Below are 72,089 nucleotides of genomic sequence, written 5' to 3' on the forward strand. Positions count from 1 at the left end.
AAGCTGAGCCATGACTTATTATTTGCCAAATATTAAAGTGGTGTTTGTAATTTGTTCTTTAACCTCTTGTCAATAGGATACGGCGGACTAAAGCCACATGGATGACCATTTTCTTTAAAGGTTCTTAACATCAAAAGGTTAGAAGTTTCATAATTAAAAACAGATTACAAAGAACTGCTATTGAATAAGCAGATTTACCAGGAAGTGCATAAAGTCATAGTACTCATTCAATCCTTATCTTTTTATAGTACAAGACTTGATTTCAATGTTTTGAAATGTCGTCCCCACCAAGCTTCAACTTGCATATGAGCGTTCTCTCTTTCTTTTCTTTTACAACACCACATAAGGATTCTACAATTACAAAGAAGCACTTAAATAATGACTCACTAACAGATCCACACTTATTTTTTGAAGGACAGCAAATATATCTCTCAAGCTGCTGCTTTTCAATAAAAACCACTAAACTGATCAGTAAAATGATTTGTTTGTCCTCAGGTGTTTCTCCTAAAAAAATATACAAAACAAAAACAACGGATCTACAATCCTTGCTGCCATCAGACGGCAACAATGAGGATGGTCTCTGGGGCGAGTGGCGAGCGCCTACTATTGACCCTCGCTCGCACGCTGGGCAACAAGCAGGGGCGGAGGGAAGGGGGGGGGCACCTAGGCCATGGCCCCACACCGGCCAATAAAAAAAAAATTACATTGAAAAAAATAAAATTTTGTAATTGTGCCATGTATTTTTTGGAATTGAATTCAATTGGCCCTACCCGGATTCAGAGATTGGACTGTCAGCCCGCCCCTAAAGAAAATCTTGGCTCCACCCTTGGCAACAAGGGTCGATGAGCACCAACTCCCTCTTAGAGTAGATCTTGCGTCAAATGTATAAAATCTGGTGAATCTCTATCCTTATCCAACTCTATCGACCACAAACATCCTTCACCTTCCCATGGAGGACCAGTGGAAATGGTTAATAGGAAAGAACCCCCAAACATAAGGGACGACAAGGCCTTTACAATTGATTTACTTGTTTTATCTTCAAATAAAAGAATACTCGGGTTGAGACATAGCATAGCTCGTCAGGGTAGGGACATGACAATAACAGGTTTCTAATTTGATTTCTATGGGTGTTGTGTTTTAACCTGACATGGGTACTGTTACCATCACTGATGCCAATGCAGACCAAGGTATGGGGAATGAAAGGGGCCTTTTGGCGTCTTTCCAAAAGTAAGGAATAATCCTTCTGCTCACTCGGAGGACGACTGGGGTTTTGTATAAAACATGCGTGATGAGGAGCGGCGATGCCCCACTAAAAGTCGGTAAAAAAGTTTTATAGGAGAAATTTAAAGTTAAATTGTCATGACATCAAAGTTATGTGAGACACCTACATTGACCTAGTGCCTCGCAACCAAAAAATCCTCGCTCTGCTATTGATGAGAAGGTAATACCCAGAAAGTCATAGGTCCATAAACTAAAGCAGTAGTGTTTGCATCCCAAAATTTTCATTGGTTTTGAAGTGCTACAGAAAAATGAGGTTTTGTTTTGAAAGAGGAAAGAAAGGGACTCGCCCGTCGATACGAGGATCGACCGTTCCCGGCACCTTTACTGGGGGTAATCAACCCAAAGGCTATGTTTATCATTGATGCATTTCGTTTTAACTTAAACATCTTTTTGATTCTATATGCGGCGTAGAAAATATTGAAAGTTTGATGTTTCAAACTTTTGAAAATGTTCTTGAATAGTTGCTTGAAAATGTGAAATGTTTTGAGAAAAAAATGGAACTAGCAAATTTTATTTGAAAAGCTTGTGAAATCATTTTGAAATCACTTTACTATTCTCTTAAGACTTTAAGTAGGTTTGAAATTTTGCTCTAATTCGGTTACCACCTACCTAGAGCTCCATCCCATCTTGCTTAAGTTCTTTTGAAGAGGTGTTTGTGATCATAAGTGAAATAAAGTGGGTGAAAATGCATTGATGCATTTATCCTATATAATTGAAAGAATGTAAAACATTCTTACCACAACATTCATCTGAAGTCATTCCTACCACAACATACATATAAGATTTCGTTGTTATTATTATTGTATATAAGAAGGAAAAGTTTTTGAAAAGGGATAGGGATTGTAGACTACCAAGCATGATTCCAATATTGAGTTATTACTTGGTTTGTGGTCTTAATGAAGTTGGTAAATAGAAAGTTCGTGAGAGGAGAATATTAAAAGAATACAAGAGATAAAACATTCTTATGAAAAGAAAGAGAGAGAGATAGAGAAAGACATGCATATATGTGTACATGCCATCACGTATACACATATATGAAAGCTTAAGAGAAAAAGACATATTAATTTGAAGAGAAAGAAGAGATGTTTTAGAGGAAAAAAAATATATATACGTATATATGGGTATGTATAAAAAATTTTGTAAGTGGAGATATTTGTCTTGAAAAGAGATAAAATATTTAAAAAAGAGGAAATTGAAAAGAGATAAAATATTTAAAAAGGAGGAAATAGAGCATATATGCATACACATTCATGCATATATGAAAATTTACAAAATGAAAAGTGAAAGCATAGAGAGAGAAAGATGGAGGGATCATCACGTGTGCATAGTTGTATATAATATGTATATACATACGTGCCTTCACAAGATTAGAAATCAAGGAATAACTTAAGACTACCAACTTCAAGTTTAATGTGGGCCGGAGGGGAGCTTGGACTCATGCAAGAGCTTAAGCTAAGTCTCCAAGGCCGCATTAGAAAGATTTCTTTTGAAAATGTTTTGAAAAATATGATTTATATAAAAACATAGAATATTATGATTTATTTTGTCACAAGGGATATATTTCTTCCACCGTTGGGTATGAAAGAAAACAAATCATACAATAAGATACTCATTAGGGTTCCTAATAGGATGACTAAAAGGAAACTAATGCAAAATGTCATGCAAATGCATATTAACATGCACATATTCGTGAAGGTTTCCTCGAGTTGGACAAGTCCCAACCTCAAAAATCAATATGAAGATAAAGAATCCCCAAACCACACTCTCATTCTCATCATACATTTACATATAGACGAAAAACCAAACTATTATGCATGGGTGATACATGGACAATATTCAAGGAAGGAAATAAAGAGAGAGAGAGAGAGATGATGATAGGAATAGAAAGATTCGACTAGGAAGGAGAGCATAATATAATTATGAAATAAAGAATTATTTCATCTTTTCATGCTCCTGGTGCACTTGAGCATAGTCTCTTGTCTCTAAGAAGAGATTGAGTGTTATCTCCTTTGGCCATGACGAGATAAAGATGAGAAGAAAATGAAGAAAGGAAGACAATGCTACATTCAATAAGAGGGAAAACATGATTCAATCATGAAATGAAAGATTATCTCATATTTCCATGCTCCCGGTGCACTTCAACATAGTCTCTTGTCTCTAAAAAGAGGTTGAGTGCTATCTCATTTGGCCATGAGGAGATGAAGAAGAGAGGAAAATGAATAAAGAAAGAGTTGAGATATTGATTACATACCTCTAGTAAGAATAGCTTTTGGAAAAATGAACACCCTAAATTGAATAATCCCTTTCAGTGAAGCTGCAAGATGATGCCTCCAAGAAGGTTGTGGCTTGCTCTAAGTTAAAGATGAGTAAAAAGAGGAAGAGAGAGAGAGAGAGAGCTCAAGAGAAACTCTAAGTTTTCAAGCGAGAATACATTAGAGTTTCTCCCAAGGGCCAATCTTGCCTAAGAGGGGGAAGTGAAGGTTTTTATAGAGTATTTTGGAACCAAAACCCTAAATTTGAATTTTTTGACCTAAAAAGACTAAAATCACCGTCTAAAAGAATACTTTTTGTCAAAAGGAATGACAAATGAGTCATATCCACCCAAAAAGACTAAAATAACCATCTAAAATGAGATTTTTTGTCAAAAGGAAGGACAAATTGGTCTTGTCCACCCAAAAAGACTAAAATCACCCTCTAAAAGGAGACTTTTTATAAAAAAAAGGCAAATTAGTCTTGTCCAGCTAAAAAGACTAACATAACTCTTTAAATGGATACTTTTTATCAAAAGGAAGGGCAAATTGGTCTTGTCCACGCAAAAAAGACTAAAATTGCTCTTTAAAAGGAGGTTCTTTGTAAAAAAAGAGGGGCAAATGTGTCTTGTTTAGCAAAAAGACCAAAAGGGGTAAATGAGTCTTGTTTACCAAAAAGACCAAAATCACCATCTAAAAAAAGGCATTTTTGTTAAAAGGAAAGGCAAATGAGTCTCAAATGCTTGATTTGGATTTGAACTTGAGTTTTTGGATCTAATTTGGATTTGGATTGTGGCTTTGGACCAATTTAAATCTAAAAATTGGGTTTTGTGTATTTAATAAAAAAGAACATTCTTTTTGAAAAAATTTGGAGTGATTACAAGTAGCAACTCCTAGCGGTGCATCTATAGCAACATTCTGTTGAATGCCCCATCAAAGAGATGATCCTCAAATGCACACATATGTTCCTCAGAAATTTAGTTAAATAGAAGAGGGGAAGAAGGTAACCAAAGAAAAAACTCATATTTCACCAAAGTGAAAAGATTGTTATGGTGTGAAAGAACGAGAGTATTTCTTTCATAGAAAATGGATTGAAAGAAAGTATTGGGGAGGATACACACCTTGAAGGCGAGGCCGGCCGTTTGTTCTTGTGTTTCACTTTTATTTTTGAAAAACACTTGAGGATGAATGAGTCATTTTGTTGGTTATTATTATTATTATTATTATTATTATATGGGTATCTTAGGTAGAGCTTTGGCCCTCCTCTAGTCCAAATAGGACTCGTCCTATTTACCTATTTACCCAGATGCATTGTAAAATGATTAGTTTTCTATTTTTTAATAAAGATGATAAAAGAAACAAGGAGGACCATAAGGGTGGGCGTTGGGCTGGGCCACTGGCATGGACCCGGTACCCGGCCCGGTACGGGCCTGGGCCCGATGGGCCAGCTTGGATCAGCCCGACGAGGGCCCGAGCTGGCTCGATTCAATTTTAAAATTATTTTTTATTAATAATAATATATTCTTTATTATTTTAAAAATAAATTTTTATTATAACTGGCACAACCCAAACCCAACTTTCGGACATCAAGTTGGCCCGAACCCAACTCTTATTGGGCCCCGCTAGTAAAGTGATGGGTTTGATGGTTTCGTGATTTGAGACCATTGAAAATTTCAAATCTATGAATTTTAAGCGGGGTGCTTATCCATTGGACTACATCCGCTTTTTCACCTAGTAGTAAAAATAAAAATCTGACGTTTGTTTACAATATAGGAAAAAAATCTTGGTTGGCTAAATTCCAAAGTTTCTTAAGAAAGTAGTTGTGAAAAATAAAAATAGAAAAAAGTTACAGGAAAAGAGTTAACATTAAAACGAAATTAATCAACTTAGTTAATGAAATAGTAATTTTTCAAGCACTCTTTGAGGCCTCCCATCGTTTGCAATGCTTTCTGGCGCTTCTACCCTTTTCCGGTGGGCCAACTCATTCGAGTGGCTGGCGGCTGAGAGGCGTGTAAAATCCTTGTGGTTTGGTTCACTCTCTTTTCATTATTTCATTTGCTTTCCATTTCGAGGGCATTTCTCGTGCTTATAAATTACATAAGCATCAGGAAATGGAAGCGCAGCTCAACTCCACGAGAAATGGCAGCGACGAATTTATCAGGGCCGTTCATTCTACCAGGAAGAGGACGAAGAAGGACGCTTGGTAACAATGGACTTCTCTGGCTTCCGTGCAATTTCAGTGTTCCATCTGCCAAAACGAGTGGCCATTAATCCCCTTCTCTCTCGGGAACAATTTCTACAAGGAAATTCTCTTCTTCTGAAAGTGTCTCCATTCTCTATGGTTATAAATTTCAGAGAGTAGTCAAGCTTTCCGAAGCAAATTAGTGGGAAAGGAGGAACGTCCTGGGGACAGCAAGAGGAAGCAGCGTCGAAGAATAGAAAGGGAATCAGGGAAGAGAAAGAAGGAGGCATGAAGAAGCCTCACTTCCTCCTGGTGTCCTTCCCAGCTCAGGGCCATATAAATCCGACACTGCAATTGGCCAAGATCCTCGTCCGCCTCGGCGCCGCTGCAACTTTCGTTACGCCCCCTAAGGCCTACAGCCGCATCTCCTCCTCCTTCTCCATTACCACAACCACCACCACCATCACTAGTGGGATCTCCTTTGCAACCATCTCCGATGGTACAGAGTCCGGCTCTGGTGTTGACTCCAGCGACCCCATGTACCCAGCACAGTTCGAGAGCCATGGCCCCAGCTCGCTCGCCGCCCTCGTCCGCTCTTTCGCCGACTCCGGCCGCTCGGTTTCTTGCATCGTATACAATTTCCTCCTTCCGTGGGTCGCCGACGTCGCCGTCGACCTGGGTGTGCCATCGGCCCTACTGTGGATACAACCTTCCGCGGTGCTTGCCGTCTACTATCATTTTATCGTGAAATCTCCGCACCTGTTCACCGACCTCTCCCAAAAGATCCAGCTCCCAGGGCTTCCTCCCTTGGCGGCAGAGGAGCTTCCTTCTTTCGTGTTGCCAGACAATCCTTTTCCTCTGTCAGTTCCCATATTTTGCTCCATGTTCCGTGCCGTCGAGGAATCAAAATCCAAGTGGGTGCTTGTGAATTCCTTCGACGCACTGGAAGAGTGCGTCGTGTCATCGCTGAAAGAAGTTAACCTTGATGTCATTGGAGTCGGGCCGTTGATCCCGTCGGCTTTCCTCGACAAGAAAAGAAGCTCGGACCAGGACATGGCATTCGGTGGCGACTTACACAGCCCCATTTCCGGCTGCAACGTCATGCACTGGTTGGACTTGAAGGAAGCTGGCTCAGTTCTTTATGCCTCATTTGGTACTCTAGCCATGCTATCACCGGTGCAAGTGGACGAGATTGCGGCAGGTCTCTTGGAATCCGGCCATTACTTCATATGGGTAGTCCGGTTGCCTGAAAACTATGGCGGTTTTCCGGCCGGTTTCGACGAGGCGGTGAAGAAGAGAGGTCTTTTGGTGAAATGGTGTCGACAAGTGGAGGTCTTGGCTCACCCCTCGGTGGGTTGCTTCGTCACTCATTCCGGCTGGAACTCCACACTGGAGGGATTGGTTAATGGAAAGCCGATGGTGTGCGTGCCCCAATGGAGCGATCAACCAACGAACGCCAAGCTCGTGGAGCAGGTGTGGAGAATTGGAGTACGTGCCAGGAAGAACCAGGAAGGGGTGGTGGGCAGGGAGGAGCTCAAGAGGTGTGTGAATGTAGTGATGGGAGAAGAGAGCGGGAAGGAGATGAGGAAGAAAGCACTAAGGTGGAGGGAGTTAGCTGTGGAGGCCGCAACCGCCGACGGCGGAACTTCGGACCGGAATATTCGCACGATCATCGGCTATTTCAAGCCGGAGAAGGAAGACGACGAGAAGAGCATAGAACAAGAGCCGGATATCGCCCGCCTTGAACTGGCAGTTGCGTGATCCATCCGGTGTTGGTACTGGCCGTCGATATCTGCAAGTTCAACAGGATGGATGGCCTTCATTTCGGCTCATGGTAGAACTAGGAGCCAAATATTGTTCGCGTTTTATTTTATGTAAATTCACTAATTAAATATCATCATCCTTTCATACTTCTCTTTATCTTCATATCTTGTCCAGATAGCATTTTTGTGATGAGCCCGTTGGATACGATATATATATATATATATATATATATATATATATATATATATATATATATATATATATATATATATATATATATATATATATATATATAAAAGAGTGAATAGTGACATTGATACAATTAAGGTTTTAACTTTTCAATTCTTTCTAAAATAAACTTGGGACGCTTTAAATTTAACGTTATATAAATTTTATAAATATAAAAATAAGTTGCATGGTTATCTTTCAAGAAAAAGAAAGAAAAATACATTTTTGTCGAAATGAACATAATCGACCAGAATATCCTTAGGTCAAATCCCATGACGACGACTTGCGCTAAGTCCTTTGCATTTATGTGGAAAAAGCTGCAAGCGATAGTGACTGGAGTCATTTACGCGGCCGAAGACAAAACGGAGAATCAAGTATGATACCAAAAGTCATTTGGTGCTGTAGAAGGCCGTCCCCAGCAAATTCCGAAGACTTAAGAAGTTTGCATGTAATTTGAATGCTTTATTTTCGAAAGTAAGTGAGAATCACGCACAGGGGGTCGATCAAGAGTGGCAGGGGCCACGGCAGCCCTTATATTTTGAAAAATAAAAATTTTATTTATTAATATTTTAAAAAACTTTTAGTTCAGGCTAAGTTTGCATCCAAAAAATTTTTAGTTGTGCAATGTACTAATTAGTTTGCATCCAAAAAATGAGTAGCTTTGGCTCGACTCAGTAAACTCGTAAACTCTTCTCAAGTTGGAATTCAAGCCAACTCTTTTTACAAATGTCTCAAGTTTGGGTTTTTTACAAAGACTAGTTTGTTTAACTGAACCGAGTTTGAGTTCACTAAATTCGACTCGATAAAAGCTCGACTGAGATGATTGGATGTTGTAGCTGCATTTTTTGTTTGAACTTTGGATGGTGCTATCTTGATAGTATTGAGAACTATTGATCTTGAGATTAGTGGTGCCATTGTGGAGGCCAAGTGAACAGTTTTTTTCTCCCCTTATCCCTTCTTCTCTCCTCTCTCTCTCTCTCTCTCTCTCTCACACACACACACACATTTAAAGTTCAACGAAAACTGCTTATATATATATATATATATATATATATATATATATATATATATATATATATATATATATATTGTTTGAGCTCTATATTTAAAAATTCTTTTCTGGGAATTCAGAAAGTATCTTTTGATTTTGGATTTCAAGCCTATATTTAGATCTACCTTTTAGATCTGCTTTTTAGATTTGGATTTGGAAGGATCTGTGCTTGAGCTTGGATCACATGATTCACATGAGCTTGACTTTGGATCTTAGATCCAGGGTTTGAAGTGATTCTAAAATGGTATTGGTTCTTTGGATCTCGATCAAATATGGTCCAAGACTTGAAATGGATCTTGGTTGTTGTAATATGGATAGAAAATCAGTCCCAAGTTTTGAAATTGGGATTTGATTTAGATTTGGATTTTGGATCCAAAACTCAATTTAGGTTCTAGTTTTTGGATCTTGGGATCAGACGTGGAACTAGTTTTGAATTTAGAATAGAGATTTAGATCTATAATTCAAATTTGGATTTATATTTGAGTCTAAAGTTCAAATTCTAATCTAGTTTTCAGTCTAGAGTCCAGATTTGTATCTAGTTTTGAGTCTGGAGTCCAACGTGGATATAACTTTGAATCTAGAGTCCACATTCGGATTTAATTTTGGATCTAGAGGCCATATTTGGATCTAGTTTTGGGACCACTACGTTGGTTAAGGAATTTGGATCTAGGGTTTGGACGTGAATCCAATTTTGTATTTTGCTGTTTAGGTATGCGTCTTGATTTAGATCTAGAATATGGATTTGGACCTATATTTGGATATAGAGTCTAAGTCTTGCATTAAGGCTTTGACTTGGATGTAAAGTGAGATCTTAGCCTGGATCTTCATTTTCAAGGCATGGAAATTGATCCAATCTTCGATTTAGGCGTTGGAGTTGGTCCCAGATTTGAATATAGGGTTTGGAAATGGTCACATTAACCAGTAAATGAAGCCTTGTTTACTTTGCTAACTTTGCATATAAACTTTAAATAGGGAAAACTCACATGTTGAAAAAAAAAATTGAGAAATGAAAAACAATGTTTAACTTCTTATGAAAAACAATGAAAATACAAAATCATTAGCACATCATATGGTTATGTTCTAACTTCCAAGCACATTGCCCGTTACCCTTCATATTTCCATTTACAGGGTCCATTTCAGCTTAGTTGATTTTGAAAAATGTGATGTGCCAAGGAGAAATTGAGAAACTTTTTAGTCAAACTTGGCACCCTTTAAAACTAAGCCTATTCTACATCCCGGCATGGTCAAACTACCTACTAAGCCTATTCTATATCCCTCTAATGAGAAATTGTATTGCCAATCTATAAGTACATATTTTTTTCCTCTGTCTAGTTTGTTTTCTTCAAATTAAATATTTTTTTCCTCTGTCTAGTTTGTTTTCTTCAAATTAAGATTACCAACTGTTAAAGGCGTCATGAAAGGTTGGACCTCGTATGAACGGATAGATCTCTTTCACTTGAAATTTTTTTAACACCCAATTAGAAATTTGCTGCTTTGCATAACTCCTCATTTCTATAACCAAAAGATGGAGTTATGGGAAAGGGGTGTGAACAAAGATACGCAGTGGTACATGTGAAATTGTTGTTGAAGAGCTTGGATGACATTGATGCAATAGGTAAATATGATGAAATTGAGCATACCATTTATGAATTGTATGTTGAGTACAAAAGTATGTATATGCATGCATCTAGTAGTAATAGCAGCAGCATCTGCACAGTAAGTAATGGCTTAAGTCATCTGTCCACAATTAAAGTCTTGAAGATACAATCAACTAATGATTTCAGTCAATATTATTTGGGTTCTTGTTCTGCTCAAGTAGCTATGATAGATCTAGTTATATATTTGAGAGAAAGACTATATGAAGTCTCATCTAATGAAGACTTCAACATACTATCTTCGTGGAAAGCAAATGAAGAAAAATATAATGTCTTATCCAATATGACTTGTGATATATTAACAATTCCTGTATCCACAATTACTTTAGAGTCTCCATTTAGTACAACAAAAAGAGTTGCTAGTGATTATTGTTGCTCAAGTGCCCCTCAAACTATTGACCTCAAACTATTGACCCATTAGTTTGTACACAAAGTTGGATTCATAATGAAGACAACCATGCATGTGAAAGGTAAATTGTTCAATGATATATTGGTTATTTTCATTTTTTTTTATAACATAATAATAGAAGGTTCTGATACATGATTGTGAAATTTTTTACATTTCATTGGATGGAGAGGAATCTTCTTCTGAAAAATGAGGTTTTTGATGCATGCTTGTGATTCATTATGGTAAACTATTTTGTGGTGTTTTGTCTTGATGCAGTTTGCAAACTAACTACTGCTAGTGTTTTGCAAGTCCTTCACGATTGAATGAGAATGGAGCAATAGATTGAGACGATGCTTATTGCTGGAGTTTAGAATCTAATATTCTTCAGGTTTATTGATGGGAACAATATTTGTTTATTGATGTTGGAAATGCTTGTGACAGTTAAAAACTCTCTGATGTATTTAATTAGTCTTAGACAAGATTAATGTTATGACTCAGTTTTTTTCTTTTGTAATAGCTTATATATATATATATATATATATATATATATATATATATATATATATATATATATATTGTTATTCTCATTTGTCAATATCTTTGTTTTGTTTGTGAATTTTATTTTATTCAATAAGAAAACTGATTTTTTTATTAGCATTGATTATATATTGGTTTCAGAATGCCCATGTTAATAAGCTAGGCCAAGCCAAAAGATTTCCCTGTGGATGGCACTAGATATCTAGGACCATAGATCGTTGAGGGCTTCTGATGTGGTGATTCGAGTGACCGAGCAACTAATGTAGTGGTTGCAATGACTTTGCTAACATCAACATGCATCTATCAAGATTTCAACTACGGTTCATTCTTCTCATTTCCTCCTTTTGTAAACTCCCTTTTTATTAATTCATGTAAACAATTTTTTCTCCCTTCACATTTTGTATAGTTTGAGCTTCATATTGTTTATTTACTCTCAAGGTGTTCTAGCTAATGCTAGAAAATTTTGCAACCAATGTTGATGGAGGAAACTTCATAGTTAGAGTTGTCCTAAAACAAGGATCCAAGAAACCTGACATTCCATACTCATGTTTCCAATTTTAAAAGCCTAGGTACCAAAGGAGTTCCGTGATTTAGCTAGGCCGGGTATCGGGCCACCGAATCCGGCTCGATACTCAATTAACTTCAAGCCCAGCCCTATCAATCATAGGTTTTTGGTCTCATCTTTTAGATCCTAAAAGGTTTTTCAAATTAATCACTTGGATTTATTATCTCATATATATATATATATATAGAGAGAGAGAGAGAGAAAGACATCCAACCAAATTTCTTGTCAATCTATGATGGTTAAACTAGCTTTTGTTCCAGTTTTCAGACTTTACCAAATTTTCATGTTTCAGCTTGTTTGCGTAAGTTCAATCCAATTTTAGTATTTAACTTTGATTTATCTTGTGTTTTCAACATATTCAAGGTTTTGTAACATGCCCTAACTCTATGATATATATATATATATATATATATATATATATATATATATATATATATATATATATATATATATATATATATATATATATTTCTTGTCAATCTATGATGGTCAACCTAGCTTTTGTTCCAGTTTTCAGACTTTACCAAATTTTCATGTTTCAGCTTGTTTGCGTAAGTTCAATCCAATTTTGGTATTTAAATTTGATTTATCTTGTGTTTTCAACATATTCAAGGTTTTGTAACATGCCCTAACTCTAGTCTAGGGTGTCTAGGCTTGCAAATTCATTAAAAAATTTAAGGTAGTAGCACATACAAGCTATAATTAGTCGTTCTTTATGTTTTGTAATGTTTGATGTGCATGCACATAGTTTTTCTTTTGCTTTGCGTCATGCATCTAATTTCAAATTGTACACTTAGAATTATGTTCATGTAAAAAATCAGGTTTGGTTATCAGCTATATGCAAGAGATAATAGTCCTTGCATGCCCTTGATCCAAAATGATTTTCATAAGGACACAAGCTTTCAAAAAGATAGTTTTGAGCTGCACATTTTCAAAATTGAACTAGTTTTTAAACTTGTTTTCCAAAACACTAGGTTCAAACATAATTGAGATCTAAAACCTAGGTTGAACCTACCACAAAGATAGATAAAGCAGATCTCGGAATTGGGGATTCCAGAATTAGGGTTAGAAATCTGAAACCGTAACTCAAGAGAGATGAAAACTAGTATTAGGACAAGAAGAAAAACCAAAAAACAAAAACCAGACATGCCTATGACAGCAGGAATATCAGATATGCAAAACACGACACAGAAGACAGCAAGAATTTTAGCCACATTTTTAGACAGAAACTTCTAATACGCAACCAAGATGTGATAACAGATTCCAGGAAAGAGACAGATGTATCAAAAGAAATAAAAAACAGAGATAAAAAATGAAACTAAGATATAGAGGAAGGAAGAATAACTAAAGGGAGAAAGAAAAATAACATAAGAGGGGAAAACCTGGAGAAACAGATACTAAGATCAAATTAGATCTTCCTCGCCATTCCCCAGGAAAACAACTTTACTACTTCAAACCTAAATCCACTAAAATATCATATTTTAATTCGTGCACCCTGCTGAAAGGCCACCAATGAAGGGGAGGAAAGGAGAGAGAGATGCTATTCGCCAATGCTCTTCAACAAGGTCTCATCGTGTTGCAGGGGAAGGGGCATTACTGTTTAGAACACTTTTTTGCGGTTCTCTGAGGACACACAAGTACATGTTGTGCTCTACAATTTATCTTCAGCGTTTGGTAAACATCACCCGTTTTCAAGAGCAGGATGTTCTTGGAACGATGTGTTAAGCTTACCAAACGCCCTCTAAAGGAACCCACCGTTTTCAAGCACAATCATTAAGAGGGTGCTTGGTTGCAGTAACATACCGTTCTAAGTACACTTTGTTCTTGAAAATGGGTAACACTCACCAAAGGTCGGAAGAAGTACTGGGGAGGACAAGTGTTCCTCGGTCCTCGGAGGACACAAATAAGCGTCCACAGCAGAAAGGCCCTCACCTTGGAACGCGGAGGCTTTCCTTCCCTTTTCGAAAGCCTCACTCCCTCGCTTGAGACTCCTGGTCTTCGACCTTCTCTCTCTTTCTCATGTTTCACCTTCGGCTTGGAGCAGGTCTCTCTTTGGCCGTGCAGGTGATCTTCTTCCTTGTCGTCCTCTCCCTTCTCTTCTTCTTCATTTGTTGTTCTTCCCCCTCCTCTACGTTTTTTTCTTCTTCCTCTTCCTCCTCTTCTTCTTCATTTGTTGTTGTTGCTCCTCCTTCTCCTTCTCCTCTTATTCTTCTTTTCTGTCGGAGGACTTGCTGGAAGGGGTACCTAAGCAAACCTGGATATGAAAGGTGAGTACTGGTTTCTTTATAAGTCTGACTTCTGGTGGTTCCTCTTTCTCTATGGAAATGGAGGAGAAGTTTACATTTCTTAGGATTTTAGATGTGCGTGACATTCCAAATTCTACAGGTGTTTCAATCCAGTCCAAATAAATGTCGACCTTTTTTTTTTTTTTCTCACTAACATTTCTTTGTGAAATCAAATATTCCAGGCTGAATATAGAGGTTAGAAGTGAGCTTTGTTTCTACAAAAGTTTTAAATCCATTTGAATCCTTAGAGGTAGGGGATGATGATATTTTTTTTAAACAGTCTTCTATTCTCTTCTTTTTAAATCAATGTGTTGAAGTCATACTCAACGTCCAAGTCCATCAAGAAGGTTGTGCTCACATCTTCCAGCGCTGCAATTTGCTACCGATTGGATGTACAGCTGGTGTCACGTTTGATGGAGTCCCTCTCCTTGTACCATGATACTATGATGTTTCTATGAGGACAACCAAATTGTTTGTAAAAATTCACCAACGGTACCAAAATTCTTTGATTCTTTTCATTCGCTCACTGTTGATGAGATTCTTTCATAATCGGCTTTTGCTAAAAAAGGCTCTCGGACTCGCTTGTCTGCCTGCAGCTATGGCTCCTGCCCATTACTGTTGTTGCTTGCCTTAAGTCCATTTGAATCGATTTTTTGAATTCTTAGAGGAGGGGGAGGAACAACAAGTAACTCTTGAGGTACAATCAAACAATTTGGTTGTTCTAATAGAAACATCATAGTATCATAGTACAAGGAAGGGGAGACTCCATCAAAGGTGACACCAGCTGCACATCCAATCCATAGCAAATTGCAGCGCAGGAAGATGTGAGCACAACCTTCTTGATGGACTTGGACGTTGAGTGTGACTTCAACACATTGACTTAAAAAGAAGAAAAAAAAAACTACGTTTAAAAAAAAAAAATCATCATCCCTACCTTTACGGATTAAAAAAATTGATTTAAATGGACTTAAACTTTTGCAGAAACAAAGCTCACATCTAACCCTCTATACTCAGCCTGGAATATTTGATTTCACAAAGAAATTTTAGTGAAAAAAGAAAGACCTGTAGAATTTGGAATCTGACACACATCTAAAATCCTAGGAAAGGTAAAATTCTTCTCCATTTTCACAGTGAAGGAGGAACCACCAGAAATCAGACGTATAAAGAAACCAATACTCACCTTTCATATCCAGGTTTGCTCAGCTACCGCTTCCAGCAGGTCCTCGGATGGAAAAGAAGAATAAGAGGAGAAGGCGGAGGAACAACAACAAATGAAGAAGAAGAGGATGAAGAAGAAAACGTAGAGGAGGGGGAGGAACAACAAATAAAGAAGAGAAGGAAGAGGAAGACAAAGAAGAAGATCATCTGCACGGCGAAAGAGAGACCTGCTCCAAGCCAAAGGTGAAACATGAGAAAGAGAGAGAAGGTCACTTGCACGAGAGTGCAGCACCTGTAGCCAGATGACCAGTGTTGGACAGTGGCCATTGAGCCATATCCGGTTATCTCATAACTGCAAAGCAGTTACAAGATTTTTGTGGGAGCTGATCCAACAGTTACGAGATGTGTGGGAACTGATCCTTCCCTAAAATCTCTTACTCATCCAAACCGCACGCTAGCAGAAATGGGAAAACCTAAGGGACTGTTCTATTTAAAGCCCAACAGTTTTCGTTTAGGGTTGATCGACTAATGGCTACCTTAAACAAGTCCCTTGGAAGGAGACCCGTTAATCAAACTTTGCTTCTTCTTCATATTCCTCTTCTCCTTCTTCTTGCTTTGCTGCTTTGCTTTTTTTTAGAGGGGACGATCGTTGCTTCTTCACTTGAACACAGGAGCATCTGGTGAACATATTGCGGAGGCAACAACTTGCAACTTCTGCTGTCACTTCATTTGCTCCAACAGTGGTATCAGAGGCATACCTATCGAACACCAGTAAGTGGTTTCGACTATTGTGGTGCTTGTGCATGTGCATATTATACTACTGTGAAACATGTGTGTCGTCTGTGCATCATGCGTGTATCATGCTGTAATCCATTTACTGAAAATAAAGCATGCTAGCAAATACTAGTTTGAAGCATGATAGTATTGATTGGGTTTGGAATCCTCAGTTTTACATATTATGTCATCTCTGTGTCTGCTAGAGACTGAGACCACGACTGAGACCACGACTGAGCCCAACGGCTGTGTAAAAAACTGTTTTTAGATCAGGATCCTCGTAGAGGATTTGTCCACAAAGAACTCCATTGCTAGAGTTTTTTTTTTTTTTACTTGCGTCTCTGGAAAACGGTAGAACAGGAGGTAGAGCCTGCTCTACTTGACATATAACAGACCCAAAATAAATAAATAAAGAAGAAGGAGGAAGTGAAACAAAGAACCTTTGCCCTCTTTCTTTTGAGAAAATGACCCAATGGCTACCTGGAAAAGGGCCGGGATTCTCCCGTCTGTCAAAACCGGAGGAACAATCACTGTTTTTTTTTCTTTCTATTCTTTGTTGGGCCTTAATCTTTTTCTTGAACTCGGCCTGTCTGCCCCTCTCTTCTCTACCGACGAGCAGTAGCAGTCGCCCGATCGACTGGAAAGCAGTCGTCTTCCTCGTGCGAGAAGCAGTGATCTCCTCTTGCTGAAAGCAAAGAGACGACTTGGGTAAAGGGGAAGACAGCGTTTGAAGCCTTGGAGACCTCCTCCTGTCGTTCCTCTATAGTCTACCGGTTCACCGTTGTCTCAGCGAAAGCAGAGACTGAGGAAGCCATTTTTTTTAGGCTTCTGGTTTGGGAAGGTTGTCTTCCTCACGGTGGCAGCACAGAAGGAGTGAGGGCAGAGAAGGAGCAGGCAGCTATTGAAGGCATCGGTGGGCATGAAGAAGCTGCAGTGTGAAACCCTAGCGCAGCTCTGGTATGAGGAGAATGGGTTCACGCGAGAGGAGAGAGAGTATTGAGCGAAAAATGAGGAAAACACGGTTTGGAGGGGTTTTTATACCCAAACTTGAAATACAAAATTAGTCCACCTATTTCGTCAATTTTTAAAAACGACTGTCCATTGTATCGAAAATTAAAGCCGCAACATTTTTGCTGAAAACCTTTTCGAAAGGAGGTTTGCGAAAGTTAATTTCGGTGAAAACCTGGTAATTTATATGAAATTGCTTTTGGATAACCTCAGAATTGTTATAAATTTCTAAAAGAGGGGTTCAAAAAATTATTTTGCAATTTCAGCAAGAAATCGTGAATTTATGAGAATTTCGTAGACACCCTCAGGCTTGTTAGAAATTGTAAAATAAGGGTTCTGAAAATAACTCTGAAAAGAGATATGTATGTTCTAAATTTAATCTAAAGTCTTCTTGTTTTAAATATTATTTTAGAATGTTGTTCGAGATTGATGTACATGCTCTAGAATATTTTTTTTAAGACCTCTTGATGGGATATTTATTGTGATTTTTTTCCTTTTGTTATTCTTGTTCTTCACTTGCCATGAGAAATTAATTTAGAAATGACATCAAGAGTGAGGAGTTAGCTAAGACTAAGAAATTGAATGAGACAAACTTCGCTAAGACTAAGAAATTGAATGAGACAAACTTCTATACATGGAAACATAGAATTATGTTGGCCTTGATTTGGAAAGACTCATTTATGTGATTAACCAGCCTTCTCCCACTTTAAGAGATAAACCTACAAATGAAGATGAAGAAAGAAGAGCATATGAGTCCTTTACCACATCATGACATGATGGCTAAAACCATCATGTTAACTTTCATGGAAGATGATCAGATCAGGGTATTTGAGAATTGTCCAATGGCTAAGGAAATGTTTGATACTATTTCTTCTAAATACAACATCACTACTGCGATGCACGTACAGTTACTGTTAGAATAATATGTTTCTTATAAAATGAAAGAGTCAGACAATGTAATGAACCATGTTAATAAGATGTTGGTCATAGCTAAAGATTTAGTTGTGGTGGGTAATGTTATATCTGACAACATGTAGATTAGCACAATTTTGAACAGTCTACCTCCTTCTTGGGATATGACAGTTACTGCCTTGAGTCTCCAATTTGATAATCTTACTTTAGAAAAATTTCCTAGACAGTTAGCTTTATAGCAACAACGTCTGGCCAAGAGAAATAATGCATAACTGATGACAGTTTAGAAAAAACCTGATAGTAGTCATGTGCCTGTAAGACCCAAACAATTTAAAAATCGAAACGATGTCAAGTTTATGGGTAATTTTGCAAGTACTAACAAATCTCAAGGAATTGTAGTGAAATGCTATAGACGTGGAAAGCGTGGACATATAAGAAAGAATTGCAGAACAAAACTCCCGAATAGGAAAGATAACAATGGTCAGGACCACAACAACAGGAGGAAGCCGTAAGGAGATTCCGACAGAGAAGTCTTCGGTGTCGTGTTAGAATGTTTGTTTGTAGATGAGGTTTTGATTGGTTGGTGGGTTGATTTAGGAGCTACTCATCACATTGCAAAGACAATGAAAGACGTGATTCACATGGAAGAACTGAGTCATGGAACAAACAAGGTCTACATGGGAAACAACTCATATTGTGACATCATGGGAATTGAAGCATATCGACTAAATGTTTGGGGTACTAGTGTCGTACTCAACGAGGTTTTGTATGTCCATTCCATGAGAAGGAATCTTGTGTCTATTCCCGCACTGACTGGGAAAGGTTTTGAAGTTCAATTTATTCCAAAGAAAGTAACAGTAGGAAAACATGGAAGGTCCATGTTCCATAGAAAATTTGTAAAAGAATATGGTATGTTCAAACTTAATGATATGAATGAAGATTCCAGTTCTACTTATTTCGATTGTGCAATGAGTGTGAATATAAACTTATGGCATGAAAATTAAGCCATATAAGCATAAAAAAGATGAAGACTCTAACACAACAAAGTTTAGTACATGACATAAATATAAATGATTTTGTGAAATATGAGTTGTATGTATATAAAAAGATGGAAATGAAATCGTTTCCGTCTGAAGTGATTTGGACCACTGAATTATTGGAGATAATCCATACTGATATATGTGGACCTTTCAGAGTTCAAACTCATACTGACAAGTTATACTTCATAACATTTATTGACCACTTCTCAAGATTTGGTTATATATACTTGATTAAAAACAAGTCGAAAACACTTGAGAAATTCAAGGAATACAAATTTAAATTCGAGAGACAACTTGGGAGGTATATTAAAGTTGTAATGTATGATCGAGGAGGAGAATACACATCTAATGAATTCTTCGAATACTGTAAAGACCTTGGTAATAATAGGCAAAAGATAATGCCTAAAATACCACAACAGAATGGTGCAGCTGAAAGGTATGACAAAACCCTCTTGAACATGGTGAGATCCATGTGGGCATGTACATAATTGCCAAAAGATTTTTGGGGTGAAGCTATGTTAACAACTATGTATACAATAAATCGAGTGCCCTACAGAGCAATCCCAACCACACCTTATGAGAGATGGACCGGTGAATATCTGAGGAGATGGGGATTTGTAGTACATGTGAAAATTCTAGATCAAAAAATGGATAAACTACATAACATATCAGAAAGATGTGTATTTATTGAATATCCAAAAGGATCCAATGGCTATAGATTGTATCATTCAACTATGGAACCTATAGAAAGCAGAGATGTAGAGTTCATAGAAGAACTCAATATCAAAGATTTTGATCTAGTTGAATATTGAAATGATAAGCTAGATGATCTGATTTATTCAAAGGAACAGTCTAGTAATGAACCGACTGGAGATCAGATAAGCAATAAACCAACTAAGCAAGAATCGTTTGAGGACAGTCTGGTAATGAACCAACTAAAGAGTAGTTAGGTAATGAACCAACTGATCTGAGTACCTCATAAAAGACCTAGAGCTCTTCCTTTATATTTAAATGATTATTATGTAGATCTGGCAAGGGAGCTATGCTATTTAGCAGATATTGACGAAATATTTGATAATCTAACATATGACGAAGCCATAAGCTCACATGAATCGTCGGATTGGATGAATGAAATAGACGAAGAAATTGAATCCATAGAAAAAAATAAAGTCTAAGAATTAGTAGATCTTCCTAGTGATAGAAAACCCATTGGATGCAAATGGGTGCTAGGGAAGAAGTATAAAGCTGACGGATCAGTCGAGAAATTCAAAGCCAGGCTGAGTTTCGAAAGGTTTTTTCCAAAAGAAAGGAATTGATTACTCAGAAACCTATTGCAAAGTTTGCATCAATTAGAATAATTTTGGCTATCGCAACATTCTATGACTTGGTTATTTGTCAGATGGATGTGAAGACTGCTTTCCTGAATGGTGAGTTGAAGGAAACTATATACATGACTCAACCACAGGAGCATGTCATCAAGGAAAAGGAAGACAAAGTGAATAAATCGTTGTACAGATTAAAGCAGTCACCTAAACAGTGGTATTTTGCTTTTCACAAATTTATTACAAAACTTGGGCTCGTTGCAAACCAACTAGACCACTGTGTATATGTCTGAAAAAGTAAAAATATTTTCTGTATCTTATCATTATATGTTGATGACATATTAATAACAGAAAATGATAACAACATGATATTCAAAACGAAGACTTGGCTGAACAAAAGCTTCGAAATGAAGGACTTGGGTGAAACATCCTATATATTAGGAATAAAGATCACTCGAGATAGAAACTCAAGAATCTTGAGTTTAAGCCAAGAACGGTATATTGATTATATCTTAAACAAATTTCGTATGTTATATTGCAAACCAATTGAGACTTATATTGTTAAAGGAGTAAACTTGAGCAGGAGTGATTGTCCTAGTGAATGACAACAAAAATTAAATATTTCATATGTTCAAGCTGTTGGTAGTCTGATGTATTTAATACTTTGTACTAGACCAGATATAAGCTTTCCTATCAGTCTGGTGAGTCGTTATCAAAGTAATCCTGGTTGGCCTCACTAGCAAGCAGTCAAAAGGATTTTTCGGTACATTAAAGGAACGGATGGACTGAAATTGTCCTACCAAGCCGATGAGCTAACTTCAATTGACTATTCTGATGCAGATTTTGCAGGATGCAAATATGACAGTAAGTCTACTTCATAGTATGTTTTCCTCTTTGGAGGTGGAGCGATAGCTTGGTCTTGTAAAAAACAGAGATGTGTTGCTCAGCACACTCATGAAGTAGAGTATATAGCTTGTAATGTTGCAACTAATTTTGCTGTCTGAATAAATCGGTTCTTGAAAGACTTGAAATTAGATCTTGCTCATGAACCAGTTCAACTGTACTGTAATAATCAGACAGTGATATCTCTTATGAAGAACGGAGCAGTTAGCTCAAAGAGTAAACTGCGAAAGAGAGACCTGCTCCAAGCCGAAGGTGAAACATGATAAAGAGAGAGAAGGTCACTTGCACGAGAGTGCAACACCTGCAGCCAGATGACCACGAGTTTCACACGAGGGAGTGAGGCTTTCGAAAGGCAAAGGAAAGCCTCCCGCGTTCCAGAGGTGAGGTTGTTTCAGCTAAGAACGTTTATTTGTGTCCTCTAGGGACAGCAAAACACATGTCCTCCCCGGTATTTCGTCTGGCATTTGGTGCGTGTCACCCATTTGCAAGAACAAAGTTTACTTCGAACGGTATGTTACTGCAACCAAACACCCTCTATAGGGGCACTAGGTAGATGGTTGAGGGTTCCAATATGTAAATAAATGAATTTATGAGAACCTGTAGGCAGTTGCCCACAAAGCCCAAGTGTATCTCCCTCCCTGATATCAACTATTTTCAGAAATATGCTATAATATAGTTAATTGCTTCAAAATGTTCCAGCGAGAGAGAGGAGTTTCTACCCCCCCCCCCACCCCACACACACACATTCGCACATGTACATATATATATATATATATATATATATATATATACATATATATATATATATATATATATATATATATATATATATATAGAGAGAGAGAGAGAGAGAGAGAGAGAGAGAGAACAAGATAATAAGCTTCTACCACTTGAAGAGTTCCATTATTCAGTTTGAGTACATTTTATTGTAATAGAACTAAGCATTCCTCTTCACAAAGTATTGCCGCCACATATTCGATCTAGAGATGGTCAATCCACGAGTGCTTAGAACACATGAAGCTATTCAAGAAGCAGATAGCAACTACCCATTCTTCTGATCTTATCAATTTGAGGCACTTTCTTCTTTGACTTTTACGCTAGGGCCTGCCTCACTTGAACTGGAGTTTTGTTGTCCGCCCTCGAACTCTACCTTGCAGAGTATGTGCTCCACCTGTTAATTGCACAATCCCAAGTAACATTACTTCAAACATGTTTGAACATAGAAGTAAAACCTAATCTTTGCTCCATCCTTATTGTCGTTTCAAGAATTGGAAAACCATTATTTGGGTGGAAGACCTGTTCACTGACAGTAGTGGAGCTAGAAAATTTTGCTAAGGGGTACTTACTTGCACATAAATACAAAGTAAAATGATTGAAGGGCAACATATATTAATAAGTACATGATTGAGGGTCACCAATATGTAGGTTGGTAAATATTGTCAGGCCAACTAACATATAGTTGGACTGTATGAGCAATTGCTCAAAGATGCTTATATAACAGTTTTACCATATTAAAAATTACACTAATTAGACTAAATATTCTTGATGTCTTTTTCATCATCAGCAGTAATGTTTAGGCAGGTCACATCAAACATTGGTTTGGCTGATCTGTTGTATAACATTTTTTACATGAGGAGAAAAATGTTCCATGCTAATTTGACTTTCAAATGTGTTTGACACCTTAGATTTTATATCAGTTGGTATCATTTGACAAGCTTTGCTGAAATAGCAATATTTCTGCACTAACATCAACTTGAGGATCTTAGGGCAGACGTAGGGCCCGTTTGATGGGCAAGATATTTCTTGTAGCACCGGAAAAAAAAATCAAATTTTTAAAAATTTTTCTTGCCCATCAAACTTCGGATGAAAAATGTAACCGTTGAGTTGGTTTTAAGATTTTTTTTTTCAGAATTTTTTTTCCACCCCAAGGGGTGGAAAAAAAATTTCAAGATGAGAAAAGTAACTCTTGAGGTCTCAAAGCAATGCTTAGTCCAACGATTCACTTTTTTTTTTTTTTATCTTTCATTCATATCAAACTGAAAATTTTATTTCTTGGAACATACACATGTCCAGCAAACACAAAGGAGTTTTCGAAATCTGGATTTTGTTTCCATTTCTTTAATTCTTGAAATGAGTTTTTGAAAATTTCTTTCCAACTCCATATTTTCAATGCATCAAGCGGCCCCCTTAAGGACCGAATTTGAAATCCCCATTTTACTTGTTGCATTGAGAAAAGGTCCCATAATGAAAGTCCATGGACATCAAATCCCAAGGATCATAGGTAGAAGGCAATTATCAAATGCCCACTTTTATGCAAGCGGTTTGTCTGCAAATTTTGTAGTTTTCGAAAGCGGTTCCAATCTTGACAAAAACATGTACATGACAAAGTTACCTTGATTGGCCCAAATTTGGTTCAAACATGCTTTCAAAAACTCTTGGTTGATCATTGCTTTAATCAAATCATACTTTATGATGAATTAAATATTAAATTATCAAGAAATTTAGCGTCAGAGACGCAGGCAGGAGGATGCATTGTGGGAGTCATAAGGTACAGACATGGCCGTAATATGTACATTTAGTATGACTGCATATGGAAAATATGCACATGTGGACAAACACGTATAGAAAGTATAGGACAACAAATACGATGCATTTTTGTGCTCACCGAACGTTCTGGTATGTTGACTCGAGCTCGATAGTCTCTATCAAGATAATATTCAGTAATGAACCAGCCAGTGGGCTGATTGCCAACATGGTATCGGAACTTTGTTTTGGTTCCCAATCGTTCTTGTGCTGCATTGCGCACTGCTTCACTTGCACCACAAGATTGCCAAACCCCATGGCTGTTACTTCTTTGGTGGTTGTCCTTTATGAAGAAGAGCCAATCTGTCTGTCCAAGAGGATCCCCTATAGAAAAATGGCAAAAGAAAAGAAAGAAAATGCTGTTATAGAGAAACAAGGCGCCTAACATTCTACCGGCTATTGATCACTAAGCTGGTTATGTACTCCACCTAGTGCACAAAAAATTGTGCATTAGAGTATATAATGACCAGAAAACCCAGTGGTCTGTAAAATAGGAAATTCCCAGAAGGGGACAAAAATAGGTAATAAAAAAGTAAAGCCCAAAAAGAATATTACTTAAAAAATGTCAAAATACCCAAACTCCCACCTTCTTTTCTCTAGGCACATATTTGTTGCATGCACCATGTCACATTTCTGTTGACCAAGTAGCTGCACTAAACCCCTTCTAATGTGACTCTTTGAGGTCATTCGGCAGAAGAAAATTGTGTGTGTGTTCAATGAATCTTTGCCAAATACTGAGCACTGCTTGAACAAGCATTCCATGAATTTGTCTCAATATTTATGGTAAATTTGTGAAACAGTACTTACACATTGTTCCTCATGACAAAATGTACACCGTTTTCAACTTTCCTATTAATATATAAACAGACATGTAGGGTTGGAGACCGTGGTAAAGGCCATGGCTATACTAAAGATTTTTTAGAAAAACCGCCCTTATAATTTATTTCAGAATAAGGCTTGGCCCCTTAAAAAATATCGAAGATTATATAAATCAGCCTCCGCTCTTGCAAAGACCGTATTCTTAGCTCCCTGCTTGCAGATTTACAACACTAATTTTTGTGGCAAAAGTGGGTTGGATTTGAATAAGTTACACAATCAAACCATAAGGACCATTGGTAGATCTATAGCTGGATCAACACAAATAACTCTTATAGTTCAACCATTTTGGCGAAAAAATAGATTAAATTATGTTACATTGCAGTTAAAATTTCCAAATGAGATCTAGAGAGAGAAGCCCTATACCTAGTAAGAACGATGGATCTTTTTTGTAGAAACCAGGCATCTCTTGAATCAAGACAGAACCACGGGGGTGCCTATTCTTTGGGCCCAAGTATAAGGTAATCAAATCAACATCTGATTGACCCATGGTTAAATCCAAATTTAACTCTCTCTCTCTTGGCCTCCGAACTGAGTGTCATCACTTTCACATTGAGTGCCTATTTATAATTAGGAAAGGAGGTGGCTTAATCTTCTTTCTTGGTTGCTTCCATACACCTCATATTTCCATTCATATTAACAAAATCTTTTTTATCTATATATGTCTCTTAAAAATCTTATGAAATCATTACACATTAAATCTTTTTTTTTTTATAAGCAAAGTTGGAGTTGTGCAACCCTTAGGATATACTTTCTCAACTGATCGGATTTGCATTGGATATACCTTTCTCATATTCAATTTATTTGATGTTTAAGCATTTAAATTCAAATGCATATGTAGAAAAGTGTTATAGCATGTTTTAAGCCAATTTTTAAATGGACATTTGAATGTGATCTGAATCCATTTAGATCGAATGGAAACAACGTTCAAATATATATATATATATATATGGACATTAGATAAAAGCGGAAAGTTTAGATGACTATACTAATGCTTACAATATGACTAGACATATACTTAAAATAGAACCTAAGTTCTACTCAATGTTATTTGCAAATGTGACTTCAATCTAGTATTTCTTAATCGGATGTTATATTTTTTACTTATCTGACTTATTTAAATTAAGAAATTTGGTTGGGTATCTAATCCCAATTTGATCCATTGACGTGCCTAATTAAGAGATTGTACAGAGTCATTTTTTGGCAACAAACGTCAAAGCCTCTTCCCCAATGATTTACATCGAAAGTAACATAAAGAAATGTGCACTTCTATTGAACTCTTGCAAGCTTTCCTTATTTACATTAACCCCCTAGTAGGGTGGTGGAACTCTTACCAACATGAGAACAATATATTGGTGGTGATCAAGATATGTGATGTACTGGTTAACAACATCATTCCCCAACTTTTCAATGCTCAGTGTGTCTTTTGGAACACACTGGACGGGTAAAAGCTGATCCATTTTTGCTTCATCAACTGACGTACGAGTGAAATTTTTGAGAAAAAATTGCCGTATGTAAGGCCCCGTTTGATGCACGGAAATTTTCCTGTGCATCGGGTAAAGTTAACTTTTTTGTACGGAATTTATGCATTCAATCAAACACTCAAAATTTTAACCCGAAAAATTGGTATGATGAGGGTAAACTTACCGCGCAAAAAAGTCGGCCTTCCAGAAGGAAGGCCGACTTTTTTCGGTGGATTTTTTCTCTGCCTGTTAGGGCATCCTCTCTCATCTCTCTTTCTCGCTACTCCTTCCATCTTCTCTTTGTCGAAGCCGGTGCTTCGTCTTCTTCCTCTACCTCCTTTTCGCGGAGCTCCATTGGAACGTCCGGTAAGGTGGCCTTCCTTCTCCCCTCTCTCCCTCTGTTTCTGCTCTATGGTGCCAAAATCCCTTTCTCCCACTTCCCTTCCCCAGCGTGTGGTTGGTTTTGGCTGAAAGAAGTTGCAGTTGCAACTGGCGGTAGGTCGAGCAAAAACTTGGCTATCATCGCCACCAAAATCCTTTCGATCTCTCCATGTGAGTCCCCGTTTGATGTTTCCATTTAGTGTTTGGTGAGTCGAGCAAGAACAGGATAAGTTTTTTCCTTTGATTCGTTGCCTGATTCCTATGTCAGGACGGAAGAAGTAATGCCACTTGGTCATATACAAGAACTTGATTGTTGATTTGTTCTATTGGTTTTGAACAATTGTAGATTACGAATACAAAGTCAGGTTTTATTTCAATAACAAAAACAAGCATGAGCTTCGATTTCTTTGATTTACTGTCTGTTTTGCTCAGCGGGCCCAATCATGCACACAAGCACATGGACTACTGCATGGCCGTCTACACATTTATTGAGTTGTTTGTGGGGAATATCCCGAACTTGCATAAAACATGCTTGCATGTGTTTTTGGAATCTCTACCCATGAATGTGAATTCTATGTTTCTAGTTATTTGAAAAATATAACTGGTCTTTGCTTTATTTTATCATATGCACCATACACAGTTAATTTTTACCCGGCAAAAAACTATCCTGCCATCAAACAGGGCTAAAGGTTGAAACCTTGGTTTTTTTTTTGGTGGGGGGTGGGTAGGGAAACCTGGTCCAACTATTTTTTTGAAGATTTTTGCCCGTCATATTCCATTCTATCAAATATGCCTCAAAATATGTGACTTGTTCTTCTTAGCTATGTGAAATAACATTTCTTTATGTGGCACACCAGTGTGTAGGCTCTTCACAAGCCAAGTTGGAGATGAATTTGTTCAACTTGAAATTAGCTGATGTCCTAGTAGGGCCATCTCTGCTACAAGAAATAGAGATGGGACCCATCTTATTAGTACAAGAATTTGTCATTCCTGGTGCCTTTACTAGAGATAATCGATCAAAGGTCCAAATTAACTTGCTTAAACACTAAATGCCTAACTGTTATGCCTCAATCCTAATGAACAACATGAGAAGCTAAGGCATTTGCACATGAGCCTAGAATTTGGAAGATGAATTAATTTTAGAAGACTAAGGGGACTCTCAAGCTGTCAACAATGAAAAGGACTAAAATGACCTTTCATCATATGATCATGACATGGGGCATACATCTATGTGATGCATGCAAATTTTACAAAAATGATTGATAAATCTAATGGAAAATAGATTTAGAAATCGAATTAAAATTTGATTTCGAAAACAAATTTTATGTTGGACTTCAAAAGAAATTTGAAAAGACATTTTGAATTCATGAATCAAAGTTTGAAGGTGTGCCCTAGAAGGTGCCAAGGAATTTGACCATCCCCGCACCCCAGCTATGGACAATGGCCTGTGTTATATTGAACGCATTTGATTCCTAATAGGCAGTGCATATGTGCAACACATAAAAGTATTAAAGATGGTTTATATGGATGCATGACAAACCATTCTATGCACACTACACGGCAATCAAATTACAAGCGATGCAATCCCATTTAACGTATAAAAGATAAAAATATTGCACTAAAGTCATGCTAGCAAAACAAAGACACTAAGAACACAGAAGAACAAACATGAGAAAACATGAAGTGTGTGCAACCCGAGGTAAGTCCAATGTGAAATATTTATCGGTACTTGGCCTTATATGTTGCATATTGTGCTCCCACTAATGCATGCAATCCTAGACAAACATGCAACTCAGAAACGTAGAAAACTAGCTTAGCTCACAGAAGTCAAAATGATCAACAATAGAGACAAAACAAAAGTGACAAAATTTGGACTATGGCTTTTAGACACGTAAAAGGACACTACGAAAGTGACAAATTCAGAAAACCTATCCAGAAAGAAAGAGAGAAATTACTCAATAGACGGATGTAAAAGTTCTGTTTTTGCAGAAAACAAAACAAAGCAATGTAGAAAAACTACACAAATTTCTAAGAAGAGGAACATAGCCTAACGACCTTAAATTATTGCAAATTGCTTAGACAACATCTAGACATATCCAACTAACACCTCAAAGTGACAAAATAAGAAAACAATGGCCGGAACTCAAGCTAAGACTTCACCAAATTGATGCTAGAAAATTTATTTTGCAAATGTGCAGAAACACACTTATGGTCTGACAAGCAACTTCGAGCAAGCAAAAAGGGAACCAAACATACTCACTTTGGGCCGACAATTGGTCGGCTAACTAAGAGTATGTACATTAACCAAATGAATTTTACCTCATCTTGATATCATTTCCTGGCCAAGACATACGAGACCTTGAAATCAGGGGTTTGATAAAATCGTGATAGTGATTATAAGTGCAGAAAACAAAAAAGAAAATGACAAAATGGTCAACTTAAGATGGAAAAAATCAATCGTAACAGACATAAACCTAGCTAAATCTTAACATGGAGACTCTTGGTGTGTGGGACACATGATCCCACCTTGCGGTTTCGTCAAACAATTTTCACCTTGGTTTTAGAGAACCCGAAAGAGATTTGTTCAAATTTGCGAAGACCATAGGGTGAAACATAACAAAAAATATATTACAAGTGGGAAAACCAAGGCTAAAACTCAGATATATATCAAGAAAATGTGTCACTTCTTATCTTCCTTCTTTCTGCAAGAATTATAATTGCAAAAAAAAAAAAATTCTAGTAATCTGACTAGCAGAAGAGTTAAATGACATGAAAAATTACATCGTAACATCATCTACCACATCAATTAGGATGCATTCGTTATTTTGTCCATAAGATTCATATGACAGCGTATATGTTGCTTCCTTTCTTTTTCAGCTCTGCCATCACATTGGCCTTCTTATCTTCAGGAGTTGCTTGATCGAATGTTTCAAATGTCCAACCGTTGAAAAAAATCCCTACAGAAGCAATTGTCTTTGTCATTTAAAGTCGATGAACAAAAAACCACAGTGACATAGTTGTGAACTCACCGTCCGTTTCTTTTGTTGCAATTCTCCCCATTTTTGCTTCAATGCCAAGCTTTCTTCACCGGCACCCTCTGCTTTCCTTCCTTCCTTTAACGAAAACCTCTCTCTCCTTTTTTTCTTAAAATGCATGCGACATGAAGGAAAATACGTTTGTTGCGTTATTACTGAAACTTTACATATGCATATAGGGTCTATCCTATAAGGACATTCAATTAAATATGGACATAAACCTTTTCATTCACTAAAGTCAATACTATAACTTTACATACTAGTAGGGTCCACCCCCAGTCTAACAAATGATTTTCCTTCCACATCAAAGCAAAAGAAAGAAATGAAAAATCAAAAGGAAGAACCCATTTACAATTCAAAACTCCCCATATTAAGCAACACACAATTTATTCCTAGTATTTTGTCGACTCTCCCGTTTATGCCCACTTGGCCATGAAGGACATTCCCCCACAACCCAAGAAAACCGCCATGTACGCCTCGAACTGAAGCTTCAGGTTGCCCTGCAACTTGGGACCCAAGAAATCTGCTGCCAGAAGATCCACCAGCGCCATGTAGTTCAGCAGCCCTGCCGAACAAGCGTTCAGAAGTCCCTGCACAATGAGCGCCGTGGGGCTGGTGTCGCTGTAGACGTTGGACAGGCCAATCCCCATGGCCACCCCAAATGGAGTGGTTACCGAGAAGAAGAATGCCATGATCGCTTTAGCCTTCAGCTTGTAATCAGCCTGCGCATATTTTTCTCTAAATCAAGACCGTGTGAAGGTGACAGATAACAGATATAGACAGCTTAGATAGACAAAGCAGTTGCAGAGTAAGTTTAGGAAGAAGAATGAGTTAACAAGGCAGATATATTTGGTGTAAACCTGGAGGATGCAGCCACCGAGGCCCATGCCTTCGAAGAGTTGGTGGAAGCAAAGGGCAGCGACCAAGGGCCTGATTGTGCAGGGGTTATCAGAAGCGCCCAGGGAGAGGCCTATTACAACTGAGTGCACCACGATCCCCAGTTCAAGCACCTGTATAAACAATGGCTTCAGCACTCTTTTAGATATTACTAAAATCACAAGAACGTCGATTTATACTGGTTTATACACATAAGAGCTATGATGAGCATGGACGGAGATAGAAAATTTTGCTTAAGGGACACTAATTATATAATTTAAAAATTTCAAGAGGTGTCTCTATGTAAATGAGAAAAACTGCAATGAAATTTTAATATGAAAATAAAATGGGCTTGTGTGGCCACTTGCCCACGCTAGCTTCTGCCGCTGGTGATGGGTAAGAACTAACTCTGAAAGTCTACGTCCCATATCAGCTGATACCAAAAGCATACAGGGCTAATACGGTTTTGTCTAATTTTTTGAATTTTAGTTTGCAAATTTCACCGTCCAGAAGAGAGTGAAGCTTCTCGCCTTTTCCTTTAGATTTAGAGTTACATTAGTATCAAGTAGTAAGGTTGTGCACGCTTCAACTTGCATATAAGACCCACCCCATTATAATACAGAAATATAGCTTCCCTGCAGGGTTGAACCTCTAACTTGCCACATAATGCATCTCAAGCCCAGTTATGCCCCTCTAAACAATTTTGTGAATTTAAAAATTTGAAAAACAGAAAGATACATGCCTCTGGATATTGGCTGATAAATAGGGCGTCAGTTCACTGTAATAGTGCATATGAGACAAGACTGAAAATAAATAAACTTATATTTGGAGATTGAGAACTTTCAAGGGTTTATAAATCTTGGTTTTCATATATAGGAAAGACTCTCCCTCATATATATATATATATATATATATATATATATATATATACGCCAAAGGAAATGGTTTCCGAGGCAAACACATGAGAGTTCTTTTAAAATTTGGATCGATGGCTAAAAGAAAGGGAGTCAGCTCAATTTTTTCTGAGTATATAATTTTACAAAAAGGACCACTGCTTGCAATTTTTCGATAAGATATATATTTTCATAAAAGCTGTCAAATAAGCATGAAATAAATAGAACTTTTGGTGATATCGGCCGTTAAATAGTACGAGAAATGCTCATCTTTTGGTGGGACTTTCATTTAACGGTTACTTTAAAAAAATATAGGCAGAATTATGACGCAAACTTGAGCAAATTTTGTTGAAAAGTTAAATTTGTTTTTGTAAAAAAAATCCTTCATGTTTGCAGAATTTTTTAGAAACAAGTAAAAGAAAACGAAAGAATGGAAGAAAGAGATGCGGAGCGGCACTCTCACAGACCTGAGCCACGATGCGGTGACGCAAAAGCTTCTGATCCTTCCGGTCCTTATCCGTGCCGGCGGCCGTAACTGCGCCCGCCTCCGCGTCTCCAACCGCGGCCATCTCGCAAGCCATGTTGGTCGCCGCCACCTTCCCGTGGAGGCTCGTCGCGAACGAGTCGACCATGAGCGTGAAGACGGCCGACAGCATCGCCACGAAGGTGGTGAACGGGAAGTTCCGCCAAGGCGCCCCCGGCAGGCACTGCGACGTCAGGTTGTTGAAGGAGTCCGGCAGTACGTGCATAAACCCCGTCGCCAGGATCACCCCGCTGGAGAACGCCTTGACGATCGCGAACACATTCCCATCGGGGCTCAGCACCGGCGCTGAGCGTGTTACGAGGGGCAGGCACACCCCGACCATGCTGGCCACCAGGATGGCGAAGATGGCGATTATTTTCAGCCGGCGCGCAGTCAACGTGTCGTGGCACTCCCCGGCCTTCCTTTCGCAGACTCCCGCGGGCTCGGCGGTGGCTTCTGCGAGCGTCGAAAGCAAGACGACGGCGATCACCACGAAGAGAAGGCGAGCGACCGGAGAAGGCGAACACGACAGGGACGCCATTTTTAAAATTCTTCGGGTCTCTTCTTTCTTCTGCGTCGTCCTTTCTCAGATGTGCTGCTCGTCTGCTTCGGGAGCCTGAATAAGTAAAGAGTGCGGACACGCGGCCGCAAGAGTACGTAGAAGCCGATGCTGGTCAGGCGTGGGGCTTACTCGTGTCGGGGTGCTGACGTGAGATATTTGAGGCTCGATTGGACAACTTTGCCCTTGACAACGGCCTTATTCCCTTGAATCTTGGGGCTTTGCTCATGGGTTTTGGTGCTGGCTTAGGGGTCAAACATGGGAATAAAGTTGGTGGCTGTTTTGACCTGGGCAACGTCAACGGGTGGAAGAACATGCCGGAGCACGGCAGACACGTTCCCGTGGTCAGTGACTTTTGGCGCCTGTGTCACTCAGCATCGGAACTAAATAAAAATTTGAAGTTAATTGTGTTTGGGCGAGATTAGGATTTAAATAAGTAAATTTTAAAGAGCCCTTTTTCAATTTATCTGGCTTTCAGACATAATTTTCTTCGAAAAATTTTATAACTAACGTGTAGAAACAACACACTCGAATTTGAATTCCTTACATTTGATTGGCCGAATCTATATCAAAGAAACCGTTAAAAAATAAACGAATAAATTTAAGTGTGCTTTGTTATATATACCTTCAAAACTTAGCATCCTTTCCTTTTGGTCCTAGCTTGTTTCCTTCAATCATCTTAATTAGAGTTACTTGTTTTATACATATCTTTTTCTCTAGAATGTTCCTCCTCCTCCAATAAAAGGCTATACTTAGAGTCGACTTGTTAAAGCTCGACTCGTGAATGAATTCGATTCAAGCCATTTGCTTAATGAGTCAAACTCGAGTTCATGAGTCGACTTGTTCAAATAATCGAGTTGAGTTCGAGTTCACTAAACTTGAATTGTTGAAGCTCAATTTGGCTAGAAAATGATGTGTAGTGATTTTTAAATATCCGACTCGTTTTTTAATTAGAAAACCGGTATATTGACATTAATTAATTATGTAAATTTTAACAAAAACTCATTCAAGTTTGTCAAGGTTTAATCGAGTCCAACTCGATTTATAACAAAGTAATAGTTCATATATTCAAACGAGTTTATCGACCTTTAATTGAGTCAAGCTTGAGAGTCGATCTCGAGCTACTTCCATCGAGTATTCTCGAACTCGAGATGGTTAAACTCGGGCTCGACTCGGCTCGTGTTCACCCCAAACTAAACCGCAAGTGTGTTTCATGGTTGTACTCGTGTTGGTGTTTCTTAGTGCAAATACTTGTTTTTGTTTCTCATCAAATAGTTCTTCTATGTGTATAGTTCATTGTGATAAGGATTGCGTTTAGGGGAGGAGGGAGGGGAAAGCCCGCCTAGGCCATGGCCCCATCCTGGCCAATGAAAAAAAAAGAAATGTACATTGAAAAAAATAAATTTTTTTTAGATTTATATTCAATTTGGCCCTACCTGAATCCAGAGGTTGAATTGTCCGCCCACCCCTAAAGAAAATCCTGGCTCTACCCCTGATTGCATTGGATCAAGATTACCCAAAGATTACATGATTCGTCGTGCCATCTATTATTCAAAAATTTATATTTACATGCTATAGGTGTTAACGGTCTCTTGCAAATGGTTTGTCGGGAAAAAGATTAAAAGGCAATGACCTTCTTATAACGATTTTACTCAATCATTTTGGACCATGCCTTGTGATGGCGGGTCGTCTAAGTTCTTAGCTTAAGTTTTCATAAGCTATATTGACGTTCTGATATTTACAAATATGATATCATTTTTCATACTCATAATTATTGTATTTATTGAATTGAATTTCCAGTTTGAGTTTTTCGGACTGATTCCACTTTACAATTATGAAGTGCTATTGTGCTTCTAAACCTTTCCTTTTTCTTTCTTGTTGCTCTCTTGTTGTACTGAGTTTGTTGTTATTCGTTGCTTCTTTTAGCTTTTAAAACAAATAGAAATTCAGTTATTAATAAATTGATAATGAAGATGATAGTAAAAGAAAGTTGTTAACATTAGATAATTGATTTTGGGCTTGGTAACAATACGCTGCAAAATGTTGCTGCGACAAAAGGGAAAATTGGTGCCATCAAGCAAGGCATGGTTGGCTATGAGGACAGATCACTAAGTCAAGCCTTCATAACATGTTTAAGTGTAATGCAACTGTGATGTATCAAATGTAATGTTGTAGCAATATTAAACATGAATGGTAGTTTCCCCTTATATCAATTGTAATTTAACTTCCTTCTAATCTTTCATTGACAATAATTTAGAGAGACCATGTGAACTCATTTTCGTCATCCAAAAAGAAGCCACCAAAAGTAAAAATGTGGCTATTGACTTGCCATCCAAACATCCAAAGTATGTTTTCGACAAAACCAATTTTTGTGAGGGTATCATTCAAATGTTCTCATAGTATTTCCTCAAGTGTATATGTTAATTAAGTTGGTATAACTTTATCAATTGCGACAGAAAGCGTTGAGAAAGCAATGAACATTATCAAACGTCAACTTTGTAAAAAATGAGAGGAGAATAGATTAACTGAAAGGGACACATTTGATAGTATTAGTGATGAAGTGTTCATGTACTGTTTTTAAAATATGAGACGCGGACAGGTCCATTTGTAAACTTGTTCATGACTATCGCTTTTTTATTTGCTTTTTGGGAGACTAATTTTAAATATTTACTTGGCTATAATCATTTGATTTGGTTATTGAGGTTAATTGTAAATTTGTTCGTAACTATAGTTATTTGATGTATATTTTCAGAGCAATTATAAATTTATTCATAACTATAGTTATTTAGATTTGCTTCTTGCCTTACTTCTTAAATAACATTTATTTTAGTTTGCCTTACCTCAGCGAAAAATATTCTAGCTCCACTACTATCCAGCAGTCTTGCATCGTAAATGAAATTTTCCTTCTTCTAATGACCAGTGGTAGTATCAACATTAACTTAATTAGTCCAGTTACGGAACTATAATCCCATAAACATCTAGAAAGTGGGCATGATAATGAGACAAGAACAGCACTTCACAAAAGAGCACCTTGGAAATCTTTATTCCCTCAACAATGTCTGTCCTTTTAACAAGATCATCTGGAAGTTGGAAACGCGACATGTTTTTTAATCTTCACTTCTGACCTAAATTACAGAACAGACGGAGGGAAATTGGCAAGAAAAGTGAAAGGGGAAGTCACTTATAAGTTGTAACTAAAATCAACTCCCCATCTTGAGCAAAGCTATGTATTATTCACAGAATTTTGTCGAGTCGCGTCTCCTGCTCATGCCCACTTAGCCATCAAGGACATGAACCCAGCACCCAAGAGCACAGCCACATACGCCTGAAACTGAAGCTTCATGTTGCTCTGCAACTTGGGACCCAAGAAATCTGCTGCCAGAAGGTCCACCAGCGCCATGTAATTCAGCAGCCCCGCCGAACAAGCGTTCAGAAGGCCCTGCACAATGAGGGCAGTGGGGCTGTTGCCGCTGTAGACATTGGACAGGCCAATCCCCAGGGCAATCCCAAACGGGGTGGTGAAGGAGAAGAAGAACACCATGACGGCTTTGGTCTTCAGTTTGTACTCCGCCTGCGGGTAGTTTTCTTTTCCAAATGAGAAAGAGAGAAAGATGGCAAGCAATTGCAGGAAGAGATTTTGGGAGAAGAATGAGTGAAGAAGAAAAGGAAGACGTAGACCTGGAGGATGCAGCCGCCGAGGCCCATGCCTTCGAAGAGTTGGTGGAAACAGAGGGCAGCGACCAGCGGCCTGATGGTGCAGGGATTCTCTGAAGCACCCAGCGAGAGGCCAATTATTACAGAATGCACAACGATACCAAGTTCCAGCACCTGCAGAAACAATGACAGCGCCTTTTCAATTACAATATAACGAGGGAATGAATTCGTTAAACCCAAACCTCATACGAGGAACTTGAATAGAAGCAGGTGTTCCTTTCGTTTCGTTTAGCTCAAATTCAGCAGTTCTCAGCATATGTTCACTGAAGAAATCTTCTTGAGGCTGAACCACTATAAAAAGGGTTCCATTATTCGTTCTTTGTTCAATCGAAGACGGTGGTTTTTTCATGACAAGATTCAAGAACTCTTTATTTCCTATATGTATTGACTCACTAGTTACTGATAAACTTGAATTTGTGGGTACTGCTCCAAAAAGTACACACTTCTAAGAAGTAAGTATGTCTTGGAGGACCAATCCAAAAAGAGATGGATACTTACAGGGGCACTGAATAGTTAAGAAGGGAGACAATACCGGGAATTCCAGATCGATTAAAAAGTGCGATGATGAAGCTTTGGCACGCAAATCAAAGAAGGTGTTATGATCATCATTAAAGATAACGCCTGTAGGCTACGCCTCCGAACACATATTCCTCAAGCTTTGTATATATTATATACATATAACTAAATTAGTATTAGGAACATGGCTTTTGTATTTTTGTTGTTTTTGTTTTGTTGGTAAGTATTCGAATAAGTAAGAAGAAAAGAGTTTGAGATAATCTGATGTCGTTTTGCGTAGACACACGTAAAAAGCAAGAAAAGTATTAACTGAAAAGAGTAGTTGAATAACCATGGGTCCAATTTGAATAACCATTATAGAAACTATTTGTCTAATGGTTTAATGATATAACAGTTAAGGGAACATGTCAAGTGTAAATATGAGCACCATTTTATTTTATATATATATATATAACAATTGAATTCAGTGGACTGCCTGTAATTGCAATTTTTTTTATTTTATCGCTAAAATCATAGTAAAAGATATATTATTGTTAAAAACTGCTCTTAAATAACTGCAGTCATTATTGTACCTTTTGTAATGATTTTTTGCGATCCAACATTAAAAAAAAAACCCATAAAACTGTCAAATGCTTCAGCTAAAATTTATAACATGTATAATATTTTGCACACCTTTTACTATATGTGATATTAAATTTATGATATTAAAGTATTAAAAGTAATTAAAAACTTTTCCCGAGAGAAATTGGTTTTAAATAGATTGCGCAAGAAATTGGTTTAGCGCGCAAAGGCGGACCTTACTCGACTAAGAACAAGAAACCGAGAAGAAGAAATAAAGAAAAAAAACAGATGCCGAAACGAACTCCGCGCGTGCGGCGTACCTGAGCGACGACCCGGTGGCGCAGGAGCTTCCGATCCTTCCCATCTTTATCCGCCCCAGCGGCCACAACCACACCCGATTCGGCGTCGCCGACCACCACCACCACGTCGGCAGCCCGGTCTGCCGGCGCCACTTTCCCATGGATGCTGGTAGCGAACGAGTCGACCATGAGGGTGAAGACGGCCGACAGCATGGCGACGAAGGTGGTGAACGGGAACTTGTGCCACGGGGTTTCCGGCAGGCACGGCGACGTCAGGTCGTCGAACGAGTCGGGAAGGACATGCATGTACCCGGTGGCGAGGATCACGCCGCTGGAGAACGCCTTCACGACCGTGAAGATCTTCCCGTCGGGGTGGAGCATCGGCAGGGAGCGGGTGACGAGCGGCAAGCACACCCCGATCATGCTGGCGACCAGGATGGCAAAGATGGCAATGACTTTCAGCCGCAACGCGGCGTCGGGATCGTGGCAGCCGCCTGATCGGCCGTCGCAGGGTCCTGTCGGCGCGACGGCGGCTGCCGGAATGGCCGAGAGCAACAGTCCGGCGATCGCCACCAAGAGCAGTTCCGCCGCAGAAGCCGAAGTAAACCTAGAAGCCATCTGAGAATTCTTTCTCTACTCTCTTCTTTTGGATCTGCATCTTTGGCTGCGCCGAGATTAGGGTTTTATAGAGAGTACGGTCACACGGCCTTTACTTTACGGGAAGAACGGAAGTGGGTCCGGCACGAGATTTCCTCGTGCCGGCGAGCTGACGGGGGAGTTCGAAGTCAAAACGTGATTATTTCACCCTCGCCATTTGGTCTATATCTACTGACTGTTCAGCTTTAGTTTGGGGTATTTTTCTTTTGTCTGGGGGTATAAAGGGGAAACGAAAGTGACGTGGTCGGTGCTGGTTTGACCTACGTGGAGGAGACCGTCCGGGCACACGCCGGAGCGCGAAATGCACGTCCCTGTCGCCTCTGACCTTCTGCCCTCGGCATGGGAGAAGCGCGTTTGGGAGTTCGTGATTATTTAAGTCAAGAATAGGAGCGGGTGAGGTTTTGCCTTACTGCCAAACGGTGCTTTCCTTGAGCTGCATACGTTTTTATTTGCATCATTCATGTGGAATTTTTGTTAGGCCTATCTTTTGTTTCTCTTAAAATTAAAAAAAAAAATGTCAGTTTCTGCTAATTTTTTAATAAGAGCTTTCATTTTTTAAATGAAAGTTTTGAATCGAAGGCCTAAAATATAATTTTGTAAATATGGGAAAAAATATTAACTGCATTTATTTTAATGCTACCCTCTATACTAACGTACATTATTGTCAATCTAGCTAACCATTTTTTTTCCTTAATTAAATGGAGATATACTCCAAATTTTTGTGTGGCAGTTTCTACCAAACGTGATACTTAAAAAAATGTAAAAGATATGGCCCCAAAAAAATCATAAACATGGAGGACCTGTGAAAAATATTTTATGCGTATATCTTATATTTTATGTGGAACATGTCTAATATTTTATATGTTGTACTTTATGTACGTACACGTTATATGATGCATATGTTTTTTTTAATATGATATTTTATTCAACTATACTAAAGTCAAATATGTAGATAGATACTAAGGATGAGCATCGGGAACCGGATTTTTGGGCCATACCCGAAAGTCCAGCCTTGGTTCGGCCGCCCGGTTATAATAAAAAATATTTTTTAAATATATAAAATAATTTTTAATATAAAACATATTTTGAATAATAAAATACATATTATTAATAAAAAATACTTTTTTAAAAGTCTATTGAGCCGATTCGAACCAGGTTTTTTAGGCCGAGGTTTCAGGTAGCCGCCGCCGGCCCGAACCGGCACCCACCCTAAGTAGATACTTGAGCTAGATCAACCTATCAACTTTGGTTAGTCATAATATATGCATGATCATCTCAAATATGCATTAACAAAAATTTTCACATGAACCATGTGTTTTCAAAAACCTTTATGGGACTAAGTGAAAATTTTTAAAAACTTGACTCAATATTTGTGTGTTCTTAAAGAATGTGCTCTAGAGGGCCGCCAATATGTAGTCTGAAATGAAAAAGAAACCCTAATGACATCAATTATCTTGCCGTAAAAGGAGAGATTGATATACAAGTTGAAGCATAATTGAAGATGGGCTTTTTGGGAAGTTGAGTTGGTGGGGTTCATCTCGAAGCATCTAAGGCTACACCTTTAGATCTTAGAGGGATTAAGAGAAGAAAAAAAGCTTTCACCTTCACTCGCTCAGGTAAGAATACATGAAAATTTTTAAACATTACGTGGAGTATTTAAATGTAACTAAATAAGTTATCTTGTAAAAGCATGGGCAAAGGGAACCACTGTTAAAAAAGAAATCATATTCTTTTTCTGCATGACACTTTGACCATTCATATATATCCTACAATAATTGTAATCTTTTATTTGAGTACTTTTTCCAACAAAAGAACTGAGACCCTTATTTGATTTTTTTTTAAAAAAAAAATTAGATGCCAAAAGATAGACGCCGGATGCCCAAAACCCGAACTTGGGCTTGGGCGCTACTTGAGCTTTGGCTCGGCCCATCCCAATTAAAATAAAAATATTTTTTAAATATAAAATAAAATATTAAACAAAAATAATAAAAAATTAAAAAATAATAAAAAACTATCGAGCCTATCAGGATTAGCCCGATATCTTATCAGAGAACTAAATACCCGAACCCAGTGCCTAGGCTTACCAAAAGATTCAAAATTATATAGCATAAATATTGTGCTAGTAGAGTCATGCTGAATTACTTTTCATTATTCTACTATTTTATTCTAAGTAATTAATCAAAATTTTTAAAATTGGTCATCTTCGTAATTATGAAAATTGTCAATCGGCTCGGGGATGCACATTTTCCTAGATATTGTATTGCCTATTTAATGTTTAGATGCATCAGAATTTAATGGTCACATTCTTCAGCATTAAGTTTTACAACTCAATATTTCTGTCTATGTCAGAGTGCGCCTAGGAGGTTCTTTTGGTTTTAAGCAAAAGAGTCGCATCCATTTATGCAAATATGTAAACTAGGTGTACTCGAATTATAGTGAAATCTAATTTAGACTCGGACTCGGACTCGGACCTTATTTTCAAAACTTGTATACTTATATAGGTAACATGATAATATTGAAACTTTATATGAGATGAGGTGGAACCTCTTCTGGATCTTAGTCAAATAGTAAGCTCCAATAACCTTTCTATAATATATTTTCAAAGCTACTTGCTTTAATTTATTTCTTCAATAATTTCGGTACATACCTCAGATTTCTAACTTTTCTCATACAAACTTCATTTTAAGTTATTGCCATCATATTAAGCACATTAATTTACCATTTCCTCTAAAGGTCGTGCACGTTGCCTGAAGATCATTTATTTTCCATCAGCAAAGAAAAATAAGTGGGAAGAACAATGTAGGAAAGTGTAGACTTTCATTTGACGAGAGACCCAATTATTTAGCAATTATCCACCACCAGCCTGCTGAAAGGAGTGGCGGAGCCACGTAGAAGCAGCTGTCAGTGACCAGCAAGGTGAGAAGCTAACTCTTTATAGACTTATGAGAGTCCAAATGACGGTTTCGCTCATCATAAACTGGATATGGATCCTCTTTGGTTTCGACACAACTAATGTATATCAAAAAGATGATACAGACCCATACTTATTAAATCACCTTAAATTGGGTTTATCTATAAAGATAGCCTGTAATATATAACTATTGACACATATATAGGCTCATTATATAGATTTCTTACAATCTCATACTTGGGCCTATATGTCATGAAAGAATCGTGCATTACAATTTAATCTTTATGAGCTCAAAACTGCTATCTTTTCCATTATCTCGGATAATCTTGTCCGTTAATCATGTCAATGTTAGATCAAAGGGATCATGATCACTCTTGTCACAACCAGACCCATCGGTGGTCACACATATCAACACAATTAAATGACATAGATCAAGTATGGTTGTGTGGCAAGGAAATTACATGCAATGTGATCTTTAACATTTTCATTTTTAACTAGTCCAACTTTACACTTTAGTGAAATCACATCCAAATGAATTTAGAGTGAACTGAAAAAAAAAAAAACTATATTTTATAACAAATGACATACATGTCGATAACAAAAATAATCAAGTACAAACTCCCACTCAAACTGATAAGTCCTAAAACGACAAAACACCCATATGAACAATATGCTTATGAAAAACCTTGAATAAAACACCTTTAAAAAGCGGATCTGCAATCATAGAGTTTGTACCAATGTGTTCAATAGACACTTGACCACTCTAAATTTTTTCTTTAGCAATAAGGTACTTAATGTCAATCTACTTTGACTTTGATAAATTCCTGCTGCTGTTGGAATATAGGATTACAGAGTTGTTGCCACAATATAACTTTAGTGGTCCTTCGGTTCCATCTAAAATACTCATCCAGGTGATAAAATTTCGCAGCCATATTATATGATTGGATACCTCATAACAAACAACAAACTTTATTGCCATAGTGGAAGAAACAATGAGTGTTTGTTTGGCACTTTTCCATGAAATTGCTTTCCCAACCAACAGATAGACATAGCCTGATGTGGATCTTTGACTGTCTTGGCATCATGCAAAATCAAAATCAGAATAACCCAACGATCTCCAAATGATCTGATTTTCTATATGTGATCATGTAATCTTTTGTCTTTTACAAATATTACATAACTCATATGGCTGCATTTCCATGATCCATTCCTTGGTTGCTCAAATATATATCTAACATCTCCACAATGAATACAATATGTGGACATATACATACCTGAATATATATTAGACTCCCAACTGCCGAGGCAAAAGGAATCTTTTGCATTTCCGTTACCCCAAACTGGTTTTTGCGGCACTGGTTGAGACTAAATTTGTCTCCTTTAGCAACAAGAGTATCACCTCACTTGCAATCCTTCATATCAAATCTTTCTAGAACTTTATCGATATAACTCTTTTGTGATAATCAATAATACCTCAAGAGCGATCTCGATGTATTTGAATTTCTAATACAAAATATGCGATACTAAGATCTTTCATTTCAAATTTATTTGACAGAAACTTCTTAATATCATGCAATAAGCCTATATAGTTATTAAATACTAGAAATATAAATTTAACTCCACAAAAATTAAGTTATACATATTCATCAACTAAATTTACCTCAAAGCCAAATGAGATAATAACTTCATAAAGTTTATGATACCATTAGCAGGAAGCCTACTCAAGACCATATACGGATTTCTTTAGTTGCATCATATATATCATTCAATCAATATCTCTATTAAGAAACACAGTCTTTACATCCATCTAATGTAGCTTCATATCAAAATGAGCTACTAGTATCTTGATTATTTTTTTCCTACAAATAAATTGAAAAGAAGGTCTCCTTGTAGTCTATGATTTCATTTTAAGTAAAGCCTTTGACGACATGACGAGCATTATATCTTTCCACATTACCATACGAATCTAATTTATTTTTAACTATTCATTTGCAACCAATAGGTTTTGCACCGGCATGTAATGAGACAAGATCCCAAACATCATTATCTTTCATAAACTTTAACTCTTCTTGCATGACATCCATTCACTTTTGAGAGTTACAACTATTGATGGCCTCATGAAAGTTAACATGATCATCTTCCATTTTATCAACAATACGAACTATTAGTTAGGAGATCATCACTGACACCTTTTTCCGAATATGCTATTTGATCTATGTTAGGCAACTAAACAAGGTCTTCATCAATAGCAACTATAGGGATAGAAACTCGTTCTACCTCAAATCTAAGGTCTTTAACCTTTAACAGCTCTCCTAAACTCTACATCCTCAAAGAAATGAGCATTTCCTGTTTTGAAAAATGACTTACGTATAGGGTCATAAAACTTGCACCCCCTGGATCTTTTAGAATATCCAATAAAGTAGCAGCCAACTGGCGTCCAATTTTCTTTTGTTAGGCTTATATTGCTTAGCTTCAACTAGACATCCCCAAATATGAGAATGTTTCACACTAGGCCACTGAGTTCATATTTCATAAGGAGTTTTATGTGTCACTTTGGTTAGTATTATATTCAATATATAAGTTGCAATCTTTAGTACTTCATCCCAAAAGGACTCAAGTAAGGTGAATGACTAATCATACTTCTTACCATGTCCTTAAGAATCCTATTTTGTCGCTCAACAATACCATTCATAACAACATTGTGTACTGATGGACAATTCCACATTCTTCTTGAAACTAAGCAAATGGCCCCGACCGTAGTTCACTTGATCTAGCATATTTGCCATAGTATTCACCACCACAGCCAAAACTAATGGCTTTAGTCCTTTTGCCAAGTTGATTTTCAACTTCAGCCTTAAAAACTTAGAACTTATCCAGCGACTGTGATTTTTCATTAATTAAATACAAGTATCCCATAACAAGAATAATCATCTATGAACATTATAAAATATTGTTGACTATCCCAAGAAGTTCTAAGTAATCTGAACATCTCTGAGAACTAGTTTTCTTATTGTTGGTTTGTTTTCCTTTGACACATTCAATGCACATATTAAAATGTGTAAAATCAAGAGAATCAAGAATTCATATGCTACAAGTCTTTCAATTCTCTATTTAGAGATGTGACCTAAGCGCTTGTACTATTTAGAGATGTGACCTAAGTGCTTGTACCATAATGCAGCAAAATTCTCTTCAGTTGATTTGCGCTTTGTACCACGAGTACTTAAATGGAATGTATTACCAAATGAAGTAATAGTTTCAAGTAAATATAGGTTATCAATAAAAGACAAGTAACCTGAACTAATAAGACTTGAAGTTTGAAACAAGCTAAACTTATTATTTTCAAATGAATAAGATCAACCAAATTTGTCCAATATAGAAATAAAAAATAAATTATGTCTAAATGACAAAACAATATAAGTATTTTTTAATTCTAAATATCAACTAGCCTTTAACAACAACCTAAAAGTTCCTATTGCATCAACCACATAGATCAACCTTTCAGCATCACTTGATGCTTCACAACTTAGGCAGTCTTGCATAGATACACTTGCGCACCTGAATCTACCCACCAAATATGCTTGGGTACAGAAGTTAAATTAACTTCCAAACAAACCATAGCAAGGATAGTACATTCATTCTCATGTCAGGCATGATGCTTAGTACAATCCTTGTTCATGTGACCATCGCTTAAATAAAAAAAAAAACAACTCTACGTTTTATCCTTATGTCTTTTTTGTTTCTTTTGCTGCCGTTTTGTCTTTAGACATAGTTGCCATGTGAACACTTTCTGTCTTCTCTTGTGTCATCCTCTCTTCCTCTTGCATAGAATGCAAAATGAGCCCATTTAAAACCAATTTCTCTTTTTGGTAGTTGTAACTAACCTTAAAATGGTTAAATTGTATTCAAATAATTATAAGCACTAAATATACAAGCAAGTCTTCAGACAACTCCAACTTAAGTGCTCTCAATTTTGAGATAAGATGAGACATTTTCATTATGTACTCCCTAATATTCCCCTTTCCCTTACATTTCTTTGAAAAAGGGTTTGCATGTACAAGTCTTTGCATTCACATTCTTGGCAAAACTCTTTTCTACTTTATCGAGGAACTACTTGGCAGTTACACCTTCGGATATGAGTTCCCTAAAAGTTTCTAGAATTGCATGTTTCATGATCATGAGACTCATCCAATTGAAATGAAGCCACTTTTAAAAGTTCCTTTTATCCAAAGTATGACTTTGATCCATAAGAGAACATGATTTTTTTTTTTTAACGGAATATCCACATCCATGCGCCCGAGAACTATCGTTACGTTCTCTTTGTAGTTTTTGAAGTTTGAGTAATTAAACACGGGAATAAAATTGATTTGAAAACAAATCTATCTTTGGATTAACTTGTTGTCCACATGAAAACCTCATAGATAGTCACATATTTATTACTGAAATATGTTAGAACCTTTTGCCAAACAGTAAGGGGGCGTTTGACGGGCGGGAATTTCCCTGTGGAACCGGAAACATTTTTTTGGTTTTCAAAATATTTCCAGCGTAACAAACGCAGAAATATTTTTTCGACCGTTCAGGTCGATTCCAGAAACATATTTTTGGAAATATGTTTCCACCGGAAGGGGTGGAAACATATTTCCGGAATTTTTTTTTGGCCCGTTAGGGCTCGCTCGCTTGCGTTCTGCCTCTTCCTTCCTGCGGCGGGTTCCTCACCCAGCCGCAGATGCTGCTTGCTCGAGTTTTGCCTCTTCCTTCCTGCTGCGAGTTCCTCACCCAGCCGCAGATGCTGCTCGCTCGCGTTCTGCCTCTTCCTTCCTGCGGCGAGTTCCTCACCCAGCCACAGATGCTGCTCGCTCGCATTCGTCCTTGTCGTCTCCCTCACAGTCTCTTGCTCTGGCCACTCGCCTGCTCTGGTGCGTAAGATCAATACTCTGGTGCTTTTGATTTTCATCTTGTTGATTTAGTCATGGGGCTTGGGAAGCCTTTGCGCCTTGGCTCGAACGTTTTTTGAGAAGATCCTTTGTCTATGGCTCAGTTTAATTCAATAATAAGTGGGTTGATCCTTTTCGGCCGAAAAGCTTGGCGTTATATTTGTGATGGTTTTTCTTTTGCATAATGGACGAGTCTCTAGCATCTCTGCATCAAAACGTCCTTATTTAGTGACAACCAAAGCCATTGAACCTCATGTTTGAGGTTGACACGTTCAACCGAAAAAATAGCTTCTACCTAGTGTCGTCCTCTGCTGCACAACCCCAATGATCTACGCCTTTCCCTCCGGTCAGATTTCTCTTCTTTCATTGGTCCCAACATGGTAGATGTCCAAAGTAGGGAGACAAAGGAGACCAACATGATGTGCTCTTCCTGTTGGAGCAGCAAAGAAAGATGTTCGTCCTCTTGTTGAAAATTGTGTCTTTCGGTTGCTTTTTAGTTAGCTTGCTGCCTTCTCAAGAAGGTTTCTCGTGGTATTTCGTCCCTTAAGACAGAGACCAAGGTGCACAAGGAATTTCCTTATGGTACTGATGTTTGAATCAAGGTTTCCAGTACAAATAATGGCTTCAAGAAATACATAACATGTAAAAATTTTGGAAGAAGAAAATTATTCTAAACAGAACCGGCAACTAAAAACAGACATCATTATCCCTTTTATTAGTGTAAGGAAATCATGAACATTGTTATGCTTGGACTTTGAAATTCCAACTAAACTAAGCTGGTGAACAATTTAAACTTGCATAAGCTCTTCAAACCAGACAACAAGAAAATCTGATTTCAGTCTTTTGCATCCAAAACTGCGTTACTGCAGAAATTTTATTGAGGATTCTTTATCAGACTGTTAACGCTAATACAGTTTTAACCTTGAATTATACTGAATTGTTGAGGAACCTATTGCTTTTCCCCTCAAAAAGCTTTTGTTGTGTCGTAGCACTCTCAGAAAGCTGGACGATCAGTAGAAAAGAATGATGGTAACAGTCATATGATGTCATTGATATATATTTTTTTCATCAGCTATTCTCTCTGCTTGATTTTTTTGCGTGTACCAACATGATGAGATCTGCAGATCTCGATTGTTTGAGCTTGTATAATAAGGTGATGTACTTATTCCAATGCATTTGATGCTCAATAAGGTTATTGTTTGCAATTTGCAATCTGGAAAAAATTGTAAAATATGCTATTTGGTGTATAGTTAATTGCGTTGAATCCTTGAGCTAGCTATGTCTGCCTAAACTTTTCAGAGTTGACCTATTCTATGTAACATGTTTATGTTTATGTTCATAGGTAATCGAAGTTGAAGCCCCAATATAAGTATTATGTTATGTTCGAGTGTCCTTCAAGAGAAATATACGAGGAAGTACAATCACCATATTTTGGAAGAACTTTTTTGTTTAAAATAATAGACATGATGAAAGTTACATTTTGTATGTTCACGAAGAAGTAATGATTTCTTATTACCTCTTGCTTGACTATTTGTTTTTTGGGGATGCCCACTTTTTGAATGGTCGTGGTTTGGTCTGGATGGACATTGTTGCATCTGTATTTTTGGTTTGGTAAATGGATATAGACTTTGCTGCATCTATATTTCTGGTTTGGTTAATGGTGTAAAATAGTTCACTCCCCATGAATTTTTGTCATGAAATAACACAATGATCCTGTTTAACATCTTATATAAATTGAGATTACAATCTGTATGAACGTTATCTACCTTTCCTTGCTTTTGAAGATGATTTATGCTACATCAATCTTTCTCTTCTAGAAAATCTGGAAATATGTTTCTTATATCAAACTAAGAAATATATTTTTGGAAATCAGGAAATATATTTCTTTATCATCAAACACAAAAATATATTTTTAGAAATATATTTCTCAATCATCACACACACATCAAAATAAGAATCAGAAAAAATTTTTCCATTCCATTTTTCCAGAAAATATATTTATAAAAATATATTCCCAATTCCTGATTTCCAGGCGTCAAACGGCCCCTAAAGGAAGTTCACTAACCGCATGAAGGACAAACGCATTCATCTTAACATTCAAGATGAGCTGACTTTAACAAGAAAGGCTAGCTTCATAGTATGCCATCTCCAGAATATCAATATCAGACGCAACAGTAATTTAGATTTGAATCCTAATTTAACAAGTCTTGCATGCATGTACAATTCCATATCCAAAACAAATGGATCGATATCATAAGCTTGGATCCAAAACCTAATGGATCATAATCATGACTGAGGAGTTAGATCCAAATAAATCCAAATCATGATACCAGATCCAAACCCAAATAGATCCAGATCATGATAGTAAATCCAAAATAATATATCCAAATTACAATTTTGGATCCAAATCTGATGGATCTAAATGATAGATCTGGATCTAGATCAAATACTTAATCTAACTAAATGGATTTGATACATAAATCTGGACTCAAAACGAATGTGGATCTAAACATTCCAAACATGGAGATTCAAAGTTTGAATTAAACATGGATCCAAAACTAGATAAAATATCCCGATTCAATACAATATGGACGTAAAACATTTGGGATATAAAATAAATCCAAAAATAAAGAATCAAATCTAAATATGACACAAACATCTAGATCCAACAATAAAATGCAAAATAATTGCACATAGATCCAAATCATGCTAAACAAGCCCATTCATATATAGGTTAATAAATTCCCCACAACATTTAAAAATAATAATAATAATTGCTCTCAATTCTTCGAACCGATGCATTTAAAACACACCCCTTTGTTTTTAATGCGCATTGGAAGAGGCGGTTCGTGCGTAACCGCTGAAAGCGGAAGAGGGGAGGCGAAACGCCCTCCCCCTTCTGCTTGCCTGAAACTGCACGCCGGCACCTCCGCGGTGGTCACCTGAGGAGGGACTCCCCCGGGTCCCTTTCCCTCCGCTTGGGTCTGGTATCCAACGGTGGCGACAGCCTCACGACTGCGCTCGCCACCAGGAGGGTGCCTTCTCTCTTCCCCTTGTTCCTCTGTTTCAGCAGCCAGAGAGGGCCCGACGGCCCCTCTTTCAGCCGTTGCAAACCGGCAGCGAGGAGGGCGGTTTGCCCTCGCCTGATCAGGAGCGAAGATCCCCCGACGTCAACTGCCGCCGCCGCCGCCAGGAAGGGGAAGTTCCCGACGGCCTCTGCCGCCCTTATGCCAAATTTGCTGATCATCGATGTCTCGAACAATAACCTCACCGGAAACGTAGCTCGTTTCGCCGAGAAAGTTGCCCGCTTCTCGGCAGTAACATTGCTTCTAGGGTTACAGGACAGCCAACCAAAAGTGACTTGCAAACCATCATCTCTCACGACTCACATCTAGAGGTGGGCCCCCGGGCTGGCCCGGTACGAACCGGGTCGGTTCGGTTTTTACAAGTTGGGTTGGGTCTCAGCCGCTCACGTTCGATACTCGAAACCCGAGTTCAGTCTGACCCGGTTCAGTCCAATTCAAATAAAAATTATTTTTTAAAGTATAAAATATGTTTTAAATATAAAATATATTTTTAATAACAAAATATATATTATTAATAATAAAAAACATAATTTTAACGTCATTTTCAATTTGGAATTTTTTTCATTATTTTAACGGGGCCATTTTAGTGGGGATTTCAGGAACCCATGTTCTGGGCCAACTATATAACTTGCTGTGGAACCCTACATTATTGTACTGCTATTGGGTAGGAGAAGATGCCCCATTATACAAGATTCAGCAAGTGTTAAACCTTCCTAATCAAGCAGCCAACCAACTACCTTTGTACCCTTTCCTTCCTTCCCTCAAGAATGAGTTGTCTCTCCTTAACTGCCACACATATTATGCACTAACTTTGTCAGCTAAACATGCATGTACACACTCATTCTCTACATAATAAATTGGAAGCTAATCATATCAATTATCACATAATGTCTTTGAATATAAGGAGGCCCGAAGCAGTAGCGGAGCTATAGTGTGACTGGTGTAGGCCAGTGCTCTTCAAAAATCTCATTGCAATGAAGCTAGACCTAGCTTCAGCCGCATGTGATTCCCATACCAGATCCGAGTCTGGTATCATTTTAGTTAGTAAAATTTGTTGGAAGAACCGAATTCGATTAGCAATTAGGGTTTGTATTCACTTTAATTTTTCCGATCCAAGTTCTGGAATATTTGGGTCTGTCGTTGTGCTTTGGAGATCCAGGTTTGCATTTGAGTTGGGATTCGATTTTGGGGAAGATCCAAATGTGGACCAGCGTGTGCTCCAGACGATTCCTACTGGACTCCAGGCCTAAAGGTGCTCTAAAAGAAATTAAAGATACGTGGATTTCGAGTTGGTAGAGTTGTTAATGGGTCCGATCCAACGCACCGAAGATATTTTATAATCGAATAAAGCGAAAATGCTGAAGCCCTTGTACCGAATCCGGTCCATTTGCTTCTTAATTGAAATTGTTCAACCATCATACATTACTTTAATAAGTCCCACTTATGTAAGTTGAGTTAGCTTAGTTTTCATATCTATCTTGGCTGGCTGTTGAACTTTGACTAGTCAATCTTCAAATAGCCATCCAAAGCAGTCCTCATATCATTAAGGGCAGTTTGGCATTAAAAATAATTTCAAAGTCTTTAATGAATCTGACTTGAAATTGGAGTAGATCTTGTTCAAGTGTTCCATGAATCTATTCCTATTTTCGTCAAATTCGTGCAACATTTGCATCTTGATCTTGTATCTAATCCTACTTTTATCATTCGTCAGATTCATGAAACATTTGCACATTGTTCTTAATGCCAAAGATGCAAGATCTGCATGAAAGTTAGGGTAAATTCATAATAAAACACTATAACAAGTGTCCCATGAATGTATTCCTATTTTCGTCAAATTCGTGCAACATTTGCATCTTGATCTTGTATCTAATCCTGTTTTTATCATTCGTCATATTCATGGAACATTTGCACGTTGTTCTTAATGCCAAAGATGCAAGATTTGCATGAAAATTAGGGTAAATTCATAATAAAACACTATAGCAAGTGTCCCATGAATCTAAAATAAATTCATGCAACACTCACGAGATGTCAGTATTAACAAACATCCCTAAAGGGATCCCAACAATGTCAAAATATCTGAATGTTATAGTCAGGTTGCATTTGAACTCCTACTTCGCTGTATATTAATCTACGTTCTTGAATTAAACCTTGATCCTTCAAAAAAGAGTCCGTAGAATTAGTTGAATCGAATCATAAATATTTTATTGTTAAAGAAATAAAAGTAAAGTAAAAATATTTAAAAGTTGGTGAATCAAATAATAACTTATGATGCTCCATCCATTGAAAATTAATTAATCTAAAATGACATAGTAAATAGATAAAATAATACCGACTCAGTGGAGTCACCCAAATGAAACAGATAGGCACAAAAAAAAAGAATACGCATGATCCAAGGATTTACATATACATATAAAAGATAAAAGGAACTGGTAGAAGGAAAAGAAAGATGGATTGAAAGTCTCAAACAAGAAGAAGAAAAAGAGAGAGCAGTTAAAATGAAAATACATAGCAAAATCTCTTAGATACAAGAACAAACCTCAAAAACAAAATAAAAAATGAAATATATAAGATGAGTGAAGTGGAAAGAGAGAGAGATTTGTTTTATTTGGCTTTAATAAATTTTATTAAATGGGCTGTATAAGAGGCACGAAGAATATATAGCCCTTCCCTCATGCTATTGAAATGGCTGGATTTGATTCTAAACAACAACATTAATAACTGGAGAATGCTGCTGTAATTATATAGAAAAGGCAACTTTAACTAACTTTGGAGTTCTATAAAGTTCCCAGCAAAAGAACCAATTTTTTTTTTTTTTCATTAGCTTTTCTGAAAAGTTTGATTTGCTTTTCCTATTGAATGCTCCTGTTGCTAAATGTGACCAAGATCACAGTTGTACGCTTGTAGCCAGCCAGCCACGTGAGAACATGGCAGGCGAATGTTTCTCCAGCTATTGAAGCATCAAAGTATAATTAAGGAAAAAATAGAAAAGCAAAGTTGGTCAGGATCATGCATGACGAAGATCGTGATTTCCTCAAATGGGTAGTTCCAAAATCGTGACTTAAGCATGTTTCATTGGGATTTAAGTTGGGTCGGAAATCCCAAAGTGGATTTTAAAGCATAGAATTCTTAAAATCGAAGAAGCAAGTAAACTTTTGGTTTCTCTTCTCATGAAAACTATCGGAATATATGCTCGCCTTCTTATATCAAATTAAAACTGAACCAGATAAAAAACCTAATGCAAAATATCGTTATATACTGTATCTTCAAAAAAAAAAAAAATTCTAATTTAGGAGATTTAAAAAAAGACATTTATTTTTACTATTATTGTTTAAAGTATGCGTCATTGATCCGGACCTCATCTGCTTGCCTGGTCTGTCCATAATCTGTCCTGATCGACCTAAACAGTATTTAAAAAAAAAAAAAAGGAGTCTAACGATCTGTCACCTGCTCCTAAAACGAAATTACAGCAAATTAAAACTAAGCAAAAAAACCGAAAAATAAGGGAACGCCTTATAAACTAACAACAAACGCCAACTTCCCGGAATAAATCCGCGTTTCCATTGCCCGGCGACGGCTGAAGACTACACCGCTGTTTTTGAACGAACAGAGACAATCAGAAGTTCCCCCTTTCTCTCTTTCGAATGGCTCGCCGTCGACGACCTGCGGCCGCCACCACCGCCATTATCCATCTCCTTGTTCACGTCTCTCTCTTCTTCTCCGTCGTCTCTGCTGCAACCTTCGCCGACGACGCAGCGGCGTTGCAGGACCTGAGAGATGCCTTTGGTGGGGAGTCTCTCGGCTGGACGGGCAAAGACCCGTGCAGCTGGCCTCATGTCGTCTGTGACGGCAACCGCGTCACTTCCATTCAGGTGGCCAATGCCGGCATCTCTGGCGTCCTTCCTCCGAATATCTCCAAGCTCAGCAAGCTCACCACGCTCGGCCTCCAGAACAACCGGCTCACCGGCGCCGTCCCCAGTCTCACCGGCCTCACCTTCCTTCAGAATCTTTACCTCGACAACAACAACTTCTCCTCCATCCCCTCCGGCGCTTTCTCCGGCCTCACCAACCTGCAGACCGTCCGTCTCGACTACAACCAGTTTAGCCCCTGGCCCATCCCCACGGAACTCGCCCAGTCCACCAGCCTCAAATCGTTCACCGCCAGCAAGGCTAACGCCGTGGGCACCATCCCGGACTTCTTCGGCAGCTTGCCGAACCTCCAGGAGCTCAAGCTCTCCTACAACAATCTCACCGGCGGAATCCCCTCCTCATTCGCCAAGTCTGGCATACAGATACTCTGGCTCAACAACCAGCAAGGTGAGAAGCTATCCGGCTCGATTTCCGTCCTCGGCCAGATGCCTGAGCTCACACAAGTCTGGCTTCAGACGAACGCATTCTCCGGGCCCATTCCGGATCTCTCCAAAAGCGTTTCCCTCTCAGATCTCCAGCTGAGGGATAATGCCCTCACCGGCGTCGTTCCCAAATCGCTCACCAGCCAGAGTTCTCTGCTTAAGGTCAGTCTGGGCAATAACCAGCTCCAGGGGCCGTTTCCCAGCTTCCCGACGTCGGTCACCACCGTCGATATCGGCGACACCAACAGCTTCTGCCTACCGGAACCCGGTCCCTGCGATCCACGGGTGGATGCCCTCCTCGCCATAGCCGCCGACGTGAACTACCCGACTGCCTTCGCCGATGCTTGGAAGGGAAATGACCCCTGTAACCGCTGGGCGTTCGTGACCTGCGATTCGCAAGGGGCCATCACAGTTCTCAACTTCGCAAATCAGCATTTAGTGGGAACGATATCACCAGCAATGGCGAACCTAACCGGCCTGAAGGCACTTCTTCTGAACAATAACAACTTGACCGGAACAATCCCTGCCGCCCTCACCATGCTGCCTAATTTGCAGACCATCGATGTCTCGAACAATAACCTCACCGGAAATGTGCCTAGTTTCGCGGAGAAGGTTGCGCTTAATATTTCGGGCAACTTGCTTCTGGGCAGTAGCATTGCTTCCGGTGGCAGCGGACGGTCTGCGACTGCCGGCGGCAATAGTGGTGATGATGCATCTGGTTCATCCATCTCCTCTGCGAGAGGCGGTTCATCTTCATCCTCTACTCGTATCGGTGTCGGATTAGGCGTGTCGGTGGCGCTCCTCCTACTTTCTGGACTGGCTTATTCTTACTACCGTAAGACAAAATGCTCAAAATTTGAACAAGTGAAGAGTCCCCATGACTCTTCAAATGGGACGGATCACGTGAAGATTAACATCGTTAACGGAAATGGGTACGTGATGGCGGATCAGCAGAGCCCGGAGAGCAGCGGAACGGCGAGTTTGGCCGATCCCGGCACCATGGTCATATCCATTCAAGTGCTTCAGCAAGTGACGAACAATTTCTGCGAATCGAATGTGATAGGGAGAGGCGGTTTCGGAGTTGTGTACAGGGGAGAGCTTCACGATGGAACTAAGATAGCAGTGAAGAGAATGGAAGGAGCGGCAGCAGGGAACAAGGGTATGAACGAATTCTTGGCAGAGATTGCCGTCTTGACAAAAGTTAGGCACCGGCATTTGGTGGCATTACTCGGGTACTGCATTGAAGGAAATGAGAGGCTTCTGGTTTATGAGTACATGCCTCAGGGGACATTGGGGCAGCACCTGTTTGAGGGGCCGGAAAAAGGGTTCTCTTTCCTGAACTGGAAGGCGAGATTAACGATAGCATTGGACGTTGCTCGAGGAGTAGAGTATCTGCACAGTTTGGCTCAGAAAAGTTTCATTCATAGAGATCTGAAGCCTTCCAATATACTACTTGATGATAATATGAGAGCAAAAGTCTCAGACTTTGGCCTTGTCAAGCTCGCCCCTGAAGGGAAGTGCTCATTGGAGACTAGATTGGCCGGGACATTCGGATATCTTGCACCTGAATATGCTAGTAAGTGAAAGAATTCTGATTCTGATTTCCCTTTTACAGATGCATTTTGTTGAATCTCTTGGACCATGGTTCGATTGCTTTCCTTTCTGAGAGATTTAGAGCGGTAGCTATTTTGTTCATTAGTCTGTCGAGAACTTGAAATGTTAAACATTTGGTTAGTTCTAGGCATTTTGAGTTCTTATCAGCAGCCCTGACTTGAGTTTCCTACTGAAACTCGCAGAACTGCATTTTGCCTAGATAAATTAATTGGCAACTGTGCATGATTTATGACGGTTTGAGAGTTTATGAGAATCTTAGGTGCCCACTCCAGATAAGTCTACTGTTTTGTTTTATAGATTGAAGTACTGAAACTTTGTTTTGTTTGTCTTGGGAGCTAGAATTTCCTTTCTTGAACTAAGTTTTTTCCATCAACTTCATTTTGAATTCCATAATGTATTCTAGAATGTAGATTAGTCACTTTGAATGGCATCAAATTTCCTGAAGTTTCTGCTAAGTCTCCCTTCCTCTGCTGTTCTTTCCAGCCACCGGAAGGGTGACAACCAAAGTTGACGTGTTCGCCTTCGGGGTTGTCCTCATGGAAATGATTACCGGCCGGAAAGCCCTCGATGAGTCGCAACCAGAAGAAAGCTGCCATCTCGTGTCATGGTTCCGAAGAATTCTGATCAGCAACAAGGGCGATATTGGCAAAGCCATCGACCCTGCTATTAATGTAGACGACGAAGAAACATTCAGGAGCATCTGTACAATAGCTGAGCTAGCTGGCCACTGTACTGTGAGGGAGCCTAGTCAGAGGCCGGACATCGGCCACGCAGTTAATGTCCTTTCCCCACTGGTAGAACAATGGAAGCCCTGCCACAGGGATGAGGAATGCTCCGAGGGCATCAACTACGATATACCACTCTCAGTTGCCCTGCAAAGATGGCAAGCCAATGAAGGCAACTCCACGATGACAGACACATTTTTCCGGGACAGCACCGTTGTCGAGAACACTCAGTCAAGTATTCCCCTCAGTACCGCATGTTTCCCTGATGCTGCCAATTGCAGATAAAAGAGCAACAAGGACGGAGATTTTCTGGAAGTGGCTTTTCTCTGAATTCTGAATCCTTCAGTTCTCATGTATCTCAGCTCTCATCTGCATCTGCTTCCCATCTCACTTGCACTGCTGGACTAAATGTGGCCAGCACTGTTGATTGGGATCCTATCTAGTGCATTGGGGACTCGGAACTTTGCCTCCTTTTCAGTAGCGTCATTCCCTTTGTAAAAGGGTGAAACCCACACGACTGGTTTTGGGATGATCCATGTTTTGTTGCAAGGACAGACTAGTGGAACTGTCAAAAATGAGTGTAAAAATTTGGATTGGGGTCTTCTTTATTTTGTACATTAAAGCCATTCAACTATTCTGCTGTAACATTAATCTCTCTGTACCTCATGCTGATAAGCTCAGAGCTCCTGCTTTCTTCTTCCTGCTTCTCTGAGTTACTTTTAGAAAGAATCTCTGCTGCATTTCTGCAGAATGCCAGCTGAGTTAGTTATTGGATGGAAGAAGAATATGATAAAAGTGCTAGGCTGTCATGAAGAAGCTTGTTATTGGCATATATTTTAGGGGATGTACTCTGCTTCTCATTGTGAGATGAGGGTGGCATCACATGGATGAGTGGTAAGGCGTTGGTTCCGGTGGGGAAGGGCCGAAGGGGGCAGTCTTTTTTAATGGTGCATGTGGATGAGCGTTGCTGGAAATGGATAGGACATGTGGGCAGCGGTGGATTGAATGGGGACTCTTTGTTCAAGTCAAAGGGAAAAGAAACGTTGCTTTTTCCACTTCTGTGAATTGAGGAGGAAGAAAAGTGCTTGAAATTTCAGGAGGAAGACAAATCAGCAGGCTGCCTCTGTAGTCGAATCTGATTTTTTTTTTTTATTTTGTGTTTCTAAAAATTGTTATAAAATATGTATTCTGTCATTAAAAATGGTAGGCAAGCAATTGCCATCACTAATGAACCTTTCACAACGGATTGTTGCAACACAAAATAAAAAAAAATCATATGCTGCAGAGGCAACCACTTGATTTCAATTCTCTAAAAGGGAATATATGCAGTTAGAAGAGTTGGTAGGCGTGCTGAATGTAAAAATCTTGTATCTAATCTCTCTGGACCACAATGAAGAAAGAAAGATAAGCCAAATCAATGGCGTCAAAAATACTGTTCGATTTCCCTTGTCTCTTGTTTAACGAAAAGGGAAAACTCCAAATTGGCAGATTTCACGTGTAAATGCTGGACAGACTTTCGACCTGGATGCCCCCTTTCTGCTATATTACAGAACGACAGTTTGATCTTTATGATTCTTTTCACAGTATGCCCTGTTGGTCTTGTTCTCACGTAGTAGGGATACGGCAAATTTCATGTCAGAAACCAACAATAAAGTCGGGGAATTTTAAAGCGCTGCAAATGCTACTTGCACGAAAAGAGGGAATAGGAAATTATGAAACAACTGAAGCGTTTGCACTGCATACCATCTACCCGTTCATATCGGCTCTTTGTGATGGCCTGCCCTGCACAATGCTGATTAAGCAAAAATTCAATCTAAGTGATTAATCTCAATCTTTGATATTTTTCAAGTCGGTGGTGAGAATGAGTATTTTTGTTATCTAGTATTAATTCATATATATTTTTTCTCCTTATTTGTTTTCTCTCAATCACTGATCTAAAATCTCTCTCTCTCTCTCTCTCTCTCTCTCTCTCTCTCTCTATATATATATATATATATATATATATATATATATATATATATATATATATATATATATATATATATATATTATATGCATGACCTAGGTACAAGATTCTTAAGTTATTACGTTGGTCATTGATCCTTTCAATATTGAAGACTACAGGGAATAAAAGAAAAAAATATCCTCTCTTTTTTTTCTTAGACTTTGCTTTTAGCCTTCCATCTTGGAAGCTTCAACGGTTAAGATGATGTTTTGAGTGTCTTGCATATACGGGTCTCGTACCTACCAATAAATATATATATATATATATATATATATATATCCCAAATGTGCTTCATAATGCTTAATCTTTTATTTCATAAATACAATAATACGCATGAACGCAGAATGTAGGCGATAAAATTATAAAAGTTCATTATCTCCATCAAATTTCATGATATGGAAAGTCTAAGATCAGTAATTTCAAAAACCTTGAGGATTCGACCTACACACGACTTTCATGATTCTTTAAAATATTATAAATTTGCACGAGTTACAATCTTTAAAAGGTTCTGCTTTTCTAAAGATAGCAATCATCGTGACTAAGAGCCTGAAGGGACACGAGGCAAAATAAAAGTGGAGATAAAAAACCAAAATAACTCGGGAAAAGAGTTACATATAATTTATTCAACTAACTAAATCTTCTTAAAGCACATCATTTCTGTGTGAAAAGAGAAAAAGAACAAGGACATTAACAATAATAGCTCACAGTACCTCGAAATTTCATGGACCAATATCATGATCTTGTTTCAAAAATGTCATGATCCAAGGTCACTTCTTTGATGACCGAGATCTTGAATCCAACCTCCTAGTCAAGTGGGCGTTGCAGTTGCTGGCAACTGGGTCCCTTTTTGAATACGACCGAACCTAATATGAATAAGACCCAACACTACGCTTTCAAATGAATGCCTGGAGGTCCATGTGGTGGTCATGGTTGTTCCTTCATACCCAACATTGTATGGGCGTTGTAGTAGGACCACCAAATGGACAGATCAACGCTTACTGGCATGTATATCTAGGGATGTTGTCAATAGATCAGATTCGAATTATATATACCTATAAGCATAAGCATTTTTTTTGCATATTCATATATTTGGATTCCAATATGAACAATGAAAACTTACGTCTCTATCTGAATCCGAACCTGAAATCTGATTTATCAATCTGAATTTGCTCTGAATCCAAATTCGAATTTTAAACCGAATCTGGCTGGTTTTCAAAACATTGGATACATGATATTTATTTAAAACTAAATCCGATTGTATATTTATGCATATCCGAATCTGATTGATATTGTTTCTTAAAACTGAATCCGATCTGATTTCTTAATTGGATATTAACTTTTTTGCCATATCCTATTTTTTCGAAATAGTTTGGTTGATATCTCATCCAAATCGGACATCTTGACATCCCTGTATATGCCAAATGGTTTGTGCTTGCCTCATTCATGTTAGATAAATACTTCAACTAATCCAATATGAACAAAGAAAAGCCACGTCCCAATCTGAATCCGAACCTGAAATCTGATTTGGCTATCTTAATTTGCTCTGAAGCAAAAATTTGAATTTAAAACCGAATCTGGCTGATTTTCAAATTGTAAAAAACATTGGATACATGATATTTATTTAAAACTAAATCTGATTGATATTTATGTATATCCTAATCTGATTGATGTTATTTCTTAAATCTGAATCCGATCTGATTTCTTAGTTAGATATTAAATTTTTTTCAATATCCGATTTTTTCAAAATAGTTTGGCTGGATATCCGATCCTAATCGGATACCTTGACATGCCTGTATATGGCACATGGTTTGTGCTTGCCTCATTCATATTAGATAAATACTTCAACTAATCCAATTTAGATTTCTGGATCCAACTGGATCTGGTCACTTAGAAGAAGAATGATCTGAATTGGAATCAGAATCATTTGGAGGTTTTACCTGGCTTCCAACAAAACTGATCTAACCAAATTTTCTGCTTGAAAACCAACAAATTATTTTGGTCGTAACTCATTTCTAGTTCATAATGAACTTTCAGAATCTGATTATTGGATTCTTATTCAGATGCAAATTTAAAATTTGGGTATACATAAGTTCGTTTCAGTGACATATAGGTAACTGTTTAATCCAAAAATATTTGGGTATAATAAAGGCTGTTTGCTTCATAAGTCTTAGTGTCATGCATACTGAATATTTCCAGCAAACTCGCTTGCGGTCCAGAGATTCAACCATATCTTAGTGAGATCCAATTTTTCTGGTCATTATATCCAAACGTAAGATAAAAAAAACATGAAAGGATGAGCTAATCAGAATTATGTGAACATTTTAACAACTCCATATGGTTGGAATTTGAAAAAAAATAAATGTAGATATAGGAAAATTGAAATCAGCCAGCTGCCAGATAGCTAAGTATTTAAGAAACTATGGCTAAATGTATCCTAACTGTTGGTAATTGCACCTTAAACCTTCGTTAGTGATTCTGTTCCACAGTAATTTTAGTGAGGACTTTCACATCTTTTATCATCCAGCAACATTTGGTGGCCGATTGATGTTAATTCCTCTACATATATAAATTAGTAGGTGCAAGCTATTTAAATGCTAGACAGAAAAGGAAAATCCCAGCTCTTCATCTTCTTCAAGTCGGCAGTTTAGAGAAAAAAAAACAAGGAGAAAAAAGATCAAAGACTGAAATTGTTCCTTATCCCATCTAGCAATATATATATATATATATATATATATATATATATAGAATTCCAAGACAAAGGATCAAAAGTCTATATACCATATCCAAATCCAACTCTTTTAAATTCACAATCCAAATCTAGTTCAAATTTCACTTTTATTTTCACATCAATGTGACTTTCAAATATAGAACTGGATCTAAACCTCATTATGATAGGTGAAGTACTAACTTCTGAAATTTAAGGATATTGGATATCGAATATTTAATGAAACTGAATCAACATACGAATTCGAATCCAAATCTGAATTAGGTCAAATATCTTTTAAAAATAAATATAGAACTGAAGGATGTTATTTCGTTAATCCAAAGTCCGATCTGATTTTTTTATTGAATGTTAATTTTTTTTTTCTATATTTGACGTTTTTTTTTAAATGATTTGGTTGGATATATATCCAATCTACACAATCCATTGACATCATGTGTACCTCATACGTTTAAGTCACGGACAAAAACAACTTCATTTAAATTCATGTCAAAAAATGTACTAAACAATATGTGAATATGTTAACATACTCATGCATAGTTATTAAGTACAGAACATGCTTTAATTGAATTTGTTCCCAGAATCCCACTAAATATACTGATTTTCCTATTATTAATTTTGGTGTTATAAATGCCTTTGATACTTTAATGTAAGGGCGTCTAGGTTTTTCCCCAAGTAGAATGAGACATCTCTCTCTCTCTCTCTCTCTCTATATATATATATATAAGTGTGCACATACATGAAAAACTGGCAGATACCAGACCTTCATATATTAGATTTTTATAAAAATCATTTGGGTGTTGATTCCAAGAAAATCAGACAGGAGGTTAAGCTGTGAACTTAAAAGCTAAATTCAAGAGTCCAAGATACCCTTAGAGTAAGGAAAGAAATGCTTCTTTAAATAAAAACGCATCCTTGAAAATACAACTTGACCTCCATACTTATAACTTAATATTCATCAGTTGATCTTGTCGGCATAAATTATTCTTATCAAGTCAGGTAAATGTGGGTCTGGTAGTTACATGTTTTTATTATAATACATATTATATGTATATATTATTATACATGTAACATGTTGTATACATCTAAAATTCTTTAAAGTTAGTACCAAATTGAAGTTGGTGGTTATCGTTGTTGTGTTCCATGTCAAATTTGGTTAAGGCATCTGGCGGCCCCATCCCACTTGATGACCGGTAGGATAAACGAGGTTAGCACATGATTAAGGCTGTCAAGGTGCAAACTCATTATTCCCAAGTGGTTGTTGTTAACTATATGTGACTCTATCATAATTTAAAAAATAAATTAAATTATTTAAAAAGTAAGTTAAAAAATAATATCTGCATATCAACACATTAGCAAAATGATGGTCATATTTGAAATTAAAGATGCTTATATATATATATATATATATATATATATATAAAGAAAAATGTGTGAAATATTATTAAATAATAAAAATGCTAAACACTTTTTTCTCTCAACCGTCCATCACAATGGATAGATGACCATATGAGTGAGGTGTGTTACTCTTGATAACCAGTCGTTCAATTTTCTTAAATAGAATAGTAAGCACAATGAACATACAAAGTAAAAACTACAATCTATGCTATATATGGAGAAGTACTTTATCCAATTTCTCTTTTTCTTCACTCTCTTCACGTTTTAAAATCTGTAAAAGAACAACAGAATTGAAATCTAGTACAATAATAATACTAGTTTTACCAATGCGCCTTTTACGACGATCTTTAACAACATAAAATAAAATAACATCCAATCTACCCTGCTAATTTCAATTCGCTATACATATATATATATATATATATATATATATATATATATATATATATATATATATATATATATATATATATATATATCACAGTCAAAGGGAGACCATATGTATAAGAAGGGCTGGTGGACGTTAAACATAAGCAAGATCGTATCTGTAGTGGTGTTAGATTGCCGTATCTGCCACTTAGAACTGGTTGGTGGCCCCGTTCTTAAGGATGTAACGGGCTGAATATAGTACGATGATAGGACTAAATTTATCAATGCACCTTTTACTATGTTTTTTAGTTACACAAAGGAAAATATTCAATTCTTTAATTCTTTATATATATATATATATATATATATATATATATATATATATATATATATATATATATATCAAAGAAGGGTTGGTGAACGTTTAAACATTAGCAAGTTCATATTTATTGTCATGTGATTGCCCTATCTACCATCTGGGCCTGGGTAGGTATCCCCGTTGTTAAGGATGTAAATGGGTCAGGCTTGTCCGGATATAGGCACTACCCCAACCCCACCCGCATCGTGTTTTGGTTAATCAAGTCCAAAACTGGTTTAACTAGCAAGATGCCTTCTTATATTAAATTGGGTTAATTTTTTGTTGAATTTGTAGTGACCTTTTTTTTCTCTATGTCAGTGTCCGTGAGATTCGAACCAGCGACTTGATTAACCATAGTGGCCTTGTAAAGCTACTCCCTCTGTATAAATCTGCCTGCCAAACGCATACAGAAATTCAAACAACTGAAACTAAATATAATTTGCGTATTTAAGAAATCATTGCCCAATTAAGAGCAGGAAGAGATTTCTCCGCTTGTTATAAGGTTAGGTGATAATGTAACAATAGGACGAAGCGATGAAGACTGTAGATCATGCCGTGTGATGAACGAATACCAAACTCAGAAAGATATTGTTTCTTCTACAGAACAAACAAATAGGCTTTGCTTTCCCTCTGTGGTGATGATTAAAGAAAAGATGATGGTGAAGGGGAAGGATGAGGGAAGGGAGCCCACAATGGACGTAACAATTAACATACGACTTTGTTGCCTTCAAAAGGGGAGCCAGAAAAGGACTGTGGGCAGGAATCCTCTGATCATGCATGCATGTGATCGGAACAAGGCCACCCACCATCACCTGATTTCCTTCTCATTACAGAGAAACAAAAGAGAAAGAGAGAGAGAGAAACAGTTAGTTAATGAAAGCAGCAGGGAATCCAATGTTCATTGGAGAAAATCCTCAATTCTGAAAAACGGGCGAATGAAGCCTCAATATGAAGTAAACCTCAGGTTTCACCCTTACCAATGAGTGACGCCATTCTTAGTGGCTCCTCTGTATGCAATATCTCATTCCTGTGTACAAATAGTCACCATATCATGAGCTCTTTGAGAATGTTGGGCCCGTTTTAGCCTTCAAGCTGCAAAAGGGTTGTATAGATTAGATGTGATGCTTGTAGGGATGTCAATTGTCGATGGATCGGATACCTGAGTTAACTGCTTCAAAAAAGTCGGATATGAAAAAAATTGTATGATTATGAAGTGGAGTCGAATTTTAGAAATAATAGCCGATTGAATTTGGATTTGGACTTGAATTTAAACAAATATCTGAGTTGGAGATTCGGATTCAGTTTTGAATGAATGTTTATATCAAATTTCTATACATAATGAAAGTCATTTCTTAACAAATCATAATATGGTTTGGATTCAGTTGTATATTTAGTCAGATTTGGATTGCAATTTTAAAATTGGATTTGGATATGGTACAGATTTTTGTTTCGTTAGTGTTCAAATCCGAACCCAAATATGTCAAGATTCAATGAAGTGTAAATGGTACACCCAATTTTGTGTTATTTTCTTAATTCAAGTACTTAATTCACATATATTGTTCTTATAGAGGTCACTTGATGAATTACCTTGTTCTAATGCATTGTTGTTGTTGTTGTTGTTTTTTCTTCTTTTTTTTTCCACAAGACCTACTCCAACTGCTTGGACTTGAGGGAAATGCCGGAACCCTTCCAATCACCACATACTTGGCATATTAATATTAATTTGGTTTGAGATATTTGTTACTTAAATCATGTTCATTCAATGTACATTCTTATATGCCTTGAAGAGGATCCAAAGATTGACGTGATTTTGAAACTCGGGTGTGTCAACCATTTTACCATCCAAGCATCCCAAAAGTGAACCGTGATCAAAAGTCAATGTGTCCAGACCTTTTTAAACTCAAACGACTCTTAAAAGATTATAGATTCTTAGGAAATTTTGAGGTTGTTTGGCAGTAGGAATAGTCTATGAATGTTTCATAAATATATTCCAAAAATTAGAGCAAAGTCAAGAAACATTAGAAATAACAAGTGTTCCATGCATCAGCCCTAAACTTTGGGGTAGGTTCATGGAATACCTACCAAGTAATCTTACTGCCAAACGACCCCTTAGGGGCCATTTGGGACCAGTTACATTATGTCACTGTCCATGCAACGTTTCATGAATCAAACCCACATTTTGGGGCTGATGCATGGAACAGTGACAATATGTTACTGCTCTCAAACAGCCCCTTATGGGTCATTTGTCACATGAAATACTATACTTTATGAGTGTTCCATGAACCTGCCCCAATGATTGGGTTAGATTCATGGATGCATAGTTTTAGTGTTTCATAAATATGCTCCAATCTTTGGGGTAGATTCACAGAACACTTACATAGCGCTCCAACTACCAAACGACCCCTTAGTGATGCCAATGTGACTTACCATGTCTAACAAGATCTTAGTTGCCAAGAAACCTACTTCACTTTATTAATTTCATTGCATCCTTCAATTATATAATATATTTTGAGTGACTTCCTTATTGACATAATGCTTAATAAGTCATTTGCATTCTCAAACCAGATTAAAAGAAAATCAGGTCTCCATAAATGTTTTGTGACATTCCAAACTGGGTTGAGGAACCTGTTGGATTTAAAACTTGATTGTAGCCCAGTTTGGAGAAGCAGGGAGGCCTAGCTCTTTTACAGTCTAACTTCATTCACCAAAGTTAAAAACCTACTTGTCATCCAAAAACCAAAACAAAGTTTTAGACATACCAAAACCTGAACACAGAATTAAGTTTTGAAAAACTTTTGGGACATTAGTTACATTTGGTCTCTCAACTTTGGAATGTTTATCTCTACCTCTTATAGATAGAGATTCACCAAAATCGCAAGATTTTTTGGAAGGTAGATCTATTGCTCACGCTAATTGCTCTTTCTCTATCATGATCTTCAACATGCTCCCGCAAGCCAAGCACTATTGAGTGGAGATTGAACTTGGTACTTAAGTAAGAATAATGTGGTCCAAGAAGAGGTTTAGTGAGGATATCTACGAGTTGTCCTTCAGTAGGAATAAACTGGACTTGAACATACTTTTGGGCCACCTTCTCTCGTACAAAGCCATAATCCACTTCAATGTGCTTTGTACGGATGTCGAGCATAGGGTTAACTGTAAGATATGTAGCTCCACTGTTGTCACACCATATCTCTGGAGTATCTATGATAGGAAATGTGAGGCCAAAGAGAACTTGTTTCATCCAAATGAGTTCTACGACTGCCATGCCAACTGCTTTGTATTTGGTTCCATACTTGACTTGGCCACAGTCTTTTGTTTTGTTGAGTTCTGTGAAATAAGATTTGCGCCCAAGAATGTCACATATCGTTCAATAGAACATCGACCATCAGGGCATCTAGCCCAATATGCACCAAAATAAGCATTGAAAACAAAGTTAGATTTAGTAAAATGTAATCTGGTATCTAATCTTCCTTTAAGATAACAAAAAATTCTTTTGACATAGATCCAGTGCTCTTTTGAGGGATCATGTATAAACTGACATGGCTTCTTAACAACAAAAGCAATATCAGGTCTAGTAAAGGTGGCATACTCAAAGCCCTCAACAACACCTCTATGTAAGGTTGTATCCTTAAACTTATGTCCTCCATATCGAAACAAAGACTGATTTAGGGCTGCAGGAATGACAACTGATTGGGTGTCTTGCATATTAGATCAGACAAGTAAATCTTGAATATATTGTCTTTGAGATAGTATGCATTAACAGTCAGTCCTCTTGATAGCTATGCCCAAGAAAAATGAGCTTCACCAAGATCTTCGATACCAAATTCCGGAAAAATTGTCAATAAGTTGTTGTACCTTGCATTGGAGCTACATGTCCCAATAATATCATCAACATATACAAGTACCAAAATAATGTCTGGTCTTAAGAACAAACAAAGCTGTATCTGCCTTAGAGTTTCGAAAACCAACTTGCTAAGACCGTTCATACCCAAGCACTTGGTGCCTATCTCAAACCATAAAGAGCCTTGTCTAGCCTGCAAACGTAATGAGGAAATTCTTTATTTACAAATCCTTATGGTTTTTCCTTCAAGGCTTCTTCTTGAAAGTTACCATGGAGAAGAACATTATTCACCTCAAATTGCCTTTATCTGGCAGTCTTGGTTCATGGCTATGGATAAGGCTAGACGCACTATAGTGGGCTTGATGACCAAACAGAATGTTTCAAAGTAATCAACTCTTCTTGTTGGCTATATCCTTTAGCTACAAGTTGAGCTTTGTAGTGCGCAATGGATTTATCATCATGTCTTTTGACCTTGTAGATCCACTTGTTTCCAACAATATTCTTCTCTGGGTGACATGTTGCAAGGCCGACATTTCTTCTTCCATAATGGTTACCCATTTGTCATGATTTTGAGCTTGAGCAAATAGCGTGGGTTCTTCCATAACATATTCAACATCGCCTTTAGAATGAAAACAAAGGGCACCTTGGGTCTTGACGTGCCATCCTGAAAACGAGTTACCATGGGATGGGTCCTTGTAGGGATGGTGGTTATCTCTTGAGAAACCTCTTGGATGCCATTGTCATTCTGAAGCACATCGCTCCCATCATGGGAAGATGTGCTTAATGATTCACCCTGATTTAAGTCAACCTACATATCATCAATATCTTGTTGAGATTCATGGATTTCTTTCTCATATATGGGATTTGGAAGGACAAGTGGTATTGTATTATATTTTGATATGATTTCCTTTTGCAATTCTTTTGTAAGCCACTTTGTGACTTCTTGGGCAGTAATTGGAGATCTATTTTTTGGGACAAGCATTCATGCTCATGAAATTTAACAGGACGGGAGATGAAGACTTTTCTTGTAACATGTTCAAAACATAAGTAACCTTCATGAGATGAATCATACCCTATAAAGATGCATGGTTTTGTTTTTGGTTCCAACTTGATTTTCTATAAGGACTCAAATACAGGTAACAGGTGCTCCCAAACACGCGAAGATGATTATATTGAGGTTTCTCCTTCAACAATAATTCATAAGGACTTTTAAAATCCATATTTGGAGATAGAAGTTCACTTATAAGGTAAACATCAGTTTTGAAAGTATCAAACCATAACTTTTTGTTAAACGATGCATAAAACAACATGCTTAGTTTGGTTTCCACAATATGACGATGTTTGCATTCCACAACTCTGTTTTGCATTAGAGAAATCATGACTCATAAATTTTCCCTTACCATCACTATGAAAAATCTTAATATTTTTATCAATCTTGATTTTCAATGATGCACTTGAAATGTTTAAAACATTGAAAAGTGTATGACTTCTTTGCCAAAGGAAAAATCCATGAGAACTTAAAAAAATTATGAACCAGAAAAAGATAGTACCAATATCCTTCACGTGATATAACAGAAGTAGGTCCCCAAAAAATCTGCATGAATAATCTCAAGAAATATGAAAATTTTATTCTTATAAATTTCAAAAGGCAAACGGTGCATTTTACTCATTACACAACTATAGCAAGAACTCAAGGAACGTACTGAAAACAATCAAAATAACAACTAGTTGTTGTAATATCCAACTGCTAGGGTGTCCCAGTCTTGAATGCTAATCTGGCCCTTATTCATATGGTGAACAGACACCAATGGCTGTTGATGACCAATTCATAACACTGGTTGCTTCCTTGCATCCACACATATAACCATTGCTTATTCAGCCCTTGATGAAGGATATTCTTGGTCCTCACATCCTTAACTTGGTCCTCACATCCTTAACATAGAACATATGAGGATAAAACTCAAAATAACACTTGTTTTCCTTTGCAAGTTTAGACACAGAGAGAATGTTCCTTTTGATGCCAGGAGCATGAAGAACTTGAGATAGATTAAAATTGTTTGCATTACCATAGAGAGACAAGTTACTTATGTGCACTATGGGAACATTGGATCCATTTTCCACCATGATGCCTTCTCCTGCTTTGTACTCAGATTTGTTAGAAAGATGAGCATCATTTCCAGCAATATGATGAGTGGCACCTATATCAGGATACCAATTTAAATCCACATATTGTCTATCGGTCATCTGTCCCATGGCAAGAGCAGCGAACACCTTCTAAATATCATATCATTGCCTTGCTGAATTATTTCTCCTGCCACAAAATCGACAACAACTTGCTGGTTTGAAGAATTAGTACCACGATTTTGACTATTATTGAGCTGATTAATATTTTGATATGTGGTTCGACCCCTGCCTCCCTCAGCCATAGACATAATTTCCATGCCCTTTCCCATGCTGGGTGTAGAAAACTATGGATTCTCAACCTGATGTTTTCTGCGTTGAGAGATGAGGCACATTCATTTTTCATGATTAAGAAGTAAATCATATAGCTACTCAAAGGTAGGCATTTGCTTCATTATAGAAACAGATGTAATAACACTTTCATACTCAAAGGGCAGACCTTCAGAGTGTGATGCACTAATCCTCATCAGAAATATCTTAAGCAGTACTTAAGGAGTTGGCTAGAAGTTTAACATGGTTTAAATATTCGATCATAGGCTTATCATCATTTATGACATCTTGAAGATCCTTCCTCAGTTGTAAAATCATCATGTTAGACTGAGATGCATATGACTTTTCTAGAGAAAGCCATGCATCTCGAGCTGTAGTAGATCCAATGAGTTGGCCTTGAACAGCCTGAGTCATCAAGGCATTGATCCAAGAGAGAGCTAGTTGATTGGATCTTTTCCATATCATGATCTCAGGATTCACCATTTTTTATGGTCCTTCACCAACAAATTTGTTAGGGGCTGGTCAAGATCCTTCAACATATTTTAACAAGTCTTGGCTAAACATAACTTATTCAATCTCAGTACGCCACAATATATAGTTATTTTGATCAAGTTTAACAAAAACTAAGCTGGAGAAGGCATTCCATTCAACAAGAGATCGAGGAGAAATGAAACTTGAGAGGGCAAATGAAGCACCTGATGGAGACATGAAAGCAGCCATGCTGAAAGCACAAATAAGTAAGACCAGCTTCAATCACAATGAACGAGAGACTCACAAGAGCTCTGATACCATGTAAATGCAAGAGAAGAAGGGAGCACGAAGAAAAAGTTTTAACGCGGTTCTGCCTCTGAAGAATTGTGATAAAACAGAGTTTGGACAGAGCTAGGAGAGAAGAAGAGAAGACATTTTACGTGGTTCGGCTAGTGTTGCCTACGTCCACGGGGAGAGAGATCAATCTTCCTTATTCAAAAATTGAATTACATTTTGTGCTCTGCTATGTACGGCAGAGACTAAAGACGTTGAGGGAGCAGGAGCTGCCAAAAATAAAAGGAACGTTTATTCAACATTCAATTGAATTAGTAATGCCCCTTCCTTATTCATTCAATTAATGAAAAGGGCAATAGATCACTCAACATTCTCTTTAATTTTATCACTCCCCCTCAAGTGGGGAGAAGATGTTAGGACATCCCCACTTGTCGGTTGCTAGTTGAAGTTTGGCTTTAGTGACTCCTTTGGTTAGAGCATCGACAACTTGCTCACTTCCACTTATGTGAAGAGTTCTAATATCTCTAGATTCAATCTTTTCTCTGACATAGTGACAATCAATTTCGATGTGCTTTGTTCTTTCGTGAAAGACTGGATTGGTCGAAATATATATGGCAGCTTGATTATCACATAACATGTGCATAGGCTTTGAAACTTCAAGACTCAGTTCTTCAATCACGTTCTTACTCCATATGAGTTCACTAATTCCAGCGGCCATGGCTCGATATTCTACTTCGGCACTAGATCTGACTACTGTTTTTTGTTTCTTGCATTTCCATGCTATTAGATTACCCCCGACAAAAACACAGTATCCTGTAGTTGATTTTCTATCGCCGATGTCTCCAGCCCAGACTGCATCGGTGAATGCTACTATGTCTAAGTTTTGGTTCCTTTTGTACCAGAGTCCTTGTGCTGGAGAGCCTTTGAAGTATCGAAGAATGCGATCTGTAGCCCTCATGTGTGACTCTCTTGGGCTTTACATGTACCTGCTAATCACATTCACAACAAATGAAATGTCAGGCCTAGTGATAAATAAATAAATGAGCTCACCAACTAGACATTGATATACTTCCTTGTTGACCTCTGGTTCATCCTCACATGGTCCCAATTTGATATTTGTTTCAAACGGAGTGTCGACTGGATGTGCATTCATCTTCCCAGTCTCCTTTAATATGTCAAGTGCATATTTTCTTTGACAGAGGAAGATGCCTTTGTGTGATTAGGCTATCTCAATTCCAAGAAAGTACTTGAGTTTTCTCAAATCTTTTATATCAAATGTGGTTCTCAAGTAGAGTTTGAGATTGTATATGCCTTCAACATCGTCACCTGTCACGACTATATCATCCACATAAATCAACACACTGCTGGTGAGTTCTTTGCGTTTCTTTATGAAGAGCATGTTGTTAGAGTGACATCTGTGATATCCAAAGTTTTTCAAGGTCATGCTTAATTTTAGGTACCATGCTCTAGGAGATTGTTTCAGACAATAGATAGCTTTGTTGAGTCTGCAGACATTGCATCTGGATGTCTGGAGGAAGTGCCATGTAAATTTCTTCACTGAGTTCTCCTTGCAAGAAGACATTCTTCACGTCTAGTTGATGGAGTCCCCAGTTTAGGTTACAAGCCAAAGATAAGAGAATCCTCAATATGTTCATTTTCAGCACAGGAGCAAAGGTTTTGTCATAGTCAAGTCCCATTGTTTGAGTAAATCCCTTGCCTACTAGACGTGCTTTGTATATTTCTAGTGAGCCGTCACTCTTGTATTTTACTTTGTAGTGCCATTTGCAGCCAACAACACTTGCATTTTTTGGTTTTGTAACTATTTCCCAAGTCTCGTTGCGATTCAGGGCCTCTAGTTCTTCTTCCATTGCCATTCTCCAATTTGGGTCCTTCTTAGCTTCTTGAAAAGTTTGACGCTCATGAATTTTATCAAGACTCTTAATGAAGTTGACGTGTTGAGCAGAACTCTTATCGTAAGAAACAAAATTGCTGATGGGATAACGACGGCAGGAATATGTCTCACATTCAGCTAGATGAGAGGGCAACCTTCGAATTCTCTCAGATCTTCTAAGTTCTTGGTTAGAGGGTTTATCACCATCCGTAGTAATAACTGGTTCTTGACTTTTTGTATGATTTTCAGTTTCTAGAAAAGTTTCTCTAGTGACATGCTCATGATTTATGATAAAAAATAAATTATCAAAATCATGCAACTTAGGAGATTTAGACTCCCCCTGACCTATATCACAATTATCGACTCCAAAGTAGGGTTGTTTCTCATTGAAATGAACATCATGATATATAAAGGTTTTCTTAGAAATAGGATCAA

General features: G+C 37.7%; 4 protein-coding genes across 4 annotated transcripts; 2 read left to right on the forward strand and 2 right to left on the reverse strand.

The window, feature by feature from the left end:
* Positions 1–5,636: 5,636 nt before the first annotated feature.
* Positions 5,637–7,632, forward strand: LOC116249527 (UDP-glycosyltransferase 75C1-like). The gene has a single exon (XM_031622641.2). The coding sequence runs from the start codon at positions 6,001–6,003 to the stop codon at positions 7,471–7,473; it is 1,473 nt and encodes a 490-aa protein (XP_031478501.1). The 5' UTR covers positions 5,637–6,000; the 3' UTR covers positions 7,474–7,632.
* Positions 7,633–30,056: 22,424 nt separating this feature from the next.
* LOC116249983 (fe(2+) transport protein 2-like) lies at positions 30,057–32,473 on the reverse strand. The gene is made up of 3 exons (XM_031623299.1): positions 31,877–32,473; positions 30,501–30,650; positions 30,057–30,362 (listed from the first exon to the last, which is right to left on the reverse strand). Exons 1-3 carry the CDS (start codon positions 32,471–32,473, stop codon positions 30,057–30,059), a joined length of 1,053 nt encoding a protein of 350 aa, XP_031479159.1.
* Positions 32,474–35,507: 3,034 nt separating this feature from the next.
* LOC116250932 (fe(2+) transport protein 1-like) lies at positions 35,508–38,231 on the reverse strand. Its single transcript, XM_031624928.2, has 3 exons — positions 37,603–38,231; positions 36,170–36,319; positions 35,508–36,062 (listed from the first exon to the last, which is right to left on the reverse strand). Exons 1-3 carry the CDS (start codon positions 38,197–38,199, stop codon positions 35,757–35,759), a joined length of 1,053 nt encoding a protein of 350 aa, XP_031480788.1. The 5' UTR covers positions 38,200–38,231; the 3' UTR covers positions 35,508–35,756.
* A 14,328-nt stretch (positions 38,232–52,559) lies between these two features.
* On the forward strand, positions 52,560–57,082 carry LOC116249635 (receptor-like kinase TMK4). Its single transcript, XM_031622804.2, has 2 exons — positions 52,560–55,091; positions 55,613–57,082. Exons 1-2 carry the CDS (start codon positions 52,808–52,810, stop codon positions 56,137–56,139), a joined length of 2,811 nt encoding a protein of 936 aa, XP_031478664.1. The 5' UTR covers positions 52,560–52,807; the 3' UTR covers positions 56,140–57,082.
* Positions 57,083–72,089: the final 15,007 nt, after the last annotated feature.

The sequence above is a fragment of the Nymphaea colorata genome, chromosome 3, assembly GCF_008831285.2.
Source record: "Nymphaea colorata isolate Beijing-Zhang1983 chromosome 3, ASM883128v2, whole genome shotgun sequence".
NCBI lineage: Eukaryota > Viridiplantae > Streptophyta > Magnoliopsida > Nymphaeales > Nymphaeaceae > Nymphaea > Nymphaea colorata.

Bases quoted from the DNA above. Each gene is read 5' to 3' on its own strand.
- LOC116249527 (XM_031622641.2), top strand. From the start codon at position 6,001: ATGAAGAAGCCTCACTTCCTCCTGGTGTCCTTCCCAGCTCAGGGCCAT.
- LOC116249983 (XM_031623299.1), bottom strand. From the start codon at position 32,473: ATGGCGTCCCTGTCGTGTTCGCCTTCTCCGGTCGCTCGCCTTCTCTTC. The intron at 30,651-31,876 runs GTCTGTGAGAGT...TTGTTTATACAG, and splicing joins GTCACCGCATCGTGGCTCAG to GTGCTTGAACTGGGGATCGT. The intron at 30,363-30,500 runs GTTTACACCAAA...AAATATGCGCAG, and splicing joins TCGGTGGCTGCATCCTCCAG to GCTGATTACAAGCTGAAGGC.
- LOC116250932 (XM_031624928.2), bottom strand. From the start codon at position 38,199: ATGGCTTCTAGGTTTACTTCGGCTTCTGCGGCGGAACTGCTCTTGGTG. The intron at 36,320-37,602 runs GTACGCCGCACG...TTGTTTCTGCAG, and splicing joins GCCACCGGGTCGTCGCTCAG to GTGCTGGAACTTGGTATCGT. The intron at 36,063-36,169 runs GTCTACGTCTTC...AACTACCCGCAG, and splicing joins TCGGCGGCTGCATCCTCCAG to GCGGAGTACAAACTGAAGAC.
- LOC116249635 (XM_031622804.2), top strand. From the start codon at position 52,808: ATGGCTCGCCGTCGACGACCTGCGGCCGCCACCACCGCCATTATCCAT. The intron at 55,092-55,612 runs GTAAGTGAAAGA...TGTTCTTTCCAG, and splicing joins TCTTGCACCTGAATATGCTA to CCACCGGAAGGGTGACAACC.